The sequence below is a fragment of the Xiphias gladius genome, chromosome 10 (genome assembly GCF_016859285.1).
Source record: "Xiphias gladius isolate SHS-SW01 ecotype Sanya breed wild chromosome 10, ASM1685928v1, whole genome shotgun sequence".
Taxonomy (NCBI): domain Eukaryota; kingdom Metazoa; phylum Chordata; class Actinopteri; order Istiophoriformes; family Xiphiidae; genus Xiphias; species Xiphias gladius.
In genome coordinates this window covers 13,468,481-13,525,301 of record NC_053409.1, presented here as the reverse complement: position 1 = coordinate 13,525,301, position 56,821 = coordinate 13,468,481, and the positions used below count along the sequence as shown (strand labels likewise).

The window sequence follows — 56,821 nt, the reverse complement described above, 5'->3', positions numbered from 1 at the left end:
CAGTCTGACACTAGGTGGTAATCTTCTGCTGCATAAGGGTTTAGCTCATGGGCGAAAGCATGTATGGAAGCAAAAGAAGTTATTTTATGCCTGAAAGAGCATGTATCTGGACAAATAGGGTGACAGATGTCTGATGGTGGCTTCTGGAAGTGTGCAACAACTACAAGTCATTCTTAACTGTAGACAGCTGTAATTACTTTCAGATTTAAATATTACATTAAAAACATTGTATGATAAGTTTATAAAATACAATGCAACTATAGGAGATTTTTATATATATATATATATATATATATATATATATATATATATATATATATATATATATATAAAATTTAGTACTTTTAATTTAGTACTTTGTACATTTTGCTGATAATACTTCAGTACTTTTACTTAAGTAGGAGTTTGAGTGCAGGACCTGTAAAGAAGTATTTTTACATTACTGTATTGGTAATTAAATAAAGGATTTCGGTATTTGTACCACTGGCTACTAAACCCAGATACATATTCAGTGTTGATGTTATTTGTGGTTCACTTTATTCATAGGAGTGTCCTTAAGAGCAGTGGATGGAGGCTGGGGATATTTCCTGCACTGGGGAACCTCCTTTAAGGGGGCGTGAAGAGTGGGCGGCCACTTCTTTCTGGATGGGCGGCGGGCCGGTCTGCCTAATTCCTTAGATTAAAGCCAGAAGTCTGCTGGCCGTCGGTTCCAGAGGCAGCATGAAGACAATCTAAACAGCATAATGATTAGAAACGTACCAAGCATGTGGCTTTCATTAGCTACAGGCTGAATCCACATCACAACAATGAGGAGTGGGTCTCAATGTCAATACTACACCTGTCAATCAAACACACAGTCATGAATGGAACATGATAGATTATCAGTGTTGTGGAAAGCTCAAAGACATTTTAGTAGTTAAATGGGCAAGCTGACATGTCAATGTATAAAGAATTTACCTTTTTATTAAATGCCAGTAATTTGAATAACAACATTATTTTACATTATAACTAGAAGGAGTACATTGTAAGTAACTGGTCAAAAAAAAAAAATAAAAATAAAGAATACATATTAAAGAATACAAAGTAGCAGCAGAAACATTTAAACCTGAGGTATGGATCATAAGTGGAGTGGCAAATCAATACATGGATTAAAAGATAAAAACAAAAAAGCTAAAAAGAAAAATCCCAAAACAATAAAGTGAATAAAATGAAAACACTTAAACACCATAAATCAAGGACTGTAAATGAGCCACTATGATATGCAAAAAATGTGAAACATGCCATAAACAATATTTAAGAAAGCAGTAAACCTGACACATTTATGGTTCAGACTTGGTCAACAGCATTTTTCAAATATATGTAGCAGATTGTATACATAATGTGCATGATCATCCACACAGAACAACACAATGGCCATCAGTCAAATGGGGAAAAAAGTACATGAAATGAACTTAAAAGATCATGGACAACTCGCCTGACACTTTCTTGTACTGTTCAGCCACAGTAAACCTTGCTCATCTTTTGTTCCAGCCAGATTAAAAACACAAAGGCTGTCCTGAACTGGGTATAGTCTAAAAGTCAGCACTTTAAGACTATACCCAAGACCTGTAATAATTAGTGAGTAGAACATGAAAGTCCTTGGTTTTTTTTGGCTCGTCACTGTCCTGACTGGGTTTGGTCAATGATTTTGAGTTAGAAAGTGCAGGGGGAAAAAAGCACTAGTCTAGTGTTGAGAGCAACTTTACCATAAATAACCTGCCTGAAGTGATACTGATAAGCATCTGTCTGTTCCCTTTCTTTATCCAGAATTCGATTTCCTTGGCATGCTTTTCCCTTTCTTTGCTCCCATGCTTGATTTGGAAAAAGAGAGTGGGGGTTAGGAGCTCTGTACCCATGTAATGACGATGACAGAGAAGCTGATGACTCCCATAATGAAGCCAAAGACCACCAGGAGTACGGCCTAAAAACAGAAAGAGTACAAACAAAACAGCTAGTATAATCACCTAAAAAGATGATTCTTAAAATTTCACATACAACACAAAATGTAAGCACTGTGGTCAGCGAGTGAACTGGGTAAAAATGTTTTAGCCCGATCTTAACAGTATTTAAGATTTATATCGAGTGTGTATTTACCCCAATGGAGTCAAAGGATCTGAGGGGTCTGCTGCTGATCTTAAGGTAGAAGATGCCGGGGAAAACAAACAACAGACAGCTGGATGTTGTAGATCCTGGGAAGAAAACAGGAAAAGCCTTTGAATTACAGAGACAACATGCTCAATGTCTGATGACAGCAGCTTCATAAACTGTTTCAGCAGGACTGCATCATTAATTATGTATGAGCAGATACTGTGATTTTAGCCACCACGATCAATAATTGTGGAATAGTGACATCTTTGCTGAGATCTAGGCTGCTTTTACAGACTGCTATAGTTGGAAAGAGATCAGAATATTTAAAAAAAGGTCAAAGTTAAGCAAAATAATTGTGTTGTAAAATAATAAAAGACTAATTATATGATTTATAAAGACCATAATATCTAGAAAAATAAAGCTGTATTTTCACGTATTAAAAAAAAAGAAAAACATCACATACCCACTACTCCAAAGACATTTCTTATATCAGGGACAAAGATGACCAGCATCAGAACCACACCCATAATGGTTAGAGTTGCAATGATGTGGATCAGCCAGGAGAAGGGACGTCCTCCGCATAGCAGCAAGATCATAGCCTTACGGGCCTGGAGCATACACACAAATAAAGCTCAAGATGAACTCATAGAAGATGTGCTGTGTTAATTATTCTGACCAAATGTTGGAATGGGTGTGCAAGAAAGAGCTGGTGACACTTTAGTTTAAGTCCCCCTATTTCGCATTTATAAGCTCTACATAAACATGAAATATATGGTTTATAACACACTAAAATGTGGTTACAGGCAGATATGAGGACATTTTAAATGTTTATTAATGTACCGTATTTAAACAATTCCAATTCATCATCTGAAGACATATTTTATATCATTACACCAGTGTTTGACTATATCATTATCATTCATTATCTGTTTATACACCTAGCATAAACTTATGGTGCCCATAGCAAGAGTTGTAGTTGTTGACAAATACATTAATAAACACATAGCTGGTTAAAAATACAATGAAGTGTATTATTACCCATTTATTTCATGTTTACATACTGCTTCAACTTGTTGGTAGTAGTGAAAGGGTTGGTCTGTTTTTTTTTTCCAATTCCAAAACATTTGAAATACATAAATTAATTTTCTAAGTCCAAGTGTTTTTTACGTTCCTTGAAAAAAGGGGAAAAAAAAAACAACTTAATATTAAACAAACATAAAAAAAATTAAGTTAATAATAGCAACAATTAAAAAGCAGGGATAGAAAAATACAAAGTAAAGAACCTTTGTATTTTATAACTTTAAAATTTAATATGAAAAATTTGTTAAAACACAGCTATATAAATTAATCACTGTCAACCATTTCTTGTTTTTATGTAATTTCATAAATTTGAATAACCAATCCAAAATGAGGAAAACGGAAATTTGGATAATCTTCTGTCGTTTTTGTTTGTATAAAAATAACATTACGGAGTCTACTCACAGGGAAGTGAATGAGTGGTACAGTCAGCAACACAGAGAGGAGGATCGCCAGCCGAACCGTCATCACCATGATGTCCCGTGGCATGTACACATCGTAGCCAAGCAACAGCTCAGAGTTCACATGAGCTAAGAACAGGAGACAGGAATAAAGTGAGGGTATGATCTGAACAGATATGACAGGGTTTTGCAAAGTAGTTCTGGTCGTACATTTTACTCAGTGATCTGTGTCCCTGCAGGCTTACCATAGAAGGTGAGGTAGCCAAACAGTGAAGAAATTAGGTAAAGCAGAAAGCTGAGGCTAATGCTGACATTTGTAACGTTCTGCATCCTGGCCTTAGTAGGCCTGAAATCACAAGGAGGTATTCATTTCACATAATCGTAACAGATATTGAACAATAAATTCAGGAGGGTTAAATGAAGTGGAGGTAAAAGGTAAATCTGAGCGGCTGCAACGCTGACCGGTCCAGTTCACAGTAGATTGGCAGGATAGCTGTGTGGCACAGAAAGGAGAAGGCCATGGTGGGGATGGCATAGGCACTCTGCAAGACACATCAGTCAGAGCACAGCCATCATTAACAAATTATCATCTTACACTATTTACACAGGACTGAGGGGGCACGTGGATCAAGGTATGGTTTGTGTAGTAGTAATTACCGACTGGGTTGCAGAGTGTGACCTTTCCCGAAAAAATGTATTTATATGAATGTAAATATGTGTGTCTAAATACCATGGAAGTGTCATTTTTAAGGATCTTGCCTCAAAACAGCATCAAGCTGTGTCTGAACAACTAGAGACGACATGTGCTTCATGTAATTCTGCGTGCCACATGTACGTTTGGCATTTTCCGTGCAACATACATATGAATGGCAGCTGCATTGTGCACTTGAGTTCCTTACATATGCAGCCCATTCTTCTCTTGTCACCAGAATCAAACAACTGCAGCAGACCTACAGTACTTTCAAAAGCCTGTCACTGCCACCTCACGGGTTCTGCATGTGCAGCAGAGACAAAACACTGGTTTAATATACGTACCTCACTGGAGATGACAAAGAGTTTGGGCGTACACTCTGAGTCAGAGGAATTTGATATCTGGAGAAACAAGGAGAGAAGAGAAAGCATGTTATTTCTGAGAGACGATGACTTCTGCAGTGCTGCTGCAAGTGGGAGAAACAATACAGCTAAATTCCACTGCCTGGCTTTGGAGCTAAAAGGAAAATGACCTTCTAAATTAACCCATGCCAGCTATGAAGTTATAGTATGGTCTGTATAATTCCTAAAGGTCAGAGTTCATTTCCAGGCTCAGGCAAGGTCACCTGAACTTCCTTCCCCTCAGGACTGGCATCATTCACCAAACAGTTCTCTGCAGCCTTCCCTGGCCCTCATCAGCCAGAGCTGACCCAATCAGTAAACTCAATCCCCTGGGTTTTCCCTCCTAAGCCTGTGGCCGTGACCGTCTGCTCAACACTCCCTACCTCAGACCTGTGGTATCTTATGTATGTGCGTTTGTGTGCACGTGGACAAGCACACAAGGAAAAGAGGGTTGTTGTTACCTGGAAGGCTCCTGAAAGCGTAGTCACATTGTGAGGCAGTGGGCAGGGGATGGACCATTTCTTGACCACAACCTTGAGACAAGACAACACAACAGGTCAACAAAAGAAGAGTTGAGGAAGAAAAAATAAAAAATAAAAATTTGGAGGGGAATATTAAAACTCACCACAACAGCAAAGTACAGCATAAAGAAGAAAGCGAGGCTACTGGTGTATCCCAGGAAGCCTGTAATGTCAAGAGGCATATCTGGTAAAAAACAATAGTTAGAACCAGTCAGGGCAGCAAATCAGGATGCAATTTGACCGACTCACTCACCAATTTTAGGCAATATTGACAAAGGTAGAACAACACAGAGTGTGACGAGAATCACAAGCAACCTGCCATCTTCATACCAGGCATTTCTGGAAAACAAGGAGAGGATGTGATATGAACTATTAAAGGCCAATGTTGGGCCACATTTCTCATCATCATCCCCCTGGTTCTGAAATGTCAGGGACAGCAGAGATGAATCTTTAGTTCCTTAAAATGGGCCGGCTCTGGAAATTTGTCTCCATTTCGTGCTCAAATAAAGAGCGACAGATTCATCATGTGGTACGAATTAAGGGCTTTAGCTCTCGCAAACCATAACAATTATGTAATTCACATGCAAACGTTGTGTTGCTCTGTCAGATGAGACCACATTTCACTTGCTGGGTTTTTGGAGAGGGGGAATAATATTTTCCTTTGCTGAGGGATAGCCTTGGCGGTTTATTCAGGATTGGGGAGCTAGCGGAGGAGGAGGAGGAGGAGGAGGAGGAGGAGGAGGAGGAGGGGCAGTGCTTGAGGTGACACATGTGGAAGGCATGCCGGCTCTGCTGGGGTCAGGGTCAGGTTGGAAGGGTGCTGCCTGGCGCTGCTGTATGTTGGACTGCTGCTCGAGGTCATGAGGGACTGGCTCCACCACTCTTTATGGGGCTCCCACAGTCAGCAGCACCTGCTCTGACCACATCAACACCCACTGACCCCTTTTTGGCAGTTTCACAGCTGTGGCGTTTCCATAGGCGCTGATGGATTTGTCTCTGCGTCTACACCATTTCTGCACTGTAACTGGATGTCAGGGAGACCTCTGCTCTGACCTCGACTCGCTCTTGTCCAATCACTTCCACTCTAACCTAAGTTTAGCTGAAGCCCTCGACCGCAGCTTAGCTAACCCCATTCTCCCGTTTTACAGACTGTTAGCAGACATAGGGATGTAAAAAAAAAAAAAATCTCCACCTGCATTAGGGTCCATTCTCAGGGGGCTCAAGGCTTACTGCAAAGGTGCAGGATACCTAGAAGACCCATGAAATGTGGAACATTTCACGGTATAACAAGATGCAGGATAGCTCTTATTTAAGGTCGGAGAATGACTGACAATGAGTCAATCTCCAGATAGTTTTGAAGAGCAGCATAAACCTGGCCAATGCAGCACAAACCCATATCCACAGCTGTCCACGTCTCTGGCCTTGTTATCAAAATTTAAACAAGACTGGAGAAACTTAAACAGGACATACACTCTGTTAGAGCAGACGAAGACTAAAAGGCTGAGCACAACTGTGTTTTTGCCCTGCTGTATTATGATAAATGAGCCAGAAAAAAGAAACGTGTTTTAATATAAAACAACTTGTTTATTTAGGCTTTGATGGAACTGATTGTGTGTCTGTTAACATCCCAAAGCCACTCATTAACAGAAATGTTTTGTTTCCCTGAGCAGTGAGCTGTAATTAGAATGGCAAAACTGATATCCCCTTGTATCAGTCTGATTCCGGGGAACATGTGCGAGAGATTTGGGGGTGAAAGGAGAGCACTAATACAAAGCAGCTGTGTGTGGAGGATTCTGATGTTGACGGATTGGGCTGAGAGCAGCTACAACTCTCACTTAAACCGTGTGGCCAATAATAAAGTGATAGAAGTTACATTCTTGGCCAGGGACATCGCTGTGAGGGCTTGTCCACATTGGCCAATGAAAGACACAGGCTGCTGCTGATGGGTGATGAATGACTCTCTATCATAAATACATTTCCTCTGGGCATGCTTCATGCTATACAACACAGAGTACAAGTTTCCCTCCAATTGCTCACAGACAAAATATTAGTAGTGTGCTGTAGTTTGGTGAAAAATCTTCTTCCACTGTATTATTCATACGTTTCCCATTGCCCAAGTAATTCCAGTGTGTGTAACTTTGTGGTGCAGAAGTGTCAAATTTGGTTATTTGAAGGCCAAACGTATAATCTACAACATCATAGAAACAGGAATGTTTTATTCGTTATCTTAGTGCAACTAATTTAAAAAAATAGTTTGGTTCTACCCACAGCGGTGCTAGATTTTGAACTACAATGTTTTATTGGTGAAGGAGCTTACAGAGCTATATACCTACCCAGTGTTGTCTGGGCTCAAGAAGCTGCTTATGGCTGCTGGAAGCTCCGACTTCAAGATGAACAAATAGGATGACATGGCTGAGGGGAGGGAGGAAAAAAAAAGGTTTAGAAAATGTGTGTTTTCCAAATCAAATAAACCAAAAAAAAAAAAAAAAAAAAAAACACAAAAACACAACATCATACTACTAAAACATAAACACAGTAGATGACTATATGCTGCCACAGGCAATACCACATTGCTGTGTGAGGGTGGTGTGGGTTTTCCAGCACAAGGAAATGGGGGAGGTTTAGCGCAGCTGAGTTAATGCAGATGGGTGGGGCAGGCAGCTCAAGAGGATCACCAGCAAAGCCCTCGGTGCAGAGGAGCAGACATTATGCAGATCTTCCAATTGCTGGAGAGCAGGAGTAGCAGCCAGGATCGAGAAGTGAGAGGGGGGAGGAAGGCTAACAATAATGATCTCTGACGCTAATCCAGGTATTTCTCCCCCTTCTCCATCTCACTAGGAAACAGGATATTATCTGAATCTGACGGGCTCCAACACACTTCCCTTGACGCTCAAGCAGCCAATGAGAGAAGTGATCGGGGTCACTTCCTGGGGTCATATCAGCCCCCAAAACACGAGGATGAAAAAGGGGAAGAGGAGATGGAGATTGCACGGGGAGAAAGGAACATGTTTGGTCTGAAACAGGGATTCAGATGCAGTGTGTGGTCAGTCATAAAGGGAGATAATGTTAAGGGATTTAAATTTGTGAAGCCAGGCATAGCCAGAGTTAGCTGGGACCTTACTGCCCCCAGGGCAGGTCTTGCACTCACCGTTAAATAAGACTAGACCATAATCCCTCAGATCCTGTATTTGTTTATAAAAGAAGATTCCTCCAATAACCCTCCAGCCCACACAGACACAAGGACTCTCACTCTAAAAACAATTAATGCCATTTATAAGCACTAAAATCTGTCAATAGTGGGATATTATGAGGTAGCAGTCGCTTTAGTGTTTTAGCCAAAATGTTTCCCTGCAAAAGTTCATCCAGCAATTTAAAAGAACCATCAAAATAAAATTCTTTTCAACCACTCAAAACGCATAAAGACCAACTGACAGGGATCACACAACAGACATGATGCAATGGTTTAGTTTCATGCAGGTGGTCACTGTAAGAACATCAACAATTTCACGGAAATTCCTGGAGGGATAATACTTACATCTCTAAACACAAAAAGGCCCTTGAGTGAAGAAAAGGAATTGTTATCGCCCAAGCGGTAAGAAAACATATTCTAATAATGAGCATGCATGTAAAATTCAAGGAAAATTGATGTAAACCTTGAGTGTGTGTGTCAGCTAATAGTGAGAGAGTGTGTTCAACAGAAGACAGAGCCACTTTCATTTCATTACGAGTGAGGGGATAGGCAGGCTGTGAGAGCCCTGGGCTGGTCAGTAATTAAGGTCAATTGGCCTATCAGCCTTTGGCAGTGCAGATGAATGTTTACCCAGAGTGAGGCTAATTGCACTCTTATAAAAGAGGCCCAGGGTGTAGACAGATGCATTCTGGAGTGCTGGCTCTCACACTCTCACACATACTGCCCCCACGCTGGGAAAACCACAAACATACCAGAGGGCACGGCAATAATCCACTCAGCCGTGCCACTAATGACTGCAGAGGAGCTACCATCTCACTTCTCCACTGTCTGTGAAGCGCAGTTTGTAGCTGAGGGATGGATAGAGGTGGCAGTACAGAGAAGTTGGGGGGGGGGGGGGGTAAAGGGGAGGGGTCCCATTAGGTTACCCAGCACTCAGAGGGTGGGAGTGGGTTTACCATCAGTGATCAATTAGATACGAAGTCAGGTTTCAGGCCCAGGGGAGGGGGCTGAGAGGATAGTGGCTACAGGGTCAAAGGTTATCAGGGAATCCAGATAATGGCCCTACAGTAAGGAGGGAGTAAAACTCAGCACAGAGCTGTCAGATCTCCAGTGGGAGGCACTATCTACCTCCAAAATAAACTAGTCAGTTTCTCACCCTGCAGCACTCTGCACCCTCTTCACCACTCTGCTTCTATAAAAACCACAAAATCAGTGTATGTCCAACATGTCAGAAATAATGTATGTGACTGTACAGTAAAATTGACGTTGACTTACCACCAATATTTTGGATAAGAATAGCAACTCCAACGAGAAACTAAAAAAGAATTTTGAAAAGGTTAGTGTGAATATGTTTCCAAATCATGTTGAAAATTCCTTTTTTCTTTGACAGGGAAAACATACAATAATCCGAAATTCAACACTTACTTTTCCTGGCTTTTGCAAGGCTCTCTTTCCAAGGTCTTCATATGAATTGATGCCTATAGTCAAATCAAAAACAAACAGACATACTCAACTACTCAAACGTTTAAAAAAAAAAAAAAACAGGACAAGATGGCCCTAACATGAGAAAACTCTCATCAGAAACTGGACGGTAATTAATAGTCCACTTCCCACTATTATCTATTTTTATCATCTCTCTTGGGTCCTTAAACATCACCTGATTCAAAACGCAACTAGAGGTAAATAAAGAAAAAAAAGGAGACAAAGAGACAACAAATCAGGTAGCTTCCTTACACACTGATTTAATCATGAGTGGAGTAAGAGGGGCAGTCCAGGGTGTTAGTAAAAAAAAAAAAAAAAATCTGAATGAAACCTCATGGATAAAGTCATGGGGATATGCTCATCTAAAGTTAGACTGTGTATCCATTGTAAGTCTCTCACCTGTTTGGTCACATAGCGTCAGAAGGAGATGTATAGAGTATGCTGCCAGGCTGGACACTAGTACCAACAGGATACTAGAATGGAAAGGTAGATGGAGCAGGGATCATTGTACATGTAGTTCAATTTATTTACAATTTAATAAATTGCTGAAAGCTGTGAGATATTTAACGGCACTCTGGTAGAAGGTGGAATAGGACCTTTCTTACCAGAAACCAATTATGCCAGTGTTAGCCATAGCATAAGCTAGACCGAGTATACCGCTGCCCATGATGGCATTCATCAGGTTAAACACAGATGAGGCGAAGGAAGCTCCTTTGGCCCTGGTCTGCACCGATCCCTGCACACACAGAAGAGAGAACACATAAATAGATAACTAGATAGGTTAAATAGCTCGACAGATTGATAGAAGATAAAGTCGTAAAACAGCGAGTGTGAAGACAAAGGACAGAAGAAGATTTCTGTGAGAGCTCTAAGAGAATTGCACCTGACAGTATTAAGAACAACTGGCCGGCCCTGATGATGGATGTCATGAAACAACACTGCAGTGGCATTTAGGATCGGGGAATGGAAATGGCAATAGATGGGGTGGGATTTGAGCTGCTGGCTGTGGGACAGCTGCCTGAGCTCAGGATAAGGGGAGCTGCCCGAACTGCTTGACCTCTCTAATAGGGGATATCCTGGAGAGAACGAGCGGCAACTCTGGTGTCAGTGTCACAACAAGCTTAGATTGACCTGCGTGCTGCTGAATCGGATTCACCTGGGTTACAGTACTACAAGACAGAAAGTAAAGTATGACACCAGATGTATGAACATATAGACTGGCTGCACTGAAAAAAAAAAAAATGTAAATGCTGCAAATTAAATTAAACAAATTTGAATATAATAACAGTGTGACTTTTAAAATAAAGATGCACCTGTGAAATAATTTGAAATGACAGAAACTAATTAATGCATCAACACAGATTAATTTTCCACTATCTTATTCCTGTTCAGGGTCACAGTGGGGTGAGGTATATGCCAGCATGACTGGCCACCAGTCCCGCACAGTGCTGAGTCAATCAACAAGTCTACAAGTAACAGACAAATCATTGCTAATTTCACATAGTTTCTCTTCTATTTTATGTCTTGTGAATGATTTCAGATTGGTGATAGGATTAATCTAGACCATGTTTTACCCATGAGTGGTTTAATCAAATAACTTGACAATGTGTCATTCAATTAAGTGCACAGCTGTTGCTACTGTCTCCACTTCCTGTGTTTCTGACATTAAAGCAGTAAATGGATGACACTCATTGATAAATCTTATTATGAATTGGGGTTATTGGCATCCACCTACACTGTGTCAGATTACTCATCACTACTGATGAATCTTGCAAAAACATTACATGGACCCACATTTCTATGCTTCTGCACTTCTTAAATCTGATCCATTTGCTCCTTTGTTCAATATCAGAGAGACAGAAGACTACATGCCACTGTCAGATGCTAAACCTACAGATGGAGAATATTGGAACAACTGACCCACAGAAACTTTATTGGAAAATTGAGACACCTTCAAAGCCCAACCAGACGAAGTTAAATTAAAACAAACTTTTCTGAATCTCAAACAAATGATTAGTAAAGGTTTAATGGACTAACTCTAAAAAGTATCGCGGTCAGTGATAATGACACCATCAATAAATTCCTTGATAGGGCCGTAGCTACCACGGAGGACACCAAGGCCACGTCCTCTGTGGAAATTTTAACAAGCTTAGGAGGAGTTTGCATTCTACAAGTATAGAGAAAGGACCCATAGTGTGTCCTGAGGCCTGTTCTGATGGTCAGTATCTTTAAATGTGTAGTAAGTAGACTTTGGAAAGCTCCCTCCAGAACCACAGAACATATTACATAACTGGTGCTAATCATGATGAGCAAACTTGTGTACAAATCAGTGCAATTCCCCTTTAAATATAAAAATTTGAATGAATTCTGTATTTATTGCAGCAAGTATTATTAGTATTAAGTTTGATGTACATTTTTACTTTTTTAATGAAACAAAACATATCTTTACAATGGTCTTTGTACTGGTTTTATGTCTTTTTTTTTAATTGTAATTTTTTTCTTATTACTTAAAGTGTAGCACTGAAGAAACGCAGTTTCATTTCCCTGTATACTGAATTGTGTATATGAAGAGAATGACAGTAAATTCTACCTTGTAAATGACAAAGAATTCATTTTGCATTTGCATAAGACATAAATATAAACGCAGACGCATTCTCAGTGGAAAACAATCGTTTAAATGCCACAGTTTAATTGCTGTGTTAGGGTGGCAGAAAGGAAAGTGGAGAGTTCCCAACAAGCATGAGACTCCTGACATAAGCAAGATTTTGTCTGTTTCCAAAACCTATTGCTGCCACATCGCTAAAGTTCAGATATACAGGCTGAAGCACCCTTTCTTAGCGGCGAAACAAGCGGCGGTGCTGTATCTATACTTACATTTGACAACAGAGGAGCAGTTTCGTTGCCTCCTGTGCCCCCGACGGTGCACTCACTGTATAAATCTGTGCTTGTATCTCCATTAATACTCATCTTCTATTCGGGAAAACTAAACACACTCAAGAAAAAAATACTAGATACAAAACCACGCTGTTCCGTGTCCGACCTCACAACCACCCCAGTTAACGTTGTTATGAGACCATTTTCTCTTAAATCACTGTTAAATCATCCTCTTAACAACTCATCAGCTGCTGACTGGTGTTGTTGGTCAATAGAGTCATGTGCCTTTGGTTTCCGTCGCTTTTGTAACGTCAGAGAGGTGACCGCCCAATCAGGAATCGACTCTCAGCCCGTTTGACCAATCACCAATCAGCTCTGGTCCAACACCGATGACACAGTTCAAACGTGCCTGAGAGAACGGACGATGTTGAGGTTTGAACTTTTGAATGTGACTTTTCTCGATAATAATCGCATAATTATTCCTTTTTAAGCCTTATGTTGCCAGGTTTGAGTTAAAGCTAACACTCGGTTTACAGTTACGATCTGTGATTTCGCTTTTCTGCCTCCGTTTCAGGCTCCTCAGCAGAGTCTTAACATCTGCACACACTCAGAGAAATTTGAAATCTGCTGCTGTACACAGGGGCGTTTGGTCCGCAGCCTCACTGCCAGCTTCAGCCTGTCCTGGCTTTGCTGTGAGGCCCATAATGGAGCCTAAACTGTACCGGCCCCCTCCAGAGGTCCGGGGTATGACCTCTCTGGATAAAGAGGCCTTCACACAGACCATTAGAGTCCCAGCTCTACGGGTGCCCACTGGGGTCTTAAACAAAGTGATAAAGAGCTTGAGAAAGTCGACCATCCAGCGCCCAGGGATGCCCAGAGTGGTACAAGATACAGAGGAGAGCGGTGACTTTCGTTTAGTCCTGCTGGACCCTTACAGAGTGTCCTTGAAAAGCTCCTTCTCTGAGGCTGAAGCTGAGGCTCTGAGGTCTTTCGGTGTCGCCGAGGAGCTGCAGTACTATGAGCTGCAGCTGACCTACGACAACCTGAAGAGTGAGGAAGTGCTGGAGGCCGTGCTCCCTCAGGGGCAGGATGTGACCTCTGGGTTCAGCCGGGTGGGACACATCGCACACATGAACCTGAGGGACCACCAGCTCCCGTACAAGAACCTCATAGGTGAGATGCAGATGTTTCAACAGAAGGATTTTGGTGCAAAGTAACGTACAGATGGGTGACGCATTAAAATAAGGTGTTGGGTTCAGCACCCCTTGGCAAAGACTCTCCAAGTCTCTCAACTCTACCGGAGGGATGAGCATCATTTCCAAAGGACATTTCCTTATTTGAAGGCCACAGCATATGATTTACGTCATTTTCATACTGATCAAAACATTTGGTGATCCTTGTTCTGCCCCTCCTCTCACTTATTCATCCATGTTAATATGAAGAATACAAACATATGATATCATCATATGAGTATGCTTCTGCAAAGGATATTGTCATGCAAGATCGAATAGTTTAAGGTAATTGGAATGGATAATGTTTTGATCTCATGTCCAACTTATTCTTTGCAGTTTTTTTCCTCTGTGTTTTGTGCAGATTCTTTGCTTTTTCTTAAATGATTAACACCCACAATTGCAACTTTTATTTTCATGTGAGCAACCATTTCCTAAAAGTTAGCAAAGCTGACAGTTTTTTAAGTGGCTCCCAGGCAAAGCTCATGTAATGTCTTACTTGGTTTGGGATGATTTGATTAACTGCAAGTTCGCTCAGGGATACGCACCCCTAAAGCAGTGTATCACCTGAAATAATAAGGGCCTTAAAAAGCAACTGAACTCCCTGTTTTAGCCTGAAAAACGCTGTCTCACATATAACACTTTGTATCAGCTATCAGAAAAGTTTGGGATTTCCATTTGATATATTTAGAACTGTGGCTGTATTTAATGCTATTATAAATAAACATAGATATTTAAGCCTAAAAATAATTCAGAATATTAAGATTATTTTTGAATGATATATTTCTGAATTCCTAAATCAAGCCATAACTCAAGACAACCATAGTCAATAAGCATATACCAAGTCTAGGGAGTTAAATTCATTGCCACAACCTGTCTGCTGCTTCAATTGTAGGTCAAGTTATCATGGAAAAAAACCCTGGTGTTACCTGTGTGGTCAATAAAACAAACATCATCGACTCAACTTACCGCAACTTTAAGATGGAGGTGCTAGCTGGAGAGGAGAACATGGTCGCCAAAGTAAGTTATAGTACAAATATGCAATAATCTCATGTTAATGATACACACATACAGTATGTACATAGCATTGCCCAATTCAGTTATTCTTAAATATATTCAGAACATCCACAGAGTTTTGGAGAGGCCTCTAATGCTCATCATTTATCTGTGTGTTGCAGGTGAAAGAAAACGGGGTGACATATGAGTTTGACTTTTCTCGTGTGTACTGGAACCCCCGGCTGAGCACAGAGCACCAGCGTGTGGTGCAGCTTGTCAAATTAGGTGACACTGTGTTTGATGTGTTTGCCGGTGTTGGACCATTCGCCATCCCCGCTGCCCGCTCGGGTGCCAAGGTGTTAGCCAATGATCTCAACCCAGAGTCCTACAAATGGCTGCAGCACAACTGCAAGCTCAACAAGGTGGAGAGCAAAGTCCAAACGTTTAACCTGGACGGCAGGGCGTTCATCCAGGGACCTATGAAGCAGGAGCTGCCTGCGCTGCTGAAGGGAAAAGCCAATGTTCATGTGGTGATGAACCTGCCTGCCTTGGCTCTGGAGTTTCTTGATGCTTTCAGAGGCCTCCTGCACCAGGAGCCTTGCTGTGATGAGAACTTGCCCACAGTGTACTGCTACGGCTTCTCTAAAGACGACGACCCTGACACAGACGTGGTGAAGAGGGCGTCCCGCAGCCTCAGGTTCCCCCTGGAGAACAGATGCTCGGTGCACTTTGTGCGTAATGTAGCACCCAACAAAGATATGATGTGTGTGAGATTCACACTCCCTAAAGAGGTCCTCTTCAGCAGCAATCATGAACAGACAGGTGAGAATCAATTAACGAAACAGTGAGGAATTCAGTAATAACCTGATAATGACTTCAGTATGAAAACCAAACATTCAAATGTGAACATTTATACCATTTATAGTAGACAGCCACAGAGCCAGTTGGTGCTCTTTGGACACAGAAGGTGAGGAGGAAGCTCTGAGCTCTGTAAACCCTCTGTAGTCGGACAAAACAAAACAAAACAATTAAATTGAATATCTCACCTTCAGATCTGGGATAATAAATAAACTTTTTCACTGACATCTTACTATAATGTTTTCCAATAATCAGCAGATTAACCTACAATGAAAATAATCATTAGTTGCATCACTCATTTAGATGCTGTCGTTCTGTCGTTATTTGACTGTTTGTGCTGTGTGTATGTTTTAGTGTACTGCCACATAGGCCAAAGACTATTTTCCAACTGAGTGGACAATAAAGTTTTATTCTTTTCTTTTCACCTCTGAATGTTTGTTTTGTGTATCCACAGAGCCTTCAGAAGAACCAGCCCCAAAGAGACAGAAGTGTGAAGAAACTAAAGATTCAACATAATAAATCATCAAGGAAACATTTGAGTTGTGAATTTTTTTTGTTTTTAAATGAAAAAGTGAAAGTTTAATTTTCGCATCTGTTACAGATGTTGAAGCATCTTGTCATCAGAAGTCACGTCCCAGCTTCGGTTCAATACTTTACCCCCCTTTTTTTCATACCAGAATGTATTAGATATGTACGTCCTGAGTTGTTTCAGTTTTAAATCAATCTGTAAAATGATGGACAGACACCCAATGTTCTTTGTGATTTATTTAAATATAAAATTAACACAAAATATAAAATGTCATATAAACCTTTAACAAAAATGAGTGAGATCACTACCCACCACAGCAGCTCTCCATAGTGGTAGCAGGGCAGTATTTATTGTCCATTCAGTCACATTTCTATCCAGTAGCTGTTGTTAATCTTTGAGCTCTGTATGGGTTTAGCTTTTTGGAGGGAACAGCCCACTGAAAGCATCCTGAATGGCTCGCTGACACGCCAAAGCCGAGGTGTATCCTCCAGCTGTGTCCTGAGGCATGGCAGCCCGCACGTGGTTCAGATACCTGAGAACACACAGAGAGCCGTCGTCAGTAGCAGGAGCGGGGTATTTTGTAAATAATGTGACTGACTGGCAGCCCGAGAGCTGGTTTCAAAAAGTAGTTCCTGTGAGTGTAACTTGAAGGTAAGTTTTTTTTTATTCATTGAATCCACACTTGTTTTTTCTGGCTCTCCAGGACCCTTTGGCCATTTGATGAGATCAACAAAGACAAACGTACCCATAACCTAACACTGGAACACCTTGTGCCTAAAAACCTCTCCAACATGGCTCTATTAAAGTATTATAGGTGTCTTTTATTTTTTAAGTGCTTACAGATGTATCCTGCCAAACCCTATTTTCAGGTTCTTGGGCAAAGCCAAAAGTCAGCTGGCACAAAGGCAGAAAGACAGTCGAGCTATTAATTTAGTTTCCACATCTTGTCCTCACAGTGATAGATGCCCCTGTACTTATGAGTGTGTGTGTGTGTTTTTTTTTGTTTTTTTTCTTGCAGGGGGGGATTGACCTATGTCCCCACCCACTCTAATCCTTCCTCTGCTGTTTTGTGCTATCAAGAAGTCATTGGGGGAGAAGGAGAGAAACCTCCACACATGTTCTATACTGCTTTCTTGTAGCATTTGACTACAAAGCTAAAAAAGCAAAGTCCTCCAACAACTGAGACAACACGTAGCCTTGCCCGTCAATACTGCCTCCCACCTACAATCCCCCCACACTCCCCTACCCTGCAGAAATCATAGTCCTGGCAGAGAGGTCTAAAGCCCTCACACGAGTCTGGCTTCGTGGCCCTTGTTCCTATGAGCCCGGGGAAACTTCAAAGTGAAACGGGAATCAAGAGCACAGACAGCCCTCTGTGATTTCTGTGCCCATTCAAGCTGCTTTACAGAGTAACATAACACCTGTCGGGAGGCTCAGAGTGGGATAGTTGAGGTGTGTGTGTGTGTGTGTGTGTGTGTGTGTGTGTGTGTGTGTGTGTGTGTGTGTGTGTGTGAGAGTGTGAATGAAAGATGGACAGGGAGAAAAAGGTGTCGGTGAGACTGCATGCTGAACAGATCATATTTTTGCTTTGGTGTGTCATGATTCTTCGAGGTGCTTTGGTAACTTCCTTGTAACACTATAAAACCTTGACTGTAAAATAAAGTTGAAACATATTTGCTGGCATGACTGCAAAATAAATACAGAGTCAAACATTCATGAATATTACGCGCACGGGATGACCTTGTCATGTCTGATAATAGACAGTGGAAAGTGAGAAGAGCAGGGATAGATGTCAGGCAGGTCTCGCACACAAAGACCACTCATCACCCACTAGAGAAACAACACACAAGTTCAAAACAGGAGCCCCAGTGATTAATAATAACTTCATTAGGCCCAAGCTGCTGTAGCCTGTCCTTCAGAGCACTTGAGGGAGATCTTCTCATATGGCTTCCTGCATCAGATGAGTGCTATCTATTGATTATATTGTACTGGGCCTTTTTAATGGTGAAAAAAGTGGGCTATTTACAGCCCGGCTAAGTCTGCTCTTCCTGCTAATCTAATCCCCAAGCTACTCATGTGGTCATTCCTTCCAAGAAAGCTGAGAGCTCTGTGTAACTTTATACCTGCCTGCCCCTAAGGAGAGAGAGAGCAAGACAGCAAAAAGAGAACATGAAGGAGAGGGAGAGGGAGGAAGAGGTGGAGGGGTGGGAAGTAGAAAGAGGAGGGAGGATATGAGGTGAAATCACCTTTGGGTATCAGCATCACAAACCCTCTTCTCTTAAACCAACCCTGTCTGCCCCCTGCTCACCCCTAACACTTGAGGTTAGTTCAGTTCTGCTCCATTAACTCAGCGGCTGTATCCGCATCTTCCCGTAAAGGCCAGCCACGTACATGTAGGTACACATTACCGGCTATAGATGTCCGTGAAGCTGAAAGATAAACGCGACTCTTTTCACATGACTGTACTTGACAATGCTGACAAATTAGGAGCAGACTGACAATAGCTAAGACATGCAACTACAAGAAATGCATTAAAAATGTGCAGCGCACTTGCTTACAAAAACAGGCAGGCTCTTTACGCTGCCTTCAATTGTACAAGGAGATACAACACACACACACACAATATCTCTCTGAAACAGACGCTTGGAGCCCCTCTGATGCTACTGTTTCACTGTGTGCACTAACACTCTCCACACCCTCCCACCCCATCAACCCCCCGTACCCCCTCTCTCCCTTTCTCCCTTTCTCTCTGAGGACTGGACTGCCTTTTGTTCGCAGGGCCCTGAAACCCAAGCCGTTTCGGCCGGTAACATCTTTCACTCTCCGGCCCCACTGGAGCATTAGCTGCAACTTGATATGGGTCTTTTCAAAGCCTTGTATTATTGGGTAAATATGGGTCACTTTGGACTAGCCCACTCTGTCGCTTGGGGGGAGCGGGAAAAGACGAGTGCAGTGATGAAGACAACCGAATGACACAGTATGACAGTGTGCGTGTCAGACTGAAATTGCCACAAAGGGGAATGACAGGGGTTTTCCATTAGTACACACACTCAAAGTAATGATATATGTTTAACCAGCTTTTTCTCAGATGAATCTTTCTTCCCTTGCTGTAAACAATGGCCATGAATTTCTGTAATAGTTCTTTGGAATCAACAGCAGCATGAGTGTTACATTCTCAAAAGCATAATAGATGATAAAGTGCTTTCATTATTTTTCAACCTCTACTCATACCATCTGCTATTACCCCTCTCTTTCAAAAAAAAAACAACTAAAAAACACGTGCAGTTGGATCAAAACTGTTCAGAACTAACAGCAGTTTTCCACTTGGGTCTGGAACTCTTAATACCTGGGCAATGTCTCCTGCTAATGCTAATAATGGTCAAAGATTTTCCTGACAGGACACTGAAAGTATTCCCCGCTCCCGCTGCCTGGAAAACACCACAGAGCCCCATCTCTAATTCAAAGTGAAAAGATAAGTGGCGAAATGTTCCGGCTGGTTCTGTGTGATTTCCAGCTGAGAATGTTTGGATGGGCGATGCTGATGTGGAATGGAGGGTGTTTGGCTTCTTCAGGGAAATAGCTGCAAGGCTTGGAGTCCGGAGGGAAAACAGTAGATATCAGACGAAGGTGCAGGCTGTGTTGGGCCTCTTGTCTAGACTCCACGTATTGGCTGGAATTGGATTAAGAAGAGCTGTGGAGGCCCCGGCTTGATGGAAAAGAAAAGAGGCCTGTAATGCTACAATGGCTATTTCAGCAAGCAGACACTTAATCAGCATTCAAACCGCAGAGAAGACGCACAAGACAATGGAGCAATCTGAATCAGTCTTAAACAATGGTCACTGAGAATTTCTGTATGTGGTTTGGCTGCTTTCATACATGAAGACTACATTCCTGTTCAGCATACAGCAAGATCAAAGAAGCTAAACTGGCTCCTTCAATGGAAAAGATAATTTGAGGCAATATCTGAATGAATGGGATTTTCTGAGAGAATCCATTAATTGGAAATGCCTCTTACATTTTTCCTTCAAAACCTCTGGAAAAACTTGAGACCAGACTTCAGCTTAGCACCTGTCTGCTTTCACAGAGCCCTCACTGATCCTGGATCGGCATTTGTTTTTACAGAACAAATGATCAGAGGCTTTTTGGATTCAGCTTGTCGTCAGCATGATTCATGACCCAAACCGGGTACTCCGACTTTCAGGCAGTTCAATCAATAAATCTTTCCCTACCTGCTCCAAGGAATGGAGCCTCGTTAGCTAAGTTTATTAAAGCAGAGGAGCTTGGACTGGTGTGTTGAGTGTGCAAAGAGTGCAGCTAACAGGCATTGAGCAGGGTTAATATCTGAACAGAGGCTCAAAGGCCAGTCATGAGGCTGCTGGGTGGCAGAGTGAATGTCCGGAAGTCTTCCTTTAGCGCTCTGCTCCAGCAGTGGTTAAGGATTCCTGGCCTGGGAATGATGTGGGCTTGGGGGGGGGGGGCACACACCTGCCAGATGATTTGTCATTATAGAGGGGTCAGCACTCAGCTGTCACCCCCTAATCACCCATCCTACCCCTTAAGTCACCCCCCGTTCACCCCCCAAACTCCACTCCAGTCCTCCAAAAACACCCCCTGCATTCCTCAAGCAGCTCCGGTTTCACTCACAGCACTTCTGCCCCATCTGCCCCTCCTTTCCTAAACTCTACCCTGAGAGAAAATGTACCCCTGTGAGAGAAACAGCACACTGAACGCATTGTGTGGATGTGCAATGTGTGCTTACACCCCCATGTGTGTGTCTACACAATTCACATGTGTGTGAATACATGTTTATCTAAGGACAGAGTGTTTATATCGATACCAACGGCGAACTGATGGAGCAGAATTTTACCAGTGGAGAATGTGTGAATTGGTCCAGGCTACAGTCCAGAAACAAAACCCCCGCAGACAAGCCAAACACAGAGGACTCTCACAGGTATAGTATATCTGTCAACAGTGGTCTTTCTTCACCATGGGTCATAGGTCACACTCTTTTCCACTGAATGCAGCTTCCTCTGGGACGTGCGAGTGTGAGACAGATCCTCAGCCATTAGCCTACCCACTGTCCACCAGATTATGTCAAGTTGTACTGTGGAGAGGGGTTCAGCGCAGTTACATCATATCCTCACGAGCCTACAGACCCCTTATCTGTTATCATGTGTCTTATCATCACCACCGACGGGCTGAGTCTGCCTCCCTGCATCCCAAAAGAGGACAGGGAGGTGGGTATCGCTAACACTTAGTAAAGGGGAGAACATGTTTAGAGTGTTAACAGAAGCCTTGGGTGACACTTGACATTAGACACTTATAGAAATATATTCTCATGTAGAGTGACTGATGATCTGTAAGTTGTCCTGAAGAAGGCAGCTTTTCGGTATCAGTGATAATGACTGAGACATATGCTTGTTTTGTGTTTCTGAAACACAGCATTGTAGAAGTGCCTATGATAAGGGCTTGTTGTGCTACTTGCGGCTAAATTCAACCGCTTCCTGCTCCAAGTGTCACCTGTCAATACTCATCCAGACTTAGCTTGTCTCTTAGTCGTCCTGCACCTCCACTGTCTAACCTGATGGGGGCAGTAGAGGCTGGCTGACTGGCTCAGCCACTGGCTTCACACCTAACCCCAGCAGCCTAGGGGCTTGGAGAGGCATCACACACCCAGCTAGTCACTTGATATACACAGAGCATCTTTCTTTCGTCTCCTGAGCTGCCACTTGATAACTCTGCCCCCTGGAGAGTTTAGAGGAAGGAGGAGGGATGCAAACTGGGTTGGAGAGGGAGGATAATGACATGACATCAGTGTCATCATTAACCAAATGGGGCCGTAAACAGTGGAAGGACATATGCTGTCCAGTGAATGGCTGCTAGCACAAGGCACGCCCATACACAGAAAAGGAGCATTGAAAGTTAAATGTAACATTCTGGGAATAGAGCACCGATACAGAGAGGAAGAATAGAGATTTCCCAGGGGGGATTCGCCACCAAAGCTATCAGTTACTGGTGCACCTCAAGCGCTGGGGAGAGGCAAAGAGGATTTCAATTGGGGAGAAAGATGGGAAAAGAGCACATAAGGGGGGTGGAGGAAAACAAAAAGGCAGGGAAAGGTACAGCAGGGGGACTGTGAAAATTCATAAATCATAGTGGAGAAGTACCTTGTTCCATGAGGTGTGTGCATGGCAGGTCCACACAGCCAAGCTCCACATGACAGGAGTTTGTTTTCTTTCTCCCGCTCTTAAGAGGGGAAAATGAGCCAGCTAATCCCCCTGTACATTGACAGGCCCTTTGCCCCGGGGGTGAAGAGCAGGGGAGAGGCACAGAGTCCCAGTCTGTTTCTGTTTGTGTGAAACACGCACACAAACTCAGTTTGTGTGTATGCATAGTTATGAGCACCATCAGGCTCAAAATCAGAGCATGCAACCCCAGACAGTGTGCGGCTGCTACGCAAACCTCTACACAGATCAGTGTGTGTTAAAATAGTCAGGAGACATCACCTCACCCTTCGCTGGCTGTTGACCCTGCCGCCTCTAGGCTGTGACACAAATAAACCTGGAGGCAGGAGAGCCTGTTATCCTCGGAGTTCCCTGCTAGCTGGTGTCGCCTTCACTGGCAATAGCCTGGTTTAGCCTGACCTGAGTTCATCTCAGGAGGAGACTGCTGGGCTGTCTGGCACACAGCCCACAGAGGAAAACAATAACACTAAAAGCAGACCTCTTTCAAATGACCAGAATACACACAAGACAAATGTACCTCCTGCTCCGTCATTCTGCAATGCTCCTTCTGTTTCCACCCGCTCTTTGAGTCAGAAAATGAATCATCCACAAGTAAAACGCCTCTAGTCAACTACAGTGTGTGCTTATTTTGACTCATGCTTCAAAAAAGGATCAATATTTGCACATATCTATGGGAGGGAAAACAATAGTGATCTGGCCTCCACCAGCTCTGTCTGTTAATGGTCTGTTTACTGAGACAGACGGGATAATGGCCTGGGTGGGGGCTGGAGGACGATAGCCACGCTCCACTCTATTTCTGATCTAGTTAGTAACGAGGAAAGAAAGCATCTTCTGTACAAGAAGCTGAGTACCAAAGCAAGGCGGTGGCTATATGCTGTGAATGAAGATGGGGCATCCTGTTGACACAGACAAGTTTGCAAGTCAAATAGCTGGACTCCAGAATTTCACATTGCCTGCTCTCTCTTTTGGCTATGCAAATTTTAAATCTGTGAGCCCCACGGCTGCAGTAAAACTTTCAGATCTAAGCTATGGAAACACTTAAATGGCCAGACAAGCACTGCACTGAAGTCTACAGTTACTGGCTATGTTGGCCCTAGAAAAACAAGACACTGCCACGCGCAATGATTGTGTAGAGTGGAAGAATGGAGAATATCAGATATCTGGGAAACAAAGTTGAGATTTAGGTCTTGGTTGTGGTGACAACCCCCAAAGTATTTGAGGGAAAGCCTTATTGATATGCAATAGCCATTAAACCATTCCCCATAAATGGTACTATTTGGCAACAATACAGAATATTTTAATTGGCTGAATCAGAACAAAATATGTGCCTTGAGAAATTATCTAATACTAGTAAAAGTAGATCAAAGACCACTGCTCTTGAGGGAGTTCATCTGAGGTCATGTTAACCGGCGCCTCAGTCTCTAGCTCATAACTTAAGCATCAAAGCTGTATTTGTGTGAGAGAGAGTGCGTGACTGCATGACTATTTGAGGCACAGAATACGAGACCCGTCTCTCTAAGGTGCCATCACTCTGCTCCCGTCAGTCTCAGCACTCTGACGTCTCGGTGCTACACCTCAGGTCCCCCGCGGTCAGTGACCTCTGACCCCACCCCCCATCTCAGTCCCTTGCAGGCCCGTCAAGTCCATCAGATGGATATGTACCCTGCAGGGATCAGAGAACCTGGAATACATGGAAAAGCTATTCATGGCCGTTTCTAGAGATTCCTCTAGAGCGGCTGTCCTCTGTGTGCCTAGTGAAAAAGAAGAATATCATGGCTGACTTGCACTTTCATCACAGAGTGAGAGGGGAAAACAGGGGAAGGAAAGAATGATTTGTATGCAATTTAAACCTCATATACTCTAATTTAGTGATGGCAGAAATGGATTCAAGAGTACTCTATGGACCATGTTTAGTGGTCCTGCTGACTATCAGAGCCAAATCCAGGGTCACTGGTAGTGCTCTTGGCCGGCTAGGCCAGAGCTGGAAAGATGGAGAGCTGAGACCTGGAGTCAGGCCAACCCGGCAGGGAGAGGCTAGCAGAGCCGGCTGCCAGGAACTGAGGGCTGTGATGGCACCACTGACTATTCTGGATGTCTCCATCCCACCAAAGCACTTAACATGCAGTATAAGCCAAGACACAAACAAACAAACAAACAAACAGATACACACACCATTCACATAAACACGCAGACGCCAAGGGATGCTTGGAAAGCCAAAGAACACAGGCAGGAGGAGAGCATCACTCAAAGAGCCATTAACCCCTGGCTCCCAACCAGAACAGTGTGGAGGCGTCCTTTAAGTACACGTTAAGCATAGCTACTCTATGTGTGTGAGCACAAGTGATTTATGCATTACTTCTGTGAGTCCATGTGTTTGTACTATGTCCATAAAAAGATTGGGTCATTTTAAATGAAGACTTGGGGGCAGTTTCCAGGAGAAGAGAACGACCGGTTTTCCTCTGTGTTCATGAAATTAGGTCACAGCAAACTGCCTATTGCTATTTAACCCTTCAGCTAGGCTGTTTTGGTGAGACCAAGTGCTCTGAGGACTACTTCCTTGTGCAGAGAAGTGCATCCCCAGGAGAGGGGCTCCAGACTAAACACTCTGCTCATTCAGCTGCTCCCCTTCACCCCACCGACAAGAGACGGATGCGTGACAAGCGCTCCCAACATAAAACCTCACTTTTTCCACCAATTATAGAAAGCAATGTGGAGTGGGGAAGGAGGCAAAATTTCAAAATATTATACACACTGGCATTTGGCGAAGTGCATTAAGCAACCTCTGTCAGAGAGAGATGGACTAATTTCAGGGCGACCTGTGCCAACACAAACAACTATTCTGGCTAGCTTTCATTGTCAGCACTTGAGGTTTGAGTCGAATTTTTCAACGCTCCGCAGCCAATTTCTCTTTCCCCTATTTTTCCCCCCATATGATTTGTCCTTGTCCAAGATCCCAGTTAGTCTTTCATCGCCTACACAGTCAGAGCTCAAAAAGTATTCTTATAGAGAACAAACTCAGACCCAGAAACTCATCTGCACACACAAAAACCAAAATAGAACGTACATTTTTCTTTCAGGTCAGCATGTGTCTACATGAGCTCATGTACATAAACCGACTAATTTTAACTATAATGCAGGCATGACTTCACTGGTGCAGTGTACTTTGATGTATGGAAGTGCTTCCATTTTTTATTTCCATCAGCAGGCCCAGGGTCGGCGAGAGGAGGTGAAAGTTAAAACAGCTACCGCTTCAGTCTCTGGCTGCTGTGTGTTGGGATTCATATCACAGCCATGTCAACATAAACATCATGTGGTTCTGTTTGTGTCTCCAAAGCAGTATTTACTTCTACTTTGATTTTGTTTATTAAAGGCTTTTATTGTACAACATAAAAGCAAAGAGCCATGGCAGGACATTTGGCGTATGGGCTGTGGTGTTACATTCATAGTCTGCTCATAATTCTTGCGGCTCACGCATGGTCCTGGGTATGTGCCAGTCAATGAGATGGACAGCACTATACTGCCATTATAGAAACCTCACACAGTTGGGGTCCTATCCTCTGTGGCAAATCATACGCACCTATGCACATCAGGGAGGAGCATTTAGTTATGTGTGTGTGTGTGTGTGTGTGTGAAGGGGGGAAGCTGAATGGGTACTTTTGGAGGGCCTGGTTGCCTGAACATGCAGCCTTTACTCTGCTCCAGTATTGAGGCAGCTGTCTTTAATATAAGAGCTCAGCTCAGCTCATATTTATTCAGGTACAGCTGACAGAGAGAGAACGACAGCGAAAGAGGCGTGGCCCTTCTTTTTCCTGGCAGCTGTGCAGCACTCCTGCGGTTTTTTGGGGGGCAAAGGGACAAGGCAAAAAAGACACAGACACTGAGACAGAGAGAGACAAAGAGCGGTTTAGAAGAAAAGAGTGAGTTGAAATAAAAAGCACAGCTCCAGTCAGCCCTGTGTTGACTGGACATCCCGTGCAAGGGACCAGACCCAGAGGCCCCAGGGCCACCAGGGAGGGGGCGTATGAGCTCAACTCTCCAGTCTCACTTGATGGCTGTGTCCAAGACAAATCACCAATGGGGCTGCTGTCACTTTGGGCCTTGACCAAGACAAACAGCCTTGTTTTAAAATAAGTACCTGCCCCCTCACAGCCCCTTTCACCTCATCCACACTCAGGCACATCCGCATCTCCTCACACATTCAAGCATATTCCTTTCACAGGTCATAGGACCGCTGCTGTAGTCTCACTTTTCACCCACTCAACGCAGTCTGTATTCTCTTCTCTGCACACACGCTTGTGAATATTTACCACATCACACAAGTTTTGTTGAGGCAAAAATGCTGAGACTGCAATAACACGGATGAGTGTGAGTGTGTATGACACAAAATGTACAGCAGCTCTAAGAGACACCGTCTGTGCACATGTGTATGTGCAAGCTTGATCATCTGTCTATATGAACTTGGATGCACAAAAAAAACCTCAAACTTAGCTGAATCACAAACTGCCAACTGCACAGAAGTGTCAGCACTGTCCCTTTCTTTTACTTAACAGCACGTTGCATCTTGGGAGTTGTGGTTTGTCTGAACCGGCTTGTCTGTGTCGCTGCCTGTGGCCTGCACCAGTGGGACTGGTGTTCCTGAACGGAACCTCATTTATCTCCGTGGCAGAGCCCTTCCTCTCCAGCATCGGTCTTCCTGGACCCCTGAACTGCTGACACCAGGCCCCCGCCTCCTCTTCCTCCGTCCTCTGAGCTCCAGCATGCAGCAAAAATTGTAAGATGTGTTTCATCTGCATATTGATCAGCTTGGCCAAAAGAAGTAGGACCTCAGCACTTCACTGAATACATAATGTAAATAAGTACCAGTTATCCTGCTTAAACTCTCCTGCAATCCTTTAAGGAAAATGTTTCACCTTAAGTAGGTGCTTTTCCAGATAATTAGTTAAATGTGATTGCACAACAAAAGAAAAATCAAACCTTTTATCTGAAAAATAAAGAATAAACTTGAAAATCCTCATCCTAAACATCCTGACGTTGTGTTCAGATCCGCACATCTTAGCCAAATGAAGGTTACTGTCAGGGTGAAGCAGTGCTGAAAGTCAATGAGCTCACCTAAAAAGAATATGACCCCGTTTTGCTTCTGTCACCCAATAAAAGCAGGCCGGTCTCAGTGTGTGGGCAGGCTTTAGTGCCAGCCAGTTGCAGTGCAGACGGCTGGGCGCTGGGCTGTCTGATGGATAGCTTAAATTCGGTGAGGACTGGACCAATGGCGTCGTGGATTGATTGGCCCAAGGGGGCCGTCGGGGAAAGCACATCCTGTGTGTGTTAATGGACGCTCCTGCAGAGGCACTGTGGCGGCTTGTGGCAGGGTGATGGTTGTTACCCCCCCCCCCTTCTCCCAGCCCTCCTCCCCAGTTAATCAGAGGAGAGTCAAGTGAGAGGAGCCAGGCCTCCCAAGCAGACTGACTTTCTAGCAGCTCTCTAACCTGACATCAAAATCTTTACCATACACTGTAGCTATGTGGAGAATTAAAAAACTCCATGATTCAAGTTTAATCAATGACACTGTATTTAATCCGTCCCATAGTTTCCTATAATTTCCTAAAAATTAACTGATATGGAACTGTAAATTAATAGGAAGGCACCTGGAAATAACTTTTTAATTTGGTACCAATTATAAGGAAAACTGAGGCAGTATTTAGTTGGTATATTTTTAATTCGTTAATTCTAATAAACCGCTAGTATAACCTCAAGAGTGTTCAAGTCAGTGGGCTGCAGGTCAGCTGAACTTTTACTTAATATTTACTTGGATTTAAATGGAGCAGCTCTTTCAAAGAAATTCCAATGAAAATCAACAACTACTTATAAACTTGACAGAGCTAACTAATCTCAACTGTCTCCGGACTTTGTCTCTGTTTTTCTTATATTGTTCTTGGCAACAAATTACATACTTCTCTCCAGGAAACTTCCAAAGAACTTAATGGACATATTATTGGTTATTCCTCAGTAATTAATCTGACAACTGTGCTAATAGCAATGTTAAAAAACGTGTATGGCTTGAAGGAACTACATGTGTCAACAAGATTGTGTGTAAATAAGCTTGTACCCGAGTCTGCCCAGCTGCTCCAATTCCGGTACTGAGGGTCCGTAGGTTTCGACTTGAAGAGGCTTGTAATGGTACAGGACTTCATCTATCTTGGGCACGGCCAGGAGAGACACCGTCTGACGCTAAAAAGAAACACACAACAGAGAGACAACATTCAACACAGAACAATAATCTTTATTGTCTCATTAATTGTTTTCCAAAATAGATTTCTGTTTCATCTTAACTGTCAATTAAACTGCAGCATTAACAACTGCCAGTTCTCGAAAGACTGGTTTGGAAATAGAAGTTTTGACTGACAACATTTTCGCTTTCCCCAGGCACAGCTGGTTTGATGGAGAAACCTAACTGGGACAATGACTGAGCATGTTTTTAGTGGTCAACACACTGTTGGCAACTCAACAACTATTCCTGATGGAAATCAGAACAAGCAGAAATGATCGTTAACATCATACAGAAGAACTGTGGTCGGGTCGATGAGGAAATGTAACTCCTGATAACAGAAAGCAAGTATACTTTGGATCAAAAAATGCAATCGGCTAATTCCATGAAACCACCAAAAGAAAAATCAATTGAAAATGTATAAACAGGGAAGAGAAAGTAAATTATTTAATCAAACTTATATTGGGTAGACTGTATGAGCTGTATGTGTGTAGAAAGTGCTCTATTTGCAGGTTTAGCTGTGACCATTTGCTATTTCCACAGTCTTTCAATGGAATCACCTCAAACCACGTCCATCCAACATGGGTGAATCTGAGTGTCAGTTTTCTGCTTACAATTTTCATCCTGTTGGGTCTCCAAAAGTCATAAGACCTGCAGTGCAAAGAACTGAAAACTGTAGTCTGTTTTCTAAAAACCCTTCGATCCATAATTACTCAAAGTTGAGATTTTAGTCAGGCTTACTCCAGTTCCTAATGCTCTTGACCATGGTGATCGAGTGAGAAATATGATACTTCTTAAGGACACTGTAGAATTGCTCGATTTGCAGCTCTGCCATCAAAAGGGGAATTTCCACACAGCATCAGACCACAATGTTTTCTCCAGCATTAAAGTAATGAGACTCAGAAGATGAGCCAGAGCCATGAAACTAACCTGGAATTAAAAAGATGAAGTCTAAACAAACATAGACTATCTTAGAGACTAGCAAGGGAACTCAGAGACAAAGGGAAGATAAAAAGATAAGAGATAAAGCAAAGAAAAGAGTAGAGGGGAAGTATAAACAACAGAACACAGAGAGAAGCTGATGAAAACCAAACTAAACGAGTAACATGTGCCCGGCGGCCTCAGACTGCCCGCCCTCACACATGCTTTGGCCCATGCGAGCGCACACACGGGGAAATAAAGCAACCAAAGCTGAGCTTGAACTTAAAAAAGCACCGAGTGATGCACACTGAGATGGAAATTGATGCAGAGTTTCTTGGCCAAACACAACATGGCGGTAACTGACCAAGTCGGGCCGGAATGTGTTAAAGAGACAAAACAACAAAACATACACACAAAGAAAACTTATACTATACATTTTCAATGTTATATATAATCAATATGTAGTGAAGCACTCCAGGATTCTTCTTGTGACTGAAAGTTGTAACTTTTTTTCTACACTTTTCTTCAATGTGCCTCATTTGCAATGTTGCAAATAAATGAGCAGGATTGGATTTGTATACAATTTTGGCAACAATGAACTAAAGTACTTGGATATGTCAGGTATTTCATTCACTTTATTTCACTGTATTTTATCCCTAAGAATTTTCACTGTTGATTTTTCCAAAAATATACTATATCATAATATATATCAATATTGCTATACAACACTACATATACTGTGATTTCCCAAAATGACTTTCAGCTACCTTAACAGAACAAGCCTGAACCTGTTGCATATAGCAGTGGTTTATACATGCAAGTGGGGGGGAGCAGCAGGGATATGGACAGTGGCAGCATAGTAACAGCAAGACAGTGGGTTTTTCCAGAAAAGGGCTAATGAAAAGTTGAATGTCTACTGAAAAAACAACCTGTCTTTTTGATGCATTGCCTTATACTTATGAAATTGCAATAACTGGAATAACAGGTATTGTTCTTCTCCATGTTTTATTTCTTTTTATATAATTAAATCAAATTATCGATAAAAATCAGCCACATCAAACTCTTGCTCCTTGACTGTAAGGGATGCCACAATATGACACTTATAAATGTTTGGTCATTTATTGTATACCAAAAAACAACACCCAATAAACCATGGATGTAGGAATAGATGGTATTTTAGCCCATTGCCCATATCTGAATGCCATAGTTTTAGAAACACTGTTCCCTTAAAACAGAAAATACTAGACCCACACTTCTCTACGGTTTTCTGTCAACCTCTAACCCCAAGGTGCCAGCGATCCCCTATCCTGTCCCATCCATTCATCCAACACAGTGGAGCCCCACCACAGGCTAATGAAACCCAGACCAACCAACCCATACCCAGTCACTCTCCCTCTCTTTCACAATCCTTCAGTCTCTCCATCCATCTTCTTTCAGACTTTAAGCACTGTTTAACTCCCCTACTGTGCCAATCAAAGAGACGCACTGGGACGAAGGGGTGGAGGGGGAAGCTGAAGAAAAGTCGACGATTGTGGAGAAAGACAGAGTTGAAGATAGCTAAAGGGCAGTAAATCAGATTTTTAAGCTACGTATGGAACAGAGCCAACCTTCAGACTAGAGAAATTTCTGTTGCATTCCTCTGCAAGGGCACCTTGAAAACTGGCAGACACACATCAGCACAAACAAACACAGCATAAGACATGCACACACAAGAACAGGTTTTTCTCTTCTGAATATATTTACAAACATGTGTAAATTAATGATTTGTAGTATATCTAAACTGCTTTGATACAAGACAAGCTTTCTGACTGTCCCTCTAACACAGAGCTGTGTCCTCTCAGACCCGCTCTGTCCTCCACTCCATCTAATAATACTGCTGAAACTTTCAATCATGAACTCATCACATCCTATTAAAAGCTTGTGTGAATTACGGCATATGAATGTTGTTTTCGAAATGCTCTGGTGAAAGAAAGCAACAGAAGGGGAGAGAGTGTGGACCCCCAACCAGGACCAGCAGAGCAGAAATGGCTAAGGGACTAGGGGCCACTGGAACAACACCACTGAAAGAGCCAACACAAACATCTGCTTTTAACATCACAGAGGCCCATCTTACTACATATGCAACATTATGTGTGCCCTCATGATGCTTTTTAATACCCCTGTGACACTAAAACGAAACTCTGGGGGCCGTCAATCTTAATAAAACTGCAGGGGAAGATGATTTGAGGAAATCACCATTGTGCCAGAGGGAGTAGTCCTCCTTCTGCTGTTCTGATCCTCCTACATCTACCTCAGATCTAGATGGAGTTCAACTGATCTAGTAATACCAGCTTCAACTTCTAGGAGCGGAACCATTTTAAAAGGTCAAGTCAAGCGGTAACTGGTGCCAATTCCTTGTGTTGGTGGAGGGGACAGGTGTGCTGGCTTGGAAAACCGTTAAGCATTCTAGGCCTCTTGGAGGGTTGAATTTGGCTCGTGATATGCTGTCACATTACTCTTTCTTAACTCTGTTGTCCGTGTTAACAGTACCATCTGAGAAAGCAACAGGGTTAGCCCATCTGACATGAGTGATGCAGCCAACATTCATGTAACTTTTATGGGATAGGGATCTCATAAAAGTCACATTACTTTTAAGGTATGAGAGGTCTGCCCCGAAGGCACGGCACCGACTGTGTGAAAGTCACAGAGATGGTTGGGTGTTTGCTATAAGTGCTCCTTAATTTTGATACAATCTCATTGACAGGCTTGATTTTTTTTTATTTCAATCATTCTTTAAAACTCACTTTTATAATTGCGACATTGTTTTCTTGCCTGCCCTAACCCCACATGCTTTATAGCTGCTTGATTTGCTTGCACTACTTCTATGCTTTTTCTTTTTTAATTTTTTAATTTTGTTAAGGAAATAGAAAGTGCTGAATTATGGAAATTTAATAGATTAGATGCTCAATGTTACTGAACAGGAGAGTACATTGGTCCAACACGTAGGAGGTCTGTTTGAGGTCTAATGTTCACAATGCCAATCTTGATCAAAAGCTGACTGGTCAATAGCTCAAATTGTGGGTCACCGGTAAGAATTCCACCAGAAACACGTGTCTCACTCAAGCATGTGCGCTCGCACACACTGCACAATCATCAGCACTCTCCAGGCTGCCCATCTCTCCCCTGACTTTGCAGTTCAGCAGAACATATCAAGGTCATTTAGAGAGTAACCCCTCCATCAGCACAAACTTACACAAAACCACGTATACTTGCTTGGTTCCCGAGGGTTTGGGGAGCCACAGTTATCTTAAGCAGAGCTCCAGAGGCAGTGAGGCCCCATTCACTAATGCACAAAGTGATAATGAGAACAATGGAAAGGGAAACAGTGGTCAGCATTGTATAGGGGATAAAATTAATAAGCCTAGTGAAAGGCCAGCCTAGTGCCATCCCATCCTCAGCCCTCACTTCCACCTTGTGCCCTGGCACTGCCAGTGCTTCTGTATGGATAAAGAGCTTTGGGCTACCCACTGGCCTACTGAGCAGCAAGTAGCAAGTGTAAAAGCTGCTGCTCACATAGTGCCTCCCCTCGCCTTAAAAGTTTAAATATAACTGCCTGACTTGCGGCAGCTGCCCCAGCGCAAAGCCCCTAAAGCTGACAACTCCTTTTTCCGCTGGGTTGGGCTAGGCCGGCTTGCCCATGGGCAAGGGTTGTTGAGGCCAACCTAAACAGGGCCAAGCCTGGGGCAGGGGCAGAGGTGTGAATGCCCACATGTGCTGGTGCCAATCAGGGCTGACGGTTCTCTTTACCGCCCGAGCTGACCCCCTCTCTCCAAGCTCCTGCAGCTATCAACGTACATGCCAACAATCCAATGAAAAGGAAAAGGCCAAAGGGCAAGGGTTATGCACTCTCTCACATAACACTAGTCGGCTTTGGTTTGTGAATGCTTTATATGTCAAAATTTTATTTATTTACTTATTTTTTATTTCAAAATTTTTTGTATAAAACAACAACACAAATACCTGTGTCTGTTACTAATTGTCTTAAGAGTGTGAATAAGAGAAATGACAGAGTGGGGGTTGCGGGGAGTGTGTAGCGACAAACCCACAGGCAGAACAGGTTAGGCCAGTCTGCCAGAATAAAGCAAAGCACAGCTTGGCCTGCACTGACGAGTACGTCTACTGAGCAGAGGTCACTGTAGAGGACAACCTAACCAGGTAAAACAGACCTGAGCAAACAAGCTCACAGCATGAGCATATGTATGTATAAGTGTGTGTACTTGTGCTTGTGTTTTCTATGGTGGTCAAATTCCACCGCCTAAGTGTAGAACAGAATAAAGCCAGAGAGGAACCCAGGGTTTTTTCAGTCAGCTACACATCTCGTTTAGGAATAAACTTTCCACCCACATTTGGCTGATTGTGCGTGTGAGTTGAACTTTGTTTATGTGTGTTTGTGTGTGTGTGTGTATGTGCCTCCTGCTTTCATTAGGTGCCCATGCCGGCTTCGTCAGGTATGTCAGCTGCTCTGCCGCCTTTGAGGAGTGGATTGGGCCCCAGCAGTGCTGGAACCTGGGACCTTTCATTTAAGATGGCGCTGAAAGCTGTCCCAAGGTGGAGAGATTCCCCATCGGTCAACTGCTTTCAGGAATGGGACACTATAGCAGCTGAGGACAATCCCTAACCTCACACATACACTCTTAGAATGGAAAACAAAATGACTATATAGTCACAAATAAAGTCAGTATGCTAAAATACAATCAAAAACAACAACAACAACAACAAAAAAACAATTACTCATGTAATGCTTAAACAAGACACAATTCATATGCTGATAACCCTCAACTCATGTTTATGTTTTGTCAGAGCAGGTGTCAAGCAGGATGACTCTTGTCATCCTGCTTGGCACTTAGGCTGGTTTTATGTGTCAGACAACAACAAGCAACCTGTTTAAACAGCGAATAGTTGCTTCCCTCCCACACAGAGAGTCTCTTTTTGATATCAGTGGACATCTATTTTAACAAGACACTTTATTCTTCAAAGATGTTTACTCAGACTGGGTAAGGGGGGTGTGCGCGTACGTGTTATGTGTGTGTGTGCACGCACATGCACCCGCACACGGGTATGTGTGTGTCTTAGTTCAATAGAGTGCCTACAAAGTGAGGGATTAGCTAGTGATTTCAGACCATTCCTGAGGCAAGACCAGGCCCATCCCACCTCGCATCACACCTGGACCGAGACTACTTTCCCTCAGGATCGGCTAACTTCCTCAAGCATCCATTTGACTGCATGTTAACACACAACCAGAATAATCAGGATCAGAGTTGGAGTCCCCTTCACTGACTCCTGGAAAATCACCCAGACTAAGAGCAGTGCCAGCATGGCTGAGATGTCCCCTTACACGTTCCCAGTAAACAGCATGACAAAACTAGATGCAACATTAGATCACTCTTTAAATAAAGATTGGAGCTATTGGGAAGCTGAGGAAGAACTGGCATCCTCAGGTTCCACAGATCGGACAGCTCAAAGACAGGGAGATATGTCATTCAAACAGTGACGGCTCACCTTGGCCCGGGGTGAGGCAGCTGGCTGAATTGCTGGGGGGCAGGTGGCGGTGGTGGTGGTAGAGGGGTGGGGGTAGGGAGGTAAGGGGCGCAATGAATGTCTGCTTTCGTGACTGGTGAACTTGCACATCACCAAAAACATCCAGATGGAAAAACAAGAGGACATGAATCAGCTCCCTGATGTTTCTACTTTGTTAATGTGTTTCACAGGAGAGTATTGATACTGGAGCTTCTACTAACAATTCCTTTACTGGTTAATCTTCGTTTTCCCGGAGCTCAAGGAAACATCTTCAAACTTCTTGTGTTGTCCTACCAACAGTCAAAGACGGAAAGCTATTCTGTATACTATTATATAAAAGTACCTCACAAGCTGGAGTCAGTTAATGTTCGCCATTCTTGCTTGGTAAATGACTCAAATGGCTGATTATCAAAATTGTTGTCTATTAATGTTATGTCGACTGACTAATCAATTATTAACTAGCCATTACAGCACTAATTGATTCCACTGTCAATAAAGAGAGGAGTATCTTGTAAGGAATATCATACAAATGTGCCTCAGCTTTAGAAATGTGTTTTTACGATTGCCTCCCCTAATTTCTGCTGAAGAAAAACTGAAATCCTGCTTGGAACAAGGGACCACAACCTAGCAGATAAATAAATTCCAGCAATATGCAGGAATCCACCGCTCTGTGCTGAAACCCCACCAAGTTAAGCAGAAGTCATTCTTATGGACGCTGAGGTGAAGGGAAATCCAAACCCACACGTTCCCCTGACTCAAGTCTCTCAATCCAACACAGCAGATGCATGGTGAGAACTCTGCTCCACTAACAGGAGCTCAGGGACGGGGAATGAAGAGAAATGGGAAGAAAGAAGCAAGGAAAAACAGCCCCAGAAAAAGCCAAGAGCAACATAATCATGCTGTTTCTCTCTCCATCAGCAAGTTTAACTTCATGCTGTATATCAAAGGGGTGAGATTCAGAGTACCACATCTTCCATTTGGATCAATTCAATGCTTTTGGACTGGTGGTGGATGAGCCAGTTGTTTCTCTGGGATTTAATGCGTAAATTAATACTTTTTGTAGTTTCACTGATTATTACTGCATCTGATTATTTCACCAAGAACTTTTAAGAGAGCGACACCAGTGGAAAAACACATTAAAATGGGCAGGAAGTCAAACAAAGATGGTAAAAGAGAGAATTTGGTTATACCTGAGTATGTCAAAACCTGGCTACAGATTGAGCCTAGGTAAGTACTAAGCAGATATCTCTCCCATGCACCACTGAACTGTGGGAAGACAACCATGTCTCATGAGGGTTGCTAGTGACGGGTGGGGGTGATGACACAGCCTATCTCATCACAGTAAAATGAAAATAAACGACTGCAAACCTGAACTACAGCCAAATGGAAGGTCTCTCCAGATACGATGAGCACAAAGCTGCATGCTTAGAGCGACTAGAGCCCTGAGCCCACATGCTCTCGCTGTGGGTCGCACTGCTCGCCCAGAGGAATGTGATGACATGACTGAAGGGGTAATGGCCTGTTCCCACACTGAGGAAGCACCAGACACGGACCAATATCCTCCCTTTGAAGGTCTGGACTATTAACACCAATCTATTGTCAACAAGCCCTCCATATAGAGAACTGAACTAAAAATCACACTTCGACCTTAACTGTTCAGACCCACCTAACCACCAGTTGATAGACGTATACAACCACATGACCTTAACCTGCATGTCTATAGTAGACATTTGTTATTTACGGTATGTATGACTTCTTCAAGGTCTTGTGTTTCACTGAGCTCACGCTGCTTTTACCTAAAACAGCAAAGCCCAGTCTGACTATTCCATACTAAAGTTGTGTTCAGAGCAAAATTACTTGCATGAAAAAATGTATCCACCTCATTTATTTGAATGAGGCCTATCTGTTGATGCGGCAGGGGTGGTAAAGCGTCATCTGATAAAAAAGACCAACCATTTGCAAATTCTTGGTATATTACTTTGTGACAGGGATTCTGTATCTCTACCTCACAATCATTGCAACAAAAAAAATAAAATAATTACTGCCATAATAACTTTCAAGGGTTGCAAAATCCTTTCTGACAAAACCAAAAAATCACTGTCCAGTGTTCTAGTGTCTGATAAGCCTTCAGTTTCGTGGCGCTATCCCCGTTTACACATACAGACTCAAACACAGGAGACAACAGAATGCCATGAATGGTTTCAAAAGTCGTGGGCGATCTAGTAGCCTAATGGGTTAGGTGCATACCACATAACCGCAATGTCCATGGTTTGTCTCCCAGCCAGGGGATCTTTGTTGCGTTTCATACCCCTCTCTCTCTCTCCGCCAAATTTCTTTTCTGTATTTCTGCTACTAATTCCAAATAAAACATTTTTTAAAAGTTTAAGTTGTCCCATATCTTGACCTGGGAAAGCTGAGAAAGGTTCAATTTTATTCATATGTCCTAGACAACCTGGTGACAACCAATCACATTTGTTTTTGATTCCTACAGCAAACTGAGACAACTCAACGACAGTCAATGGGTTCCCAGTTATCTATGATAAAACGTTTAGAGATAGTGGGGCTGGAAAAAGAAAAACAATACATAAAAGCACCATTTTGGCAATTGAGGCAGGCAACAGAGAGCCTGTCTGAATTTGTACGTGTGAACAGGGGGTTAAAGAGCTACTATGCCTAAAATGTCGTACTCACCATATGGATTCCAGTTGAAAATAGATTAGTGGGTTTGACCGTCTGTTTCTGATGTTCTATCTGGGTCTCCAGCTGGGCAGCACGGACCTTGTGTTGGGCAAGCAAGATGGTGGCAGGAAGTTGTGACTGCTCCTGGAGAAACAAATGGGATTTTGGATTTTATGAGAATGTTAATCTAGGTGTATGTGTAACATGCAACAAAGTGCTTTATCTGGAACTTTTCTGCTCAGTAAAAACAGCTAAAACTTGTACATGTTGAGCCCTTTTTCTCATGTAACTGTTGTATGTTGAGAAGAGATGAAAACACATTATGACTGTTAACAAAACTGTGGCAATGCAGGAAACGCTGCTTCAAGTGTACTGCGCCACCTTCACCTCCATTAAATGCAAGGTCGGACGTTTCAGTTGCTCCAGTGGAGTGTTGCCAAGCGCAGAGGTCTAACAACACAAGCTTAGACACATTGTTCACTCAAGAGGTAGGACATTTTTGATAGGGTGGACAGGAATGGCAGGACAATCTAGAGATGTCTTAGCATTTAACAATGAACCACAAGGGAATGAATAGCTAATGCTATTAAAAAAAATAAATACAAAAAAATGCATACAGACAAATAACGTAAATTCAGTGTTTACATTTAATTAGAACAATAATCAAGAAGAGAGTTCCAATTTGCAAGTGATGTATTTTATTTGATTAGTTAGCCACTTCTCAAGGAAATAGCAACAAAGAAATCTAAATATATGTATTGGCATATGCTTGTGTGCTCATGTGAGAACACTGAGCTTTTTGGCCACAGAGATGTACAGATGTCAGACTTCAGGAGAGTTCCCCCATGGGGGGTGTGAGCTGATCTCATCTGCCTACAGTCAACAGGCCCTGTGCCTTAAACAAACAAACACACAGCTTAGCCTGCTATCTGTGATGGTCCTTCAGCAGTCTACTCTGCAGGAACAATCACTTCCAAAGACCGCAGCTCAACACAATGGAGCCAAGAAGCTTTGGAATCACAGAATGAGAACAATGCAGCCCACAGCACATTTACTGTTAATAAGCTCTTAATGATCTCACAGCCATGAGCCCTCAGGCTGAGGGTGTGTATGTAAGATATCTGTGAATATGTGACCTGCCATTTGCTTCACTTGAATTGTCATTCTGTGGACATGCAACATGTGTGTTTCTCACCAGTTCATCCAGCAGAGCCTGCTTGTTCTTCCTCTTGGCCTGCAGTTGCCTGTGCTCCTCCTGCAGCGCCTCCAGCCTCCGCTGCTCATTGCCCTGCTGCTCCAGCAACAGCAGCTCCTCCAATTCCTCCTGCTCTCGGGTCTGAGGAGGAGATCGGTTAGCAAGAGAAAGAGCATGTTGCGAAAAAAATGCTGTAGTGTGTTTGACCTGGACGATGTATCTTAACAAGCTTGAACGGTGCCACACTGTACCTGACCCTATTGTCTGACCTCTCTAAGGATATCCTTCAAGTGTTTATTTTAGTATCACATTATAGTTATCAGTAAAGGCATCATGCATGTGTGGGGAAAATACACTTGGTACATACAAGTGTAGCCTTATTCCTCTGGATGAGATCTCTGTTCTCCCTCTGGTACTGCTCCATCCTCAGCTTGGTGTTCTCCACGTCAATGTTGTTTGTCAGGTTATACACTACAAAGAGGAGACACAAATCACCGTTAACCTCTTCAACCCAAGACACTTTAATGTCAATCAGCACAAACTCATGTTGTGCAGGCAAGCACTGTTCAAAAACCCATGACACAATTATTCTAAATTCTAGTCAAGAAGGTGTAACCTTAAACACAGCATCTGGCAATTCAATATTTCTCTAAACTTAAGTGAGATAGATCTTCTGTGATGCACAAAGGGAAAATTTAAGGAGAAAATGTGTTGTTTTAAGGTTAAAAATAGATGAGCTGGTCAACTTTGAGTGAACACATATCACTGATGTCACTGATGTATATAGAGAAAATATGTTTTCGCCCCATGGGGTTTTTTTTTGTTGTTGTTGCAGCACCACGGTTGGCCACTGGGACAAATTAGAAGCAAGGCTAACTTGCCGCACCATATCCAACTCTCTTAATACATCCAGGCCAAAAGTCCATGGTGGTTTGCCAGTCAAGACGTGTTAGCATTGGCAGAGCTACTCCCTGATTCATGCCCCTGGCAGCCATGAATGGCCGTAAAACATCACCCTGTGCAGCCAGAGTCAAGGAGAAATCATTACACTAGTAAGCATCCCTTCGCCCTCTGATTCAGCCTGAGATTACAAAGTCGATGCTCCTACCTATGTCCTCCACTTGCTCCAGGTAGTCATTATACTCTCTCAGGCTGGGGAAGTCAAAATCTCTCTTGTTGTATCTGCAGAGAGAGAACGGAACTCAAGATACAAATAGTAAAAACTAATGAAAGCAATGACATTAACAGCCTCCATTAAATCAACCCTTTATAATACCATCTCTGCATACTGCCTAATAGACACACATTAGATGTCAATTAAGAGGCTATTAAAGAACTGATGAGAGGGAGAGAAAGAGGGCGGGGGCTGCGAAGTAAAAACCTGGCAGGGAAAGAGCCTTTCCGTTTGAGCCCCCCCCGGGGAGAGTCATTGTCTACAAAACAAACAGTGTAATGAGAAAGACAAAGGTGGCTTAAGAAGTGGGCGAAGGCATGGGATGACACATAAACACGCAGAGCCGCACCCCTCACCCTCCCGGTCCCCCTCACTCACATCTTCAGCACCTTCTTGCGGATCTCCACCTCCTTATCTACGGTGGGGTCTTCGAAGAGCTGCACACGGAAGTTGCTCTTCCTCAGGGGCGTGTCGCACTGCACGCAGTTGCCCGAGCCGCGCACAAACAGCATCTCCACACAGTTCTCACATCTGCGGGAGAGACAACAAACAGAAAATACCACCAAGCTGAGGTGGACATTTCCAGAGATGACCCTCATCAGGCAGGCCCTGAGAGTCAGCTGTGTGCGTGCATGTAACGGCATATGTGGTTGCTGAAATACAATTTTCCTCCCAGTAAAGTAGATTCGTGTTTTTTTATGCCTGTAAGTTATCATCAGGCATAGTGGGTGATAATGGGTTATATGAATATTTCCTCTGAGTGCTCAAAGATGGCTGTGATTATGAATGGAATGTCGTTTAGGTTGCCTCCCACTCTCAGACAAGAGGAAATTAGTCTGACACCCCATCAGTGGAGTGTCTATCTACCCTTGAAAAACATTTGCTTTATTGTTATTTCAACAGACCTCAGTCATTCTACCACATTGCATAATATGATAAAATCCCAGCTCCGTAATTCACAGGGTAGTTTATCATTTAAGAATGGTTAAGTCTTACGTAATTTGGGAAAGGCAAAGAAATGCAGATGGACGACTGCAGTGTTTTGTGTATTCATTACTTAATTGGCAAGTATTTTAAATTGAACTGTCATTTGTGCTTAAACTCTCAGATAAATAAAAACCTTAACATTTTAAAAAAGCGTCAGTATTATATATCCATATGCAGTTCCAATTTTTTTTCCATTTTCTGCCAGAAAACATCATTATGATTCCTGTCATGGTGTCTAAATGAAGGGAAGCCGTATTATGGAGATGTTTAAACCCCATTTTTAAATACCGTGGAAATCTAGGCACTTATTGATCAAAGTATCTACTATAAATCTGTTTAATGGATATGACTGCTTTCCAAGACAAAATATGTAGTAGTACAGCACAGTCATGATGAGTTTTTCAGACGGCCTTTCATTCCTAATATAAAAGGCACCGTGAATCACAATTCTCTTTTTGTGAGCATGCCTCTCCACCAGTGAGAAAATACTGAACAAAGAGGCCTAAACACTTCTCAGACAATGTTGGGGTATTTCAGGTAAAGCCCAGGTTGAAACAGGAAGGTTTACTTCATGCACCATCATGACACAGCTCCACAGCAACTAACCAGCAGACCTACCTGAGGGCACAACCCTGAGCTCAGCCATCAATCACACCTTTATGCAGGTAGGCGTTTACCCATCAGTCACACTCAAGTGAGGAGTGGACACTGAGGACAATGGGAATGTTCCTAAATCTCCCCTGATGGGGTGGAGGGCTTGGATAAACGTTTGCACAGTACACTCTTTTAATTAAGTCCTTGTGGAGTTTTATTTCCACAGGAATTCACCTTCCTGCTTGTTACCACCTTTGCAAAAATGGATAACATCTGGTTTCCAAATGCCAGTATCTGATTTTTAACCACTGACAGTTTTCATAATAAAATATAGCAAAGGTGAGGGGAAAAAGACAGATTTTTCAGCATATGGCTGAGTCACTTCTTTCCTAAAGTCAAAGACTGGGCTTGAGACACTGGTGCCTAGTCAAAAGCTCTCCCCGGATCGAGCCTATTAGAACAATCATGAAAGAGTCCTCATGCAGGACATTTCACTTCATCAGCAGAATTCAAAACAAAAAAACTGTTAAAGGAGAAACTGCAGAGCCATGGAGTTTGGCTGTTTACGCATAGCGTCTCAGATATGGGTCAAACAAGCTCACCTGCCAAGTATCACACCAGCCATACAACACACACACAGATATAAAAACGACACAGCATTGCAGGGGACTATTTTACAAGCATGTCAGTTTAGCTTGTCTTAAATGAAGCAGCAATATAAAAATGAAAGCTGAACGCTACACAGAAACATCTGCGTTGTCCAGTTGGTGCTTCAGAGCACGAGGAGCCCGGTGCTCAAGCGCACCCTGGAAGAGGCAGATGTTCACTGTGGCCCCAGGCTACAGGAGATGTATAGGCCTGGCCATATGGAGGTAGATGGAGGGATTCAGCTTGTTTCCACAGGCCCACAAAGAGCCCATTCATCAACACGGGGCAAGGAGTGGGGCGTAGCTTGCCCCCTGCCCTATAAATGGACCACACAACAGAACTCTCCATAGGGGAAATCCTGTGTAACTCTAGAGCAAAGAGAAGAACGTCTAAAGAGGAGGGAGGAGACTTTGAGTCAATTTGCCATCTTTCCTCTGAAGTTTGCCTCCTCTAAGTGACAGCTTTTAGACTATGTGCCTGTTGCAATTTTTAATCAAAGGGGGACTCAGAAATCTCTTGCCAAGGCTAGACAATGTTGCTAGGCATACAGAACAGACATTTAAGTGAACAGCCAGATCTCTAGCAGCTTGCCATCATCGTGTCCCGGGGCAGTTGTTGCTGACTGAGTGCTCCTGACTCCTCCCTTTCTCACCTGTCCTGCTCTGAGCTCCAGGCTCCTATCTCTCCCATCTGCAGCTGTCAGCAGGTCAGAGAAGGGGGTGGTAAGAGGAGGGTAAACAGGGTCCTGGCTCAGCAAAGAGGCTCCCCCACCACTGCCACTATCACCCCACCACTGCTCGGTGACAATTTGGTATCTTTGCCTCCTCCCTTTGCAGGACTGAACAAAAAAAAAAAGAAAAAAGAAAGAGAAACACAAGGAGCTGGATCCACCCGTTTCTGTCACAAAGCTCAACATTTTCTCAGGACTTTCTTAGAGCCCTTGACTGAGTTCACACGGAGCGGAGCTGGCTTTATGTCATATTTAAACCTGCTATGACGCTCTGTCCTGCCCTGTGACCTACAATACCTGCAGCAGCACAGTCAAAAAATGCTGAGGCCAAGGAGTATGATTGCTTACACATGAAGCTAGCGTCAGGCTTCTGTGATCTTAAAAAATAAACCACAGATTTGGAGTATTCTATAGAGTAGCAAAGTGGATTTCATAGAGTAGCAAAGTGGGAAGAGTAAATTTGAATTTAAAAATGTTATTTTAATGAAAAGCTCAAAGTTTCTAAAAATAAAAACACAGGGATATGAATATTTTAATGATATTATAGAAAATACAGTGAGAACTAAAAGCTAACCCAGAGGCGGTGCAGAAGTTAGGCTCTCCATTAGCAGCAAAGGCTGGCTAATTGGCAGTCTTTCACAGCCATGCCCCATGGAACTTGGATGTCTCTCTTAAAGTAACAGTTCGACATTGTAGGAAATATGATTAGCTGCATTCTTGCTGAGGCTTTTACTAGAAGATCTATACCACTTTCATGTCTGTCTGTTAAATATAAAGCTCCTGCCACGAGGCGGTTAGCTCAGCTTGGCATAAGGACTAGAAACAGGGGGAAACAGCTAGCCTGGCTCTGTCAAATGGTTGAAAAAAATAAATAAAAATCTGCCTACTAGCACCTATAAAGTTCACTCATTAATATGTTATATCTGATTTGCTTAATCAATGTAGAGGATGATAAATTAATTGGAGAAAAGACAAGTTGTGGTTTTACAGGGGGTTATACGTGGTGACAGGCAGATTTTTTAACCTTTGGACAAAGCCAGGCTAGTTGTCTCCCCCTGCTAACAGCCTTTATGTTAAGTTAAGCTAATTATCTCCTGGCTGTAGCAATGGTGGCATCAATCTTCACATCTAGCTCTCAGTCTAATCCTTGAAGTTTGTAAAGTACACAGTCTTCTGTACTGAGCACTCAACTGAGAGTATTTCATGTCCATCCAAGTCTTGGAAGTATCTATGGAGAAAATGAACATAGCTTTTATTTCTGGAACCCTGAAAACTTGAAAAAAATCTTTTTTCCACTTTACCACTGTCTATCAACCTAGAATATACAACCATCATGCACAGGAAACTATTTTCTACTTAATGAGGTTTGTTTATCCTGTCAACCCCGACATGTCCACTCCCCACATTGTTTGTGCCTGCCTGTGTGCCCAGTGTCAAATGCCAAAGGGACACGGACCTGGTGTCATTGTGCAAAGGTAATAAATAACACACATCAAACGCCCCCGATGACAGGGATACAAAATGTGCTGTGGTGTGGTTTAAATTTAGATGCATGCTAGAGGTGGAGAGGCTCAGTACCGCATGGCATTGCTGAGGCAGGAAGCCTGGTCAACCAAGACTGAAAAGGCCACTCAGCCAGGCCAAAGTAGAGAGAGGATAACACTTTTTTTAAATGAATGAGCCAGTGCAGAGAGTCCAAGGGCTGCAGCTAATGAGTATGACGTTGTAAAAATCGACTTATATTTTTTTAAATAAATTCATGAATCATTTAGCCCGTGGTCACAAAATTAAAAAAAACAAAACAAAAACAAAACGCCAGTTGTAGTTCCAGACAGGTCAACATTCGGAAACTCAAAGGTATCCACTTTACAATTTTTGTGAGACACAGAAAAGCAGAAAAGAAGCCGGATACATTGATTGCTCTTCATTTTTGCTTGATAAATGACCCACTGATGAAGCAGTTATCAAAACTGTTCTTGATTAATTTTCTGTGGACCAGCAAATCAATTAATAAACCAATCATTTCAGACCTGAGTCTAACATCAACATACAAGTCCACACACCACGTAAATAGATGGGATAACAGGTGTTCACATCCCAGATGGTTAAAAGTTGTTACGTCATACTTGACACTAGAAACGGTAATAAAATACACTAAGAATCCGAGATGACAGATTATAATTTTTGTGATAATATTTCCTTTCAATCTAAGGCCTACACTTATTTACAGTATTATCATCAGATAAATGCTGATACTAGACAGCAAATCTACCCTAGCTTGTGATAGTATTTTAATTCTGATTATTACATTTAATTTGTTGTATTGACCGTCCATTGCGCTCCCACAACAGCTACTTTTTCCTTAGTTGTAATCATTTCATAATGTGACTTTTAAGTTCATTTGTAAAGGGAGTTACATCACTCAAAGTTTCTCTATCAACTCTTCAGTAAGCCTAGCTGCAAACAAAAAAGCCAAGTGACATCAGGGATGAAAATACTAATACAGTTTGAGAGTACAGCAGTTTCCAAGTGGTGCATAAATTCACTGTCGCACCGGCTCTGAGGAACAAATCCAAGGTGACCTGAGCTAGGACATCTCTCCAAATTGCCTCATTGCAGAATCGTTTTAATTTTCTGCGTGTAGCCCGGCATCCAGACACAAGGCGGTGAGTTATGAGCTCACTGACCTGATGACAAAGCACGGCCGCTTCCTGATGGGTCGGTCAATAAACAGACAGGGTCGAAAAGATGCTCTCTTAAGGCTACCACCGTCACTGCATGATGCTCATGGAGAACATGCCCCCTTCATTTAAATGACCAGGTTTTTAAACAGATGACAAGGTTAAACACTGGAAAATGCACAGCAAACAGGTTTTACCCAGTACTAACACGATGGCGACACACAATCAAAACTGTAGTTAAACAATAAATAGGATTACTGTGACCCGATAGTTTATTAAGAAATCAAGTCAATCTAAATAAAATAATTCCACTTGTGATATCTGATTAATCATTCAAGTCATTTTTTTTTAAACAAAAAAATTGCATATATTTGTTGGTTACAGATTCACAAAAGCAAAGTCTTGCTTAAATTTCTTTGTTTTATGTCATTGTAAATTAAATTTTAATACATTCTCTGATAACATGTGATGGGAATTTTGCAGTTTATTTTTTTCTGTTTTATGCAAAATTATGAATCCCACCACGGTTTTGAGCACAAATGCTGTAACTGACCCACCAAACCAGAGCCACCACAGGGGGTTTAGTAAGTTAAAAAGGGCTCTGTGTACGGATCAGCCTTGAGACTGTCAAGTTTAGGTATAAAAGGTGAAAATGGTTACATTTAGGATGCATTTTTTTAAAGGCTTGGGTGAGGTTGGGGTACGGTCTGGGCGTTATTTCTGTCTCTGCTTGTAACTATGGTAGAATACATGAGAACCAGTTTACAGAACACGTGATACTGTATATCAGTTAAGCACGGAGAGATATACCAGTGGTGCTATAATTATGTCGTGAAACTGTCATGTAGATTAGATTTTATTTGTACCTTTAAGCTGGCCCTTTTAACTTCTCTGGATACTTTGCACTCGTTATGAGGTCAAAACCTCAGCACACACTGCATACACACAAAGTTTATACCCCTCATCCTCAGTCACTCTTCTCAATGCCGTGCTGAACTTTCCACAAAAAAAGTCATATTTCCAAGAACCGTGCACCACAGTGGTCCAATGAAAAGACCCCCTCTTCCACTTTTTAAACAGGGGTCAAGACTGGCAGTGCAGGTCAGGTGCAAACAACGACCGATGTGGTGTTATCTGTCCATGTCTAGCACGTTCGAAAGTGTTGCCACGCTGCACTATCAAGGATGTGGCAGAGGATAAACCCACTTTTACACCGTGTCAACGCGCCTGTCAAAGCTGCAGTATCTTTCTGAAGGCTGGTCGTGGTTTACAGAATCAAATTTAGATTATCCATATGAGTATGCAGTGTAAAATCCGCCTTTATATTTGAGGCGAAACCACTGGGCACAACAAACCGTTGGCTGTTAGCTAAAAGCTCAAACGCACGACCATTAAGACTTGAGAGAAACGGGTGGAAATACTTTTGAGATAAGACTTAACCGCCGGCTTTAGGTGCTTCTTGTGTTGATAAGTGTCTTTTTTGCACAGTTTATATCAAAAAAACATCGTGGTGTTGTGGGGAAATTTGCCTCACTCTGTGCTTTCTTTAGCTGTCTGATGTAAATACTCACAGCGTGTGGCCGCAGACGTTCACCATCAGCTTCAACGACGGATTCCTGTATTTGGTTGTTTTGCATCTCGGACACCCCTGGTCGTCCATCTCTGTGCGAGCCACTCAAAATAACAAGCTTGAGAAAAAAGTCGAAACCCAGCAGCTGAACTGTCACTTTCCAGGAGGCAAACCGCTGCGTTACACACAATGTGGTCCGACGGGAAACTGCACTAATAAGAGCGGTTCCTATTTAATGATGACCTCTACTGCAATGGTCACGCTGTGGTGCAGGCACACGCATGGGGTCCCTGAGGGGTCCCGGGGGGTCTGAGCTAAAAAGCTGAGTAGTTTATTTTCACTAGGTTGTATTTTGAGAGAATGCATAAATTGGCTGTTCTTGTTATGGGTTTCACAGTCTCCTCTGTGCAGTTCCCCCACACATGATTCCCATATATTCCATGATCTAATGTAAGTCTGAACTGAAACATTGGTTTCTGGTTGTTTGTGTAGCTGTTTGGGGGAAATAATTCACCAAGGATGAAGGATATATTATGTGATTCGTGATCTTGCAATGTAAATTTATGATGAAGATGGAAAATATCTATTATAATATAATAGTGATAAATAGTAATATTAACTTTATTGCGGCTGGTTGAATAGTTTCATTTTAATTCCATTCTTTTAAAAGGCTATGGATCAGAGAGCGGATGCACTGCTGTATATTTTTATAACAGTGACTAAAAGCCCAAGAGATTGTGTTTTATGGATTTACTGATGTTGTATGGATGTCAGTAATTGTTAAGACAGTGTTAGACTCCATTGCTTCAGTAGATTTAAACTCTCTATTTGAAAAAAACAAGCAAGCAAACAAAATCAACATCAAAAACAAATAATATATTTTTATCAGGTTTTCAAATAATGAATGTGACTGGCTGCATATGATTGTATAAACACAAATATAAGCTTTTATAGGCCAGAGAGTGACATTATTTTACAAATATTATATCATCTTATATCAATGTTAGACAGATGGTTGGCTTTGAGGGTATGAGTGAATGGTGAAAACAATACTTAGAGCTACTGTTTGGCTCTAAAGAAGACAGAAATACCACATCACACATATTTATGAGATGGCCTGAAAATATGTGCTCATATGGAGATGTTTGTTTCGGTAGCTGTTACTAAATATTACATGTTTATTGTACTGGATTTGATCTGACATTGTTTATCGGGATCATAATGTGTTTGTTATGACTTGATTCAGTGTGAGTATAGCTTGTGACATACAGATTTGAGAGTGTACTGCAATAATAATCAAAACTGAAAGGGTCTTTGGAAATACAAGCTAAAATGGAGAGTGCTAGACGAGGCTGGCACTTAAAAATTCCTCTGAGTTGAGAATATTCGACTAATCCAGTCTCACTCTCAAGTTTTATTTAATGTTTTGTTCAATCGTTTTAGATTGAGATAATGAAGGATAATATTTCCCGGAGTATATCCCCCCTCCCCCGCCCCTCCTTCTCCCCATTACCCCCCAGTGCCATCCACTGCAAAGGCAGCTCCCGGCCATACAAACAACAAGGATATCCCGTTCCCTCGATCCCAAAAGAACTCACCTTGCACAGGTGAGGTACGGGGATATACTGGAAGTTGTATGAGTGACAGTTGGAAACCAAACATTCGTCTCTGAATCGGCTTGCTCCTCCCTTATGAGTCCATCGGCGGCCAATAGCGTGGCTCTCCTGCAGATAGACCCCAGTGTGTCTCCTTCCAGCCCCAGTCCCCGCAGAGTAAAAGTCACGTTGGAAGGAAAAGGGGAGAGAGATATCTACTTACAGCTGCTGTCAGATATCCGATCGCATTCGCATGGCGAGGAGGTAACCTGATCGAGCTGGGAGGAGTGACTTTACCAGGGAAGGCTTGAACAAAAAAAAAAAAAAAAAAAAAAAAAAAAAAATGTCTTCTTCTTCTGCCGGAGAAGTCACAACAGCAAATGACATCAAGAGGGAAAATGTGAAGGAGGTGGATAAGCGGGAGTGCATCAAGTTTGTGGCGCTGGACACGGCGGAGTTGTCCATGGAGCGCACGACTCCCAACACGGACGCGGTGCGCACGGAGCTGCTGGTGAGCGCCGCTTCCTCTCTGGCGTTCTCCCCGGAGCAAGTGGCGTGTGTCTGCGAGGCTTTGCAGCAGGGAGGCAATGTGGACCGGCTGGCCAGGTTCCTGTGGTCCCTGCCACAGAGTGACCTGCTACGCGGCAACGAAAGCATCTTAAAAGCCCAAGCCCTCGTTGCTTTCCACCAGGCTCGTTATCAGGAGCTGTACAGTATCTTGGAGAACCACAGTTTCAGTCCGTCCAACCACACCTTTCTGCAAGATCTGTGGTACAAGGCCCGGTACACTGAGGCAGAGAAGGCGCGGGGGAGACCCCTGGGCGCCGTGGACAAGTACCGGATCCGGAGAAAATACCCTCTCCCTAGGACTATCTGGGACGGCGAGGAGACTGTGTATTGTTTCAAGGAGAGGTCTCGAAACGCGCTGAAGGATCTGTATAATCAGAATAGGTACCCCTCTCCTGCCGAGAAAAGAAATCTCGCCAAGATTACAGGACTCTCCTTGACCCAGGTCAGCAACTGGTTCAAAAACAGAAGACAGAGAGACAGAAACCCGTCCGAGGCACAATCAAAAAGGTGAGGCAACAAAAGGACCAATCGACGTATTTCAATCAAAAGCTTCGTACGAACCAAATCGTTAAAACATTTCACTGTGCGTAAAAGGCGCGTGAAGATACACTCATTCTAATTTTGAATAAAGTATTTGAAAGCTTTTTTTCGTGGAGGGACGCCTAGTTTATACCCATTCACACTTAAGTCAGTGACTGACAGTGCTCAGTGTATAACATAATCTGCCGTCGGACCTACTTGACTTGATATTGTGAGTCACTAGCTGTTTATTATTAAGAAACAAAAAAAAAAGGATGCGTAAAAGGGTCTGGAGCACGCTTTTAATGTTTTGAAATATGAAGCGGTTGCCTTTCAGATCCGGTTTCAAGTGTGTTGGTGCTATGGGGCATGGAAACCATAAGCAACTAAATAACATAGTAACTTCACCTCACGCACTCCAGTGCCTTGGCTATCAGACACACAAAGAGTGTAACTTTGATGAAACAATTGAAAAGGTGACTTGAAAAGTTGCTTTCATTTTCCTCTTCTCGTGTATTAATAATGTGTGTGTAGACGTGCACGGGCCCATAGACACAAACACACACACACACACACACACACACAAACACACTAGCGCGTGCGTGTGTCCCGAGCCCACCCTAAATCATTTTCACAATTACATTTTTTCCCTCTCATACCAAAAAAAAAAATCTCAGAAGCTCCACCAGCTCCTGCGTTTCATTTCATAATCTTCCCCACAAACAGACTGATTTTAACCGTCTTTCATGTTTCCCTCTCTGTGAACAAAGCTGACGCACACCTGGTGGAGGTGACCCCTCTCTCTGTCTGTCTCTCTATCTCTCTCTCACACACACACACACACACACACACACACACACACACACACACACACACACACAGACAAGCGCGCACAAACACACACAAACCATCATATGCTGCCCTCAAATCGCGACTACACGTATTCTGAAACAGTGTTTTAATATGTTTACAACCTGTGGATATTTTGAACAAACTTAATCGTCTCACACTTGAAGTAACTAGCATCTTGCTTTATATCTTTTCCTGGAAGTGGGGGGTTCGGATGTTTGAGCGTGTGTGTGTTGGGGGGGGGGGGGTGCAGCTGTTTTGATCAGTCTTTTAAAAGGGGGTTAATAAACAAAATATAACAGCTACGTCGATGTTGCTTTCAAGACTGTGGCTTCTTGACAACTGAAAAGGCAGGATTTTAATTTGACATTTTTAAATTGAGGGGAACAACAAACAAATCGCTTCGGCCATTTGTTCTGTCATGCCACCAGCGCTGGCATTTTGTCACACCAGAATTTATTACGCCAAATGGTTGCACGGTTGTTGATGTTGCCTGGTTGTTGTCAGTGCAGCTCTCCATGAGGTAAGACAGGGCTACACATTCACAAACACAGCCTGTTCTTCAAAGCTGTGTAATAACACAGCAACAAATGTGACTGTCTGCTCTTGGTTGTAGGCAAGATGTGGGTGGAAAGGAAATAAACGCCATTATACTAGTTTATACTCTCTAATTGTAACAGTGCTTTAGAGTGTGTCTTCTTTCCCAGAAACCTAAACAAAGGGAAGAAGAAGAACATATTGCCCATATCAGGAACTTGCACATTTTCCAGTTTTATTCCCTTTCGACTTAAATTCGTCTTATAACAGTAATGTACCACAAACGATTCCTTTTTTCCCTTTGTTTTGGGGCAAGCCATTTGTTATCTTTTTCTGCCTTTTTTCACAGTGAATCTGATGGAAACCATAGCACAGAGGATGAGTCTAGTAAAGGCCAGGAGGAGTTGTCACCCCGGCCTCTCTCTAACTCCTCAGATGGGGTGATCAGCCACGGGATTCAAACAGGGCCTCTGGACAGTGGGGTGGTCATCCAACAGATAGGGGACATCAAGATGCCCCCTGGATCCAGCAGTGGCGGTCTCTACAACGGAAGTCTAGCAACCAGTAACACCTCCACCACCGTGTTTCACAATGGTGGCTCGTCTTACCTCCACACACCTGGAAACATTCTCTTCAACGGGCTCAATTTGGGCATCCAGCCCTTGGCCTTCAACCCTCTGAGGCCGTCTGGAGGGGTATTGCTGGGGAGCTCTGGAGTGGACATGCAGATGCAGACAGGACAGGACAAGGGACTGGGCAGTTCTGCTGAGGACTCGAGCCTGCAGTACGCCTCCTACTCTGGCTGTGCGAACGGAGCCGAGGTGAAACTGGAGGGGGTTCACACCATGGCTGCCCAGAACGGAGGCTCCTCTGTGCTGACCTTCAGCTCCTCGTCAGGTGCGCTGCAGCTCGGCGGCTACAGTCTGGTCCAGGTACCAAGTGGCGTCTCTGACAGTGATGGCAGCTCATTGCTCAACAGTGATGTAGGACTTCCTCCCCTGCAGCTCTCCTCTGCCTCCTCTGCCTCAACAATCCCACAACAAGGTGGGTTCAGGAAGTGATTTGTTGTTTTATATTATTCTGTTTTACAGCTTACATACTAGTTTACTCACAATAACTGTTGTGTCATGTTTTCTTGAGAAATGTATCATAGAATACTGAGATAAAGAAGAGCAACAATTAAATATTACAGTATTTTTGACCTTGCAAATAATGACTGATCATACTTAAATTCTTATTAAGGATTGGGAGGTAATGTCTAATAATAGAGATAAGATGCTTATACATTTAGAGGCAGAAACACACTCATTTAATCTGTCAGGTAAATACAAAAAATCTGCTCTTACTTAATGCTGTTACATTATTGCATCCTTTACGACCAAGAAAAGACAAAAACAAGATCTAGTACAGTATTAGTATACCTAAATCCAGATAAAATCTACATGAGTCTTACATCCCAGATAGATATTATACCCTTTTATCTCACAGCTTGATAGCAGGTCAGCGGTGCTCTTTGCCCTCCTTAAATGTTCCAGCACAATGTTCCACGTCTCCGCTGGTTTGTCAACAGATCTCTACTACGTTCTCCCAATATATCTGAGCTGCTTTATTCTTGGCTTGTCAGTGTTTGGGCCGTAGCCCAAAGGGCTGATACTACACATAACACAGAGCAGAAGAAACAGGAAAGGGCCCCACACACACACACACACACACACACACACACACACACACACACACACACACACACACACACACACACACACACACACACACACACACACACACACGAGAGGTGGTCCTTTGAAAACCCCAGAGATGAATAAAAACAAGTTCTGAAGTCACCATCACTCATCATCATTGCACTCTTCATCTGCAGAGCAGGGAGGTGGGGAAATATGTTTCAGACAATCAGAGGCCATGAAAGGCACTAACAGGGAATAAGCCATTACAGCACTTACTCTGACAGAAAGCAGAGAATCTACACCAGGATGAATTTATATGGAAAAAAAACAAAAAATTGCAGTTTGCTATTGAGTTCTGGCAGGCTTTTGCATTCATTCACTGGGGCAACGTGGGGTCAAGCTTAAGCAGCACAAAGTGTTTGAGACACACAACAGCAATTTTGGGGCCAAGGCCTGCTCTTAATGAAACATATGCTATCGTAAGGAAACAGAAGGGGCTCCAGCCATGGGAATGGGATCTAAACTGGAGCTGGAGATACTATATGTATTGATGTATCATTGTATTACCACAGGTACCATGCCTCTGAACAACGTAGCAGTGAGTTCCTCCAGTGGCGACTCGTTCCAGCAGCAGGACAAGCTGACCATGACGTCTCTGCACCACAGCACAGTCCTCTACAGCATGAGCAACAACGGCCAGCCATCCATCAAGAAGGAGCCTCTGGAGGGAGGTGTCTACTCCTCGTATCACCACGGGCTTCACCTGGATCCCAGGGGTCAGATCAGCTACACCACCCCCAACTCAGAAGAGGCTGCCTCTAGCCAAGGTCCTGCGTCAACCACCGAGGTCGTCGCTGTTACCTCATCCAGCCCTGAGCCGGAGGTCTACACCACCCTCACCGTCAGCACGCCCCTGATGGCCCAAACGGAACCGGGCAGCCACCACCTCCAGCCCACAGAGTACCTTGGGGGCCATGAGGTCCGGGGGCCTCCGCCCTCACACCTGATGGGCCCCGGCCTAAACAGCGACTACATGAACCTTTCGGAGAACAAGGTGGATGGCCCGGGCTCAGGAGGCGTGAATGAGATGGTGCGGGCGATGTGTGGGGAAATGGAGGCTGTGGAAGGGAAGGAGCTAGCCAAACTACAGACGGTGCAGATGGATGAGGACATGGCTGACCTTTAACCTCAAACCAGTCTCCTCGCAGAAGCACTCATGTCCTCCCAAGCAGCGATATGGTGAATCTTTTTACCTTTGTGTGAGCGTGCGTGTGTGTGTGTGCGTGTTTTTTACCATTCATTTCCTTTAAATGTTAAATTATTTGTGTTCATTTGACTTTTACAATGCACTCTAGTAAGAGGGGAGCCCTGTGGGTGGGCATTATCAGTTTATCATAAAAATAAAAAAAAGAATATGACTTGTTTTAAAAGCCCCGTTCGTAAGAGGAAACATTACGACTGTGTCGTGCAAGGAGAAGAAGTCGCTGTATCTGTTTGAGCCATGTTTAAATGTACATTTTTATAGACAACACCTGCTACTTCCTGTTGAGTGGGTTTGATCTGCAGAAGCAGGTGCTGGAATGCCTCGAGTCATGTGACCAGGATGTTCCTCCAAACTAAATGCGTCATCTGGCTCAAACCAAAAAGGTCATTCAGTAGGGGGAAGAGGGAGAGAGCCTCTGTGAAAAAGATCAGTTAAACAGCTACAGCTTTACTGAAGGACCGCACACACTTACAGTGAATAATAGGTTATTAAACATAGAAAGCTGCTGATTTTGGAAAAAAAAAAAATGTCCTTCAGTAAGCACCTTAAATTCTCTGATTGCCTCTCAAGTCACTGCAAAACCCTAATTTTGTGCTTTATATCACACCAAATAAACCAGAAGTGTTGAATATGGGTTTCTTCGAATTTGTGCCTTTCTGCTACTTAAAATACACTACGGCATTGGTCTGTTTTGGCATGTACACTACCATCATGACAATTCCAATTTAAACGTTTCAAACAGCCTCCATGTAGGAGGGTTTGTCTTGTGCGACAACAACAAATGCACACTGGTTCAGCAATGACTCCTATTTCAAGCCTCATCATCAGCCTGTGAGACCAAGATATGAATGACGATCGAAAGGTCACGTTGTCGGTTCACATGCTGTCCATCACATGTTGTTTATAATGCTGCAACTCATAGTATGTTAACTAGATGTGATGATGTTATACTATATCGAGTTTCATTTTGATGTGTCTCTTCAAATGTCAGTAATCATGAATGATATTTTTCTATAAAGCCAGATGCAAACATCTACAGTGTGTATATGCTTTTGAAACATATAAGGAACAAAGGGACAGAAGTTAGAAGTGAATAAGAGGTCAAATCAGTTTTTTTTAATAGTCCAACCTTTAAACCGGAGAGGGATTATAATAATTTCTCTTTGCATGGCGTCATAATGTTTTGGACACTAGTGCCTTTTACTTTTCTGTTGTAAATAATACTGAAATTAAGCTCAGTCGTAGCTCTTGCATTGGTGTGCAGGCAGTGACACCGTAGCATCAGAGATTTACCACCGCCACCACCATCACTAGCACACTTGTTGGGTGTCGGATGAGGGAGAGAAACGAGAATGTAGAGCCCATTTGTCAAGTGTGTCCAGTGCTTTTCACGACAGGGGCCTAATTCCTCGCTGTCATACATGACCATAATAGCACATTTCAGTCTCGCAGCCAAGTCACACCCTGCACATTTATCCGTGCAACACATGTCTTCATACTAGAGGACTAGTAACACTTTAATTTGTTAGGATTTATGACATGATCCCATCAATTTGAATGGACATTTCAGTGAAAGTATCCTCAGTGCTTTAATGTAACATACCAAAAATAAGTCGTGGGCGAATAGTAAACTGATGGTCATTTGTTTTGTTTTGTTTTTTTTTTATCTTAGTTTGAACGATATGTTTGTTATCTGAAATTATGTGAATGTATTTTTCTAAATCTCAATACTGCAATAAAAGTTTATATTTATAAAAACATAAAACAGAAATTTTAAAATTCTTTCTAACAAATTTATCTTCAAGGTGACTGATAAAATTAAGTAATGATCTCGAAGGTTTTTCGAGATTTTAGGGATATAGCATGCCTCTGATGAATATAAGTTAGAGACAAAAAGCACATGTCTTTTCAACATTTAAGAGTCTTATGTAGCCATAGGACTCTTAAATGTGTGTGTGTGTGGGGGGGCATGCAGTAATCCAGCAAGCCTGGTGCTGCTCTCTGCAAACCTGCAGTGATCGTTTGCACATGCCTGGCAACCTGGAGTTCATTAGCCATCCTTTTCTCATCTCAGCCCCTCTAATTCAAATAAACAGCAACGAGATTTCCAGAAGTAAAGCTCTTTTTTGGGGGGGGGGGGTGTTTGCAGCTCCCTACAGCTCAGTTGAAGGCCGACCACCCCCTCCC

The 56,821-nt window shown here is 42.9% G+C and overlaps 4 protein-coding genes across 4 annotated transcripts; 2 read left to right on the top strand and 2 right to left on the bottom strand.

Annotated features, from left to right (window-relative positions):
- Window positions 1-947: 947 nt before the first annotated feature.
- slc38a6 (solute carrier family 38 member 6) lies at window positions 948-13,057 on the bottom strand. The gene is made up of 16 exons (XM_040136785.1): window positions 12,765-13,057; window positions 10,496-10,626; window positions 10,290-10,363; window positions 9,834-9,886; window positions 9,684-9,723; window positions 7,552-7,630; window positions 5,472-5,557; window positions 5,323-5,381; window positions 5,159-5,230; window positions 4,641-4,697; window positions 4,068-4,147; window positions 3,851-3,951; window positions 3,610-3,734; window positions 2,591-2,735; window positions 2,134-2,228; window positions 948-1,960 (listed from the first exon to the last, which is right to left on the bottom strand). Exons 1-16 carry the CDS (start codon window positions 12,855-12,857, stop codon window positions 1,877-1,879), a joined length of 1,374 nt encoding a protein of 457 aa, XP_039992719.1. The 5' UTR covers window positions 12,858-13,057; the 3' UTR covers window positions 948-1,876.
- Window positions 13,058-13,096: 39 nt separating this feature from the next.
- trmt5 (tRNA methyltransferase 5) lies at window positions 13,097-16,623 on the top strand. Its single transcript, XM_040136784.1, has 5 exons — window positions 13,097-13,196; window positions 13,339-13,937; window positions 14,889-15,013; window positions 15,172-15,811; window positions 16,302-16,623. The coding sequence occupies exons 1-5, from the start codon at window positions 13,189-13,191 to the stop codon at window positions 16,361-16,363; spliced, it is 1,434 nt and encodes a 477-aa protein (XP_039992718.1). The 5' UTR covers window positions 13,097-13,188; the 3' UTR covers window positions 16,364-16,623.
- On the bottom strand, window positions 16,595-47,814 carry mnat1 (MNAT1 component of CDK activating kinase). Its single transcript, XM_040136786.1, has 8 exons — window positions 47,620-47,814; window positions 40,787-40,939; window positions 40,343-40,416; window positions 39,602-39,705; window positions 39,235-39,375; window positions 38,052-38,183; window positions 28,725-28,846; window positions 16,595-16,908 (listed from the first exon to the last, which is right to left on the bottom strand). The coding sequence occupies exons 1-8, from the start codon at window positions 47,706-47,708 to the stop codon at window positions 16,788-16,790; spliced, it is 936 nt and encodes a 311-aa protein (XP_039992720.1). The 5' UTR covers window positions 47,709-47,814; the 3' UTR covers window positions 16,595-16,787.
- Window positions 47,815-49,556: 1,742 nt separating this feature from the next.
- Window positions 49,557-54,556, top strand: six4a (SIX homeobox 4a). Its single transcript, XM_040137553.1, has 3 exons — window positions 49,557-50,290; window positions 52,038-52,732; window positions 53,943-54,556. The coding sequence occupies exons 1-3, from the start codon at window positions 49,557-49,559 to the stop codon at window positions 54,554-54,556; spliced, it is 2,043 nt and encodes a 680-aa protein (XP_039993487.1).
- Window positions 54,557-56,821: the final 2,265 nt, after the last annotated feature.

Excerpts from the sequence above, each read along its gene's own strand:
- slc38a6 (XM_040136785.1), bottom strand. The coding sequence starts at position 12,857 with ATGAGTATTAATGGAGATACAAGCACAGATTTATACAGTGAGTGCACC. Across the intron at positions 10,364-10,495 it reads ACTGGCATAATTGGTTTCTG|TATCCTGTTGGTACTAGTGT; the intron begins GTAAGAAAGGTC and ends TTTCCATTCTAG. Across the intron at positions 4,148-4,640 it reads TCTTTGTCATCTCCAGTGAG|AGTGCCTATGCCATCCCCAC; the intron begins GTACGTATATTA and ends TGTGTCTTGCAG.
- trmt5 (XM_040136784.1), top strand. Across the intron at positions 13,938-14,888 it reads CCCGTACAAGAACCTCATAG|GTCAAGTTATCATGGAAAAA; the intron begins GTGAGATGCAGA and ends CTTCAATTGTAG. Across the intron at positions 15,014-15,171 it reads AGGAGAACATGGTCGCCAAA|GTGAAAGAAAACGGGGTGAC; the intron begins GTAAGTTATAGT and ends TGTGTGTTGCAG.
- mnat1 (XM_040136786.1), bottom strand. The coding sequence starts at position 47,708 with ATGGACGACCAGGGGTGTCCGAGATGCAAAACAACCAAATACAGGAAT. Across the intron at positions 40,940-47,619 it reads AACGTCTGCGGCCACACGCT|ATGTGAGAACTGTGTGGAGA; the intron begins GTGAGTATTTAC and ends TCTCTCCCGCAG. Across the intron at positions 16,909-28,724 it reads GAGCAGCTGGGCAGACTCGG|GTATCTGAACCACGTGCGGG; the intron begins GTACAAGCTTAT and ends GTGTGTTCTCAG.
- six4a (XM_040137553.1), top strand. The coding sequence starts at position 49,557 with ATGTCTTCTTCTTCTGCCGGAGAAGTCACAACAGCAAATGACATCAAG. Across the intron at positions 50,291-52,037 it reads TCCGAGGCACAATCAAAAAG|TGAATCTGATGGAAACCATA; the intron begins GTGAGGCAACAA and ends CTTTTTTCACAG. Across the intron at positions 52,733-53,942 it reads CTCAACAATCCCACAACAAG|GTACCATGCCTCTGAACAAC; the intron begins GTGGGTTCAGGA and ends GTATTACCACAG.